At 45.2% G+C, this 71,388-nt stretch overlaps 1 protein-coding gene across 1 annotated transcript; it reads left to right on the top strand.

Annotated features, from left to right (window-relative positions):
- The first annotated feature begins 12,345 nt into the window (after positions 1 to 12,345).
- Positions 12,346 to 60,158, top strand: SIM1 (SIM bHLH transcription factor 1). Its single transcript, XM_072857869.1, has 11 exons — positions 12,346 to 12,520; positions 23,298 to 23,380; positions 24,438 to 24,527; positions 24,656 to 24,764; positions 24,904 to 24,989; positions 26,172 to 26,371; positions 26,484 to 26,590; positions 27,515 to 27,662; positions 48,074 to 48,239; positions 55,792 to 56,197; positions 59,428 to 60,158. Exons 1-11 carry the CDS (start codon positions 12,346 to 12,348, stop codon positions 60,156 to 60,158), a joined length of 2,301 nt encoding a protein of 766 aa, XP_072713970.1.
- The last annotated feature ends 11,230 nt before the right edge of the window (positions 60,159 to 71,388 follow it).

Here is a 71,388-nt window from a genome sequence, read left to right as displayed (position 1 = left end):
ATGTAAGAATCCCTGCCCAGCTTAGATCACCAATGTAACACTGTTTCTGTCATCTCTTCTCCAAACCACAAAACTTCAGGCTATGAGAAATAGTAACGTAATAAGATATAGGAATAAGGATAAATCAAGTAATTCCCTGTTTGAAATTTCTATTTTTCCTAATTCTTCCTTTCCCACAATTATGCTCACTCTTCCATTTCAGCCCTTACCTCATCTTCATTTCACTTTCCCAATCTGTCTAGCATTGCTTCCATTTTATTTATACCCTTCTTTCTCTTTGCTGTGGTGTACCTTCTCTTTTCTTGTAGATTAAAATAAACGCATACACCTAAACAAGTTAAAAAAATATTTTCTTACTACTTCTGCTGCCCAGAGCACCTTTCTCTGGGCTTCCTGTATTTTCCATTGCCTTTTCTATTTCTATGCCTTTATCTTCAAACTGTCTTCCAAAGTCTGATTGTGGCCTTGCCTCTTTTTTTCCCCACCACCTTTGTTATGCAATCTGTTATAACTCCTCTTATAGTAGTTTGGTTTTGATCCCAGGTGCTAGTCACAAATATCTTCATGGCAGATCAGGCTCTCCATTGAAGAAACTCCAAGCCAGCATCTAATTGTGAGCTACAGTAAAAGATGAGCTAAACCAATCTTCATTTTCACATTTTCTACCCATCCATTTAGTGTATTTGCTCAAGATTGCTCCATGTTTTGAGCAATAGGTAATAAAGCCTATCTTGTCTGTATGTACAGGAAGAGGAAAAAAGCACTCCTTCCCTTGGGCAAAAAGTTAAATTGATACCCCATCTTCAAGAGGTATCAATATGTATTTTGCTATCAGTAAGACCTAGCAATAAGATTAGACTACCCTAGAGTCTTCCATCTTTCTCATTTTGGCCACCCTTCACCTGCATCTTAGAAAACCATCTGTGATTGCACCTGTCCCTGGCCAAACAATCACAAAACCAGGAGTTTTCTACAGACACGCTGTCTTCAGTCTTTCCCTTATACTGAAGAGGGATGAGCAACACAAACCTAAATCAGCTTTCATTTGACCACAGGAGATACATATTTTTTTCCAAGCCTAGACAATGCTCTTCTACTATTTGAGGCCCTCAAGCAACCAGTTAAGCAACAGCTGACTGAGAAACCAGCCAGGCCACAAAGTGTCTACAGAAAATTTCATCTCCAGGGTTAATTTCAGCTAATGCTCTCATGGTCGTGAAGTACTACTGAAACTGTCATAGGCAAAGGTTGGTTACCACATGACAGTTTAAGAACGGATTCCTTTCAATTTAGGTATAAAATAGTAAGTTCAAATATTCCACGCTCAAACAGCAACATTTGTCAGCCCCCACACATGCACTAGATTGGATCATGGCATAGGATATACATCCACATTCTTCAGATCATAAATCAGTCAAACTGGCTGGCTGACTGCAGACAGGACACTCATAGCACTGGGTTATTCTCCAACTGCCCATGATGAGATACCCCTGGTGCATTCAGCACTGTGAGAACCACAATACTGGTCTGATTCGGTTGGATCTTCTTGTGTTATGTTTCAAACTGTTGAATATGGATATCTCAACAACGTTAAAAAATATGCAGTTCCAATGTTCTGATCCTAAATGACTCTTCCCTTGACAGATCAATACATTTGTCAGCAAATATTTTATTTCTGAAATAATTAAAATAAAATTAATTACATTCATTTGAAAATAGCCTGCCTAAGCACACATTTGAGGCAAACTCATTTCACTTCATGCTAATTCTTGGATCTATATTTAAAAAAACCAAAACAAAAAAAAACCACCCACCCTATGTTTCTTGCTTTAAAATGCGGGGAAAACCCTATAAGAAGACCAGATCTGGGGTACAAGATAACACAGACAATTTCCAACATAAATGCTAGTTATTAGGTGTCATGTAGAGTCAGGAGTTGCCATGGAATCCATTTGCTTCTAAACCAGCTCCTCCTGCTGGAATACTTTCTCATTATTATTTCTTTCAGTAGCACAAAAGGAGCTGGCTATACAAGAAATGTTATTTTAGGGTAAAGTTTCTACTATGTCTGCAATCAGACATGAAATTAAAATCTAAATTTAAAGCTATACTTCTGTTCAAATGTAAAGCTACATTACTGTGGTCAGAAGAACTAAATTGTTGTAGACTTTACAGGTTCAGTAAAGCAGAGAAAACAAATTATAGCTAAAGTCTTCCTTCCAGCTGTCTTCCCACGAGTGACAATAAATGTCATATCTGATGTCTACTGTTTACATTTTTGCTACATTATTCTCCCACATTACACTTAACTTTTAACATTTTCATACTAGTTCTTCTATGCAACAGTTTCCTTACCAGCCTAATTACTATAGTCCTGGTATACAGAACAGCGCGTGCATGCTGGACACTGGGTTTATTACGCCAATGAACACACTTGTGATGTCAGTTTCAATAGATGGATTTTAGAAGAAAAAATGCGATCATGCCTTCTAACTCTTGACACGCCGATTATTGGGTTTCAATTCTTTTGTATACAATGTACTGCAGTAAGACTGGAGGACAATACTGGAAAGGAACCAGCAATATTAGAAAACTATGTATGTCAGTGATTTGCAGCTTGGCATGTTAATACTTATTATTAATATTATTGTTTATTATAGACATCAACTAGCATTGCATCTGGAAGCCCTAAACAGAAATAGGATCCCATTGTGATCAACACTGTATGGAGATAAACACAGCCCTTGCCTCCAAGAGCTTGTATTGTATGGTCCTAGCCTTGTAAACTGATCTGGGCAGATAGATTTTTGCGCCCCCGTGGAGTCCCCCAGCAATCCAAGGCAGTCAGAGCTTCCTGCCTAACCCTCCCATGTGGGGAAGTGGAAAGCAAGCTTTGGGTGCGGGGAGCCTAAACCCCTCTAATCTGTTCCACTCCCACCCTTCAGCAGTTGAACTACGCCCAAGCTTAGGCAAGTCCACCATCTTACCGAACTTCTGACCCTTATTCACATCGCTCGAACTCAAAAGTTTTGCTCCTGCCAAGAAATCAGAGGAAGCTCTGTGCCATGCAACACCCTTCCCTCTCTAGCCCCGTAGAAAACATTTCTATGGTCCCGTAACTGCAGGTGGACTCCTGCACCCATGGAGAAGTCTCTGGTACCTCTCAGGAAGCTCCCCAGAGTGCAACAGCTTCTGGGACAGGCACTACCCTTGGAAAAGCAAAAGAGCATAGATGAGCAGGCTAGAGATGGAGAATCCTTTGCCCTGGAGGGAAAGCAGAAGGGTCATTGGAGCCCTACAATGAATAGAAGCAGCCCAGCGTCAGTAAACAATGAGGGCTGGGCTGTTGGGACAGGACAGGGAGCCGCAAGCCAAGCATAACAGCCAGGCTGGCTGGGCAGGGGCCTCACCAGCCAGGGCCCACCTCACGCTACCTGAGCGAGGAGAGCAGGGCTGGCAGGGGGATGGCAGGCGGGCTCAGGCCAGAGTCCAGGTCATCAGGCAAGTCCATGGCAACAAGGCTGGTCCAAGGTCAAGCCAGGAAGTCAGTCTGTGGGTTAGAGTCCAGATCAACAGGGTCCCTAGCCAGGTACAGGCATAGCTGCAGTGCTGCTAGAGCCAGGAACCCCTACAGCCTGGCTCAGGCAAGCCCTGAGGGCAGAAGGTGTGGATGGAGCTGCCAGGTGAGGCTGGTCAGGGCAATTAAGGCTTATTAGTGCACTCAGGGACCTGACAGCCAGTCTTCTCTTTTCTCACCAGTATGGCTGCTCTGACAAGTGGCTGGGTTAAGTCGTGCACCAGGAGCATTTTGTGCTGAAGCCAAAATTAAAACCACACTCCAGTACATCCTAAGGTTTTGGCAAGTTTCAAAAATGTGGCATTAACATCACCAAGCTACTGCCAGACCAAAGAAATGACAATTTCTTGTTCATCTACAAGCTAAATCTGAGAGGAATTACACAGGGTAAGCAAGCCCTGGAGCTTCCTCCCTCCAGCTGCTAGTGGACACTCCTCAGAAGAGGCACTGCAGGGAAACTGTCCTTTTAATAGGCTCTAGCTTCAGCTAGTTACACCCAGTCATGGCATTATGTAAACAGAGTCCCACCATCAGTGAACAGTCAGAATTCAGGGGTTAGACAAAACATTTCAACAGTGAGGCAAAACCTAAATGAAATATTAATTGCAGGCATATGCCAAGCCTTGGGAAACACACCCACCCCTCAGCAACAGACTTACCATAGTCTGAAATAGGTTAAAACTGGATTCAGGCTTACAAGTCTGGTGCTGTTTCCCTGTGCCCCCTTCCAATGTAAGCAATTGATCCCACAGTGCTTTCCCCAGAGACATTATCTCCTCTGCAGCACTTCTGAAGCAAACAGTTACAAACTCAGTTCCCACTGCAGTTGCAATAAGGCATATATTCACCATGTGGGGAACGCAGAGGAGAGTAGTGATGGGCTTGCAGAGCGCCCAAATAATTCAGAAAATGTTAAGTGATAGAGGGGTTGCTCCGAGCATAGTGCGCAATGCTCATGAATGTAATTTGACTCGTAGCCACAAACAGGTATGAGACCAAAACAAGTAAAGCTCCTATTAAAATCCACGCAGGGAACACTTCCCACCTTGCCTTACAACAAAACTGCAAACATCCTGATGATCACGAAACACACCAAGTGCAATGGACACCAGCTTTGGAGCTGTGTCCCACATCCCCCCTTTTTGGTCTGATCAAGTCTATTCTCCGAAGTGATGGGAGAGCGAAGGCAGAGTTTCAGTGCAGCAGAGGGGGGCGGCTCCTCTCGCTATTGATTTCATCTGAAACGGCATGTGTTATTTCAAAGCGAAGTGCATCCTCGAAGACGGGTTATGCTGCTTTCCTCCACTGAAACAAAGCAGCGATAGAAGTCTATTTGTGACCTCTTAATTATCAGGTTGATAGTAAGAACAGACAGTGGAACGGATCCCACCATTTTAAGCATTATTCTTTGGGGTGCTGAAATTTAAACAGGCTTCTGCTGACAGATTTTCCCCCGACTAATGAAATAACTTCTTTGCTAATGAAAGCCAGGCCTTGGGAAAGGAGATTTCAGGGATAGCGAGGGGTTGGAGGAAGCCTGACGCAGCTCCAGCTCCACTAGCATACGTGAGGAGGCGCAGATCTCACGCTGCACCTGAGGCCTGGAGGAGACCACCCTGCCGAGGAGGTTCCCCCCGCCGTCAGGTGGCTTGCCGGGCTTGCTTGCCGCCGGCCTGTACCAGGGCGAAGCCCCCGCACGGACACTCTCGTTTCTCTTGGTTTGGGACAGGGCTAGGTCGGACAAACCCGACCTGGCAAGCCGAAGCGAATAAAACACCGAAAAAGGGACGTCTCCTCCCCGTCGCCCCTCGCAAAGCTCAGGCCCCCTCTCGTTTAGGGGCCAGGAGGGCCGGTCCGACCCCAGGCAGATGAACGGCGGGAGTGGGTGCCGAGCACCGGCGGCCCGCGCCGTGTGGGCCCCTCTCACCGCCTCGCCAGCCCCCCCGGGGCCGCGCTGCAGGTGAGGGGACGCTAATTGGGACAGCAGGACACCGTGGAGTCAATACAGCGCGACGTCTGTCCGCCCGCGTCCGTCTGTCCGGGGCGGCGGCGGCGCGCGGCGCTGTGGGGAGGGGGTGGGGGCGGGGCGCGCTGTGAGGCGCCGTTTCCCGCGCTGGCGCGCGCTGGCGCGCACAGGCGCTCTCGTGCCAGGGGCTGGCGCGGCGCGTGGGGCGCCGCGGGTTCCGCGGCCGTTGGCGGGCGGCCGTTGGCGTCGGGCGGGGCACGAGGGGGCGAGGGCAGGGGGCCGGGGGGCGGCGCGGGGGGTGCGCCGCTCGCTGCGGGCCGCCGCCGAGTCACCGGAGAGCCCGGCGGGGGAACCCCGCAGCCGAACAAAGCCCTCGGCCGCTGGGAAACATCCCCCGAAGTGCTCCAGGGGCTCGGCGGGGCGGGCGGGGACGGACCGGCAGCCCGGCTCTGCCCTCCTACGAAGGAGAGCCGTGAGGGAGAATCGGCAGAGCCCGCGGGCGCCCGGCCTCCGCCGGGAGGAGGGAGAGAGAAACAACGCCGCGGCGACCTGAAGGGGAGAGGGGTCACTCGCGACCGAAACGAGGGGAGAGAACCCTGCGTGGGGGTGGGCTCCACAGGGTGGGGGGAGGGTGCGGCAGGCCCTGCGGGAGGCAGCGAGGGCGCCGGGAGTAGGTCTCGGAGCCGCCTCCCCCTCGCCGGGCAGGCCGTGTGGCTGCGGGAGCCCGGCGCAGGTGAGGGGGGGGGGAGCCGGGAGCGCAGCACCGGCACCGCCCGGGCCGCCGCTGCGGTCCGGGGCAGAAGGGGAAAAATAAACAGAAAGGAAAGGTGCAGCAGAAAGGAATATAGGAGCTAAGCAGGACGTCTGTGAAGGCATAGGGAGGGCAGGAACACTTTTCAAAGTTTGTAATTTCTTCAAAGTTCGTTTCCAGTCCCGTATCCTCCCCGAACCTCTCATCCCTTACAAGGGCATTTCATCTCGGTTCGGACGTTCGGTATACCGGGTTCCTCTGGAAATGCAGAAGGCAAGAAAAATGTGCCTGGGGGCAATTGTTACTGACCATAAAGTAATTTTTTTTTTAACGTTTCTTTATATTTACTTTTATGTTGTCGTCCACTGCTCCACGTAACAGTAAGATAGCTTGACTTCCGATCATTAGCAAGAGTATATTCAGTAAGACAAGGGCTAAAAGGTACTGACCTTTGACTCCACTGGAAAAATGAATATAAATCATCTCGTTACATTTATGCCAAAAACAATAAAATTGAAAGGAGTGCGTGGTCAAGAGAAGTGCCCCCCAAAGCATCGCTTAAAAAATCCACGCAAAAAATTCGCCAAAAATTGTTTAAAAGCGTTACCGACAGTGACTAACAGTCATGCTGGTGGTCGAGTACCCTAATTTTGCAACGTTTCTGTAATTACTTTTAAGAGATGCCTTCGGAACCGCTCGTATCTGAGAGCTGGTATCCAAGGGTCTGCTAACTGTTTGCTGCGCTTTGTTAGACTCGGCTGTCTCGCTGTCCTGCTCCCCTGGACATCCTAATAACATTAGCGAAAGAGCAGGGATAAAGTACCTGGAGCACGGCTCGAGTCTTGGAGGTTAAGATCTAGACCAGTTAAAACGTATTAATTGCTTCTGAATGGTCTCAGAGAGCCTTTGCCGTGTACATTTATGTCAATAAAGCCTTGATGAGAGCAGGGATGGAAATTCACGTCACACCCCAATTCACCAGGGTACCCCACTGCGTGTCTCTGAAGTCACCGGTCTCTGAAGTAGGACAGCCTGGGGCCGGCGCCGCCAGCGCCCTCACGCCCGCGTCCCCCCGCCATCTCGGGTCACGACGCTGGGGCGCGGAGCGCTCCCCTCAGCCGTGCGGGCCCCTGCGAGGTGGGACCCTGCCTTCCCGCCGGCACAACGCGGAGGGAGGTCTGGCGTCTCAGCATCTGCCCGGTACCAGCAGCAGGCCGATGGTTTTTTTAAGCAATCGTGAGAGCTAATTCGCCGATACTTACCTTTAGGAACGCATTGCGTAAGCGACGTCTTATGCTTGAAAAGATTTTTCTCTCTGCCTAAGAAATGGCCACCTTGTTCTTGGGGGGGTGGGAGTAAACGCATCCAAATTCATAAACTAATAAATATATCAGAGTACGCCAGAATGTGCTGGAGAAGAAACTGGATCAGACGTGTCCTGTAGGGAAATGACCCCGCAGGGTTTTTCTTTCTCCCCCCCCTGCTTTGATTTGTACAGTTCTCTCTCTCCCCCCCTCTCCGCACACACGCTGCAGTATGCGCTGCACACTGCCTGGCTACGCAAGTTTTCTACTACATAGAGTTGGAAACCTGACTGTGAAATGCTTTGTTTTCACCAGCCTTTCTTCAGATATCCCGCTTTATTATGCGTCTTTTAAAATCCAATTGCGCTGCAGTACCTGTTTATTCAATTTTCCAGTATTGTCTCTTTTCCAGAGTATTCTCCCCCGAGGATAAATGCATCTGAACGGAGCACATCTACCCGTGCGCCTTGGGCAGCCGGAGGGTCTCTCTCGGCCCCCTCCCTCCGTGCCCCGACCCGCGGTGCCGGCGGCAGGACGCCGCCGCCCGACGCCGAGCCGCTCCCTTCGTTCCCCGCTTCAGGGGCGGCGGGGGGGCCGGGGCGGCGGTGTGCCCCCGGGGCTCGGCCCCTCCGCTCGCAGGTGCCCACTCCGCGCCGCCCGTGCGCTCCCGGTGTGAACTCCGCTCCGACGGCTGGTCCGCCGAGGAGCGCCCGCGGAACGGCCGTCCGTAGTGGTGCGGCCGCCGGGTTTATTAAGCGGCGTCGTGTACTCCCCTCTGGGACAGACGAGCTTCAGCGGGGCGCGGCGGGAGCCTCGCTGAGCCCACCCCGAGAGACATCGGGGTCCTGGCTGGTAGGAAGACCACGAATTCAGCTACCGTGGGCTGCCTTTCTCTGTGTACCTGGAACAGGGCAGTGCTAGCTCTGACCTCCGCTTTCAGGAGCGCGTATTTTGACGAAGGGAAACAAAGCTAATGTCTGAAACGGCCAAATCCTCCCATCGTTCGGGAACTGCCTCTTGAAATCTGCTGGGAAATGTCCCTGGCGTGCTGACCCCGCGCCCGTAACTGTAACGCCGTGACTTTGTCCATGGTTGGCGTAACTGGGAAAGCCGAATAATCGCCTTTCGTAGGCTGGTCCTTTCACATCTTGTGCTCTATCTACCGTAGCATTTATACATGAAAAATCTACACAGGGGCTCGTCGAGTCCGAGCCCCCGGGCTCCGGCCAGGGGGGCACCGGGGCGGCTGCTGACTCCCGCCCGGGCTGCCGCTGCGGGGAAGAAACCGGGTCCTGGTACACCGGGAGAGCGGATCCTCTGAGAGCTGCTGTCCTCGCTGGGGCTGGGTGGGGTGGGCAAGGTGGATGCTAGTGTTTCCCTGGTATGAATTAGTAGAAGAGTATCCGACGGATTTATTTATTTTTCCCAAACCAAGGGTGTTATAAAAGACATTCTCTGCGGCTCGTGTTGACAAATAACTCGTGAGCTACCTGACAGCGTTAGTCCAGTTGTTGCCCATATGTCTAAATACCCTCGAAGAGACGTCAGTGCCGTTTAGCAAGAGAATTACCTCAAATGAAAACCAGAAGGAAGACGGTTTTTTTCTTCTCCCCCAAACCCACTTTACACCTGATGCCAGTAACACACGGGGGGGTTTGAAAATTCACTATCACCTTCCTGGTAAAGCAGCGATCGCTTTACAACGTGACGGGGGGCGGGGAAGGGCGCGCTTTTTTTTCCTCCTTTTCTTCTTTTTTTTTTTTTTTTTTTTTTAATCCATACCTTCACTAAATGACTTGCGTTCCTGTTTGTTTAACAACGGTAAACAAGGCAATCAAAAGAACATTTGAGACTACGTGGGTCCATTTCTCTCCTGCTTGTAGACGCCTGGACACCCAGAGGAGTTGCCGAATGCCTCTCCTTCCATCCTGCCTTTATTTACCCAAATGGACACAGGGAAAGCTTTTAACCGAGGGTAGATTTAAGGTGATAAGCAGCGAACAGACGGTCGGCGCTGGAAGCCTGGGCTGCGAGCTGCAGCCCTCCGTGGAGTAAACGGGATGGGGTGTTTCAAAGGCTATTTTGTTGTTGTTGTTGTTGTTGACATTTTTCTTCTTTCGAAAACCGAGACTGTTTCTTCTTCCTCGAAATATTCCGACGGTTGCCTTGCCAGTGCGATTTCATTTTAAACAACTGTTTGAGCCGAACTCTCGCACCCACTGGCTTGGCAAATTATTTCAGGCTTTTGAGCGTCCCTTACGGGTTTTAGGGAAGACTCTACACCCCTTCTCCCCCCGCCCCAGGCTCTCTCTTTCTGCTCTATCTACTCTTTTTAGGAGCCAGCAGTTGGAGCCGGGTGGTTTTTTTTTTCTTTCCAGGGGACTGGCGAGATGAGGAGTCCCGCTCCCTGGGAAAGAAAGAAACCCCCTCGCTCCACATCCACTTTGCGGGCAGTTTTGAAGTGCCTCTGTCTCCTGATGTTGGAGGATTGTGTGTGGGGGGGTGTTTTGCTCTTTTTTTTTTTTTTCCCTGTTTGTGGGATTGTTTGTTTTTTTACAGATTTTGGTTAAAATCCCCCTCCTCGGCTTTCTCCATCCCTCCCACAGCGCATCAGCCGGGGGCTGAACCGTATCCCCTTAAAGGCGGGGGGACACACACACATACAGGGGGACGTGGCTACAGCTTATTTCTCCCACGCACGACCACTTGCTTGGGGGCTTTGGGGTGGGGAATTGGGGGGGGAGTAAAACTGCCGATCCTCACAACCCACAGTCCCGAGGGACCTCGGGCCGTTTCTCGGGGACACCGGAGCGTCGCCTGGATCGCGGTGGCCAAAAAGACCCGCCTAACACCCCCCAAATAAACAAAAATAAACCGCAATAGAGCGGAGCGGACAGGTACGCGCGGGGAGGGGGCGTCGCGCGGGGACGCACGCGGGGGAGCCCCCGCGCGCGTCCCCGCGCGACGCGCCCCCCCGCGGCGCCGCCAGGTCAGAGGGCGGGCGCGGGGAGCGAAGGGAGGGGGGGTGTGCCCGGGGCGCGGTGACGTCACCGTCCCCTCCACCAGTGGGAGGCCGGGCGCGGGGTGGCGGCAGCCAATGAGAAGCGAGGTGGGTCCATGAGTGGCATTAAGGGAGGGCTCGGCCGGAGGAGGAGGAGGGGGGGGGGAAAGCTGGGAGAGAAATGAAGTTGTGCTAAAAGGCTTTTTAGCCATCAAGAAGTTATTAGGCATTTCTCAGCCGCAAATTAGGGATTCTTCATTAATACCAACCTCGCCCCCCCACCCCACCCCACCCTACCCCCCGTTATGTGAGAGGGAGAGCCTGGGAGCCGATAAAGGGGATGGGGAGGCGGCAATGTCTGTCTGCCCGTCGGTGTGAGGAGCAGTGACAGGCGCAAACTTTCCCCCGTGCCATTAATGAACCAATTAAAGAGTTGGGCTCCTCGCCCCGGGAGAGCTCTCTGCAGGCTGCCGGGCTCAGGGACTGAAGGTAGGTAAAAAAAAAAAAAAAAAAAAAAGAAAGATCACAACCCACCACAAGCTGCCAGCCTCAGCGAGGAGCCGCAGTGATGTGCGGGGCCAGGCTGTGGGTCGCTTCCCCCCGGTGGAAAAAGAGGAAAGAAAAAAAAATTTGCTTGGAAAAATGTGATCTTTGGGGGGATTCCGGCTCGGGGCAGGGCCGGGCAGAGCGTGCCTTCTCTGGCGGGGGTGCAGCTGGGGCAGACACCCCCCGCCCCGACCCCAGCCGCGGAGTGAGAAGAGCACCCGAGACAAGGCGAAAAAGAAAAAAGAGAAAGAAAAGAAAAAAAGAAAGGCAGAAATATACTCCGGGATCGGAAACGCTTGCCCCGGTGCGGGGCGGCAGCGCGGTGCCCGGGGAGGTCTGGCCGCCGCCGCGGTGCCAGCCCGGGGGAGCGCGGGGGGACGGCGCAGCCCTGCCAGCGCCCAGGGCAGCCCCAGCTCCCCCGCCTGTGCCGGGGGCCGGGGCTGGCTTCTGCCTTGGTTTCGTCCTGGTCATGCCGTGCACACCTGGGCTGGGGAGGGAGAGGGCTGTGGGAGGAGAGAGCGGGGCAGGCTCCTCTACCGGCGCGCTAGATGGGGAAATATACTCTTTTTTTTTTTTTTTTTCCCTCCTTCTCCCCTCTGGTGGGAGAAAATACTACACCCGCCGGAGGCTGTTTGTTGATTATTATTTCTCGCGGCTCCGCTGCGGCGTGGTGTAGCGGCTCTCTCACCCCAGGACTGCTGTTGTCTTCACAGAGGCTCCCGGGAAGTCCCCCAGCGCCCTGGGAGGCAGCCACGGCCGGGCGTTTCGGGCCGCGGATTGACAGCGGATCACGGGAAGAAATGGGATTATTATGACCCTCTTCCGAGGAGCTATGCTGCCTGCCACGAGTAGGAAAAAAGGCCAGAAATACCTCGTTTGGTTGCTGTCTGGTGCCGCAAGCTTCTAGCTTTTTTTTTTTTCCCCTGCAGTTGCTTGGAGTCTCTGAGCTGCATTGGATAAATGTCTTTCCCATCCGATTGACTCTGCTTTTCAGATAATTTTTTTTTTTTTAAGAACACCTCTCTGGTCTTCAATACTTGTTTGCATTTTACACAACTGAACGGTTTCTCAGAGTAATGGCCGCGCTCAGAATCACTGCCTGATGCTCCGGAGAGATGAATCGCAGCTGAAAGTTTCCCTTCCACCTTTGGATGAATCTCTGGAGTTTAAATTGTAGGAAGGAAGGGGGAAAAAAACACGATGAAAGAGAAGTCCAAAAATGCTGCCCGGACTAGACGGGAGAAAGAAAACAGTGAATTTTATGAACTGGCTAAATTACTACCCCTGCCCTCTGCTATCACCTCTCAGCTGGACAAAGCATCCATAATCAGACTCACCACCAGCTATTTAAAAATGAGGGTGGTTTTTCCAGAAGGTAGGTGGCAATGCCTATTCGCCTCTATTTCCATTCCGATCCAGGTGTCTCTTGTCGCTTTTACTTAAAAAAAAAAAAAAAACACACCAAAACCAAAAAGAAAGGCAAATCGCATGGGGTGGTGTGCTCGGAGGCAGGGTGCTCTCCGCTGTCACTTTTCTCTGTCGTAAATACTTTCCCTTCAGTTCCTATGACAGGTTTGGTTGGGGACTTACGGTGCTTTTGTCAACACTTGAAGGCACTGAGCTCTGCTGCGTGCTCTGCTAAAGCAAACAGGGGTTTTCTTTTCCCCCCGTCTCCCAGTAAGATGTGCGTCCCCCGCCAAGCACGTGCGTGGCGAAAGAGGGGACGATTCACCCCTATTTATAGCCATACTATGGGGGGAGTTAATATATGGGTAAATATTTACATAAGTCTATGCAAAGTCCTAAAGCCTTAGTTCAAGTATCGAGCAAAGGTGCGGTTTACAGGTACAGCACACGCGTGCAGGCGTGCTCGCACACACTCGCACAGCCTAAACAAGTAAGCCAAGCACACCAAAATCGCATCATGAATGTGAGGTGTCTCGCTCCGGGGATCATTAGGGCAGTTTGAGGGCGTTAATCGACCTCAGAAGTTTTTAACAGGCGTTTTGTACTCGGACACATTCAATCCCCCTGCCCACCCGACGCTGCAAGCCCAGAGTCCCAGGCTGGGCCTGATTCTCCTCGACGGTCAGGCAACAGTCAACTTCACGGTGACTTCCACGGCAGCAGCAACGGTCCTGCCTGTCTAGCGAAAGCAGACTTGAGCGTCCTAAAGTACGTCTTGCTTTTAAGTAGAGTTAGGATTTAAAGCGACCGTCTTGGGGCTTCTAGACCGGCCGCCAAGAAAAACAAACAGCACAGAAAGTTAAGAGAGTCGAAATAAAGATCTCCTGTGTTCGCACTCTATTGCTTTTATAAAATGTAGGGAAAAAATCAAAAAAGCTTCACGAACCTTTTATTTAGATCAACTCGATTGAGAGAGAGTCTGAGTGAAAGAAAAAGTATTGAGGGGTTTTTTTCCCCAACCTAATAACAAAATTCACTGCATCTTTCGTTGAAAAGTGTGTGTACAAGAAACAGCGTAATAGAGACACGTCCCTCTGTGATTTCCCTAGCTATACCTCGAGCTGGTCGGTCTGTCTGTCTACTATGTTTTACAAATCTAGAGTGGGTATACGGCCTGGGTTTGTTTTGCTTTGCTTTGGAGTTTTCTTGGGTTTGGGGTTTTTTTTGTTGTGTTTTGGTTGGGTTTTTTTAACCTGATTGAGTCTGTGAACTATTGGTCCTAATTCTACTTTTTAAAGGAAATATGCAACCGGGCAGTCATTTGGACTGGGGGAGGTACCCGCCTCGGTTGCGTATGAACGCTTCTACCTGGAGCCCACAGAAGTAATTTCCAATCTAGTGCATCTTGCAATAGTTTCTTTAAACAATGTGCCATATCTCCGAGTGACTTAGAACTAAAGAAGGGACAAATGCAAGCTATAACACCTGAAACCGTTAAAAAAAATAATTAAAGCCTTCATCAAGCCACTTTCCTCTTCTACGTGATCTGCCACCTTGAAGATCACGATGCGGGGCAGTCCTCCCTTTCAAAGGAGACCGAGTTGTCCTTTATACTGTCAGCGCATACTTTATAAAAATAAAGCTATTGCAAACTCCGATGCCCGCGATGTTCCTAAAAGGATTATTAGCAATGATTTGTCAACTCCGGCGGTCTCAGTAGGCTACCTTTCTGCGTGATTTCGAGCAGGTCTCGTCAATTACTGCTGCCTGTGTAGCGGGTTGTTTGATCAGAAGAAGCATATGGTGTTGCTTGTAGGCTGTGAGTAATCAGGGGAAGAGGAGAATAGCTGATCCCCGTCCCTCGGCGGCAGCGCAGGATGTTTGAATGCCCTGGGGAACGGCGGGGCGAAGCGCGGCGGGGCCGGGGCCGCGGCCGGCCGCAGCAGATGCTAACCCGAGCGCGGAGGCCGAGGGGGCGGCTAAGCGGGGCTCGGCGGGCAGCGGAGCCTTCGCACCCCCCTTAAGGGCAAACTGCAAGTTACAAAGAAAGGCAGCGAGCAGGCACGAAGGGGCTCGCCCCTCCGAGGCGCGCTGCCGCGGGAGGCCCGGCGCCGAGCGGGCGGCAGATCCACGCGGGGCCGCCGCGCCCCCCCACGCCCGGGAGCCGCGCAGGGCGGGGGGGCACCTCGGGCTGGGCACGAAGGCCCGAGAGCGAGGGCCGCGGCGTGGCGTGGCGCCGGGCGGTTTCTCCGCGGCCCGACGCGGGCTCCCTCTCCCTCCCACGTACTTCCGAGGAGGCGGGCGCGGGCGAGCGCACCCCGGCCCGGCACCAGAGCCGCGGGTTTTCCTGCGATTCGCGACTCGCCCATGAGCGGCCTCCCGGCGCCGCGCCGGTGTCCGGCCGCGCGGGAGCCGAGCCCGGGGCCGGGTGATTTTCCCCGGGAGTTCGGGAGCCGGCGGGGGCTCCGAGGAAGAGGCAGGAGCGGGCGGAGCGGCCGGTTGGGCTCCCGGCGCGGGTGTGCTTGTGCCCCGGGCCTTCCGGCTCGTCCGGCTGCAGCGGGGGGAGGCGAGGAAGAGGGGGGCGATCCTGGTGTCCCGGTACCCCCAGCCAGCAAAAGAAGTAATTGCTTCGCTGGGAAGGGAGGACAGGCAGCGGCAGCCCAAAGGCAAAGCCTTTCTGAAAGAAGGAGGCAGGGTAGGGATGCTGGATGGATTGAACGGTCCGTTTGCTTGTTTTTTCCTGGGGAGGAAAGCGATACGAGCATGGGGACAGACCCGGTGAGTTGGAGATGGGCAGCAGGAGGCCGGGGAGCACGGCGAAGTGTCATGTCTACATTTAAAGACATCTTGGAGGAGGCAGGACAGAGAAGCGGTGCCTCCGTAGGAGCGAGCTGCAGTTCCAGTGTCACTCACACCCCCTCTCCCCGGTACAAGAGCGAATTTCCATCTGCCCGGAGAGCGCTTGCATAGGGGCTGGGTGTAAATAATCACGTACAGAAAGATATATACTCCTCACGGCCGCGCACACGCGGGGCTGGGGACAGGGGAACAACCGGAAAGAATCCGTGTGCATTTGTCTGCATATTTTTACGTCTGAAAGGTTCCTAGAGAGAGGGGTAGACTTCGGGTTCATTTTGGAAACAACGAGAGTTTTCTGGGAGTAAAATGCCAGGGGGGTCACACACGCAGACGCATCGCGCTGCGGTTTCCGTCTCACCCCCAGAAATCCAGACACAAACCGGTGGCACCGAATGAACTTGATAAACCGAGCAGAGGTTTTTCAACGAGCTCCCTCTCGTAATGGCTGTGTAATTCTCACAAGCTATTAAAACGCCGGGGTTGTTCTCTCTACCCCTGATTTCACTTTACTAGGTCTCCAGCAGATTAAAACTGCCAAGGGAGAAAAGCCTTCAGCGGCTTGGGTAGCTTGCATCATTTCAGTGCTAAAACTCCTCAAGAGGAGAGAGTCTATAAGACATATAGTAGTTTTCGATGATCAGACAGCTTTTGGAAAGGCTGAAGATCTGCTAAATCGCTGAGAACAGTAAGGAAGATTTTTTTTCTAAGGAGAACTTCCTAATAAATTCACTCGTGAGTTGATGTTCATTAAAAAAAAAAATTCTAACATTTCAATTTAACATTAAACAGTTAATGGCAAGTAACGTAGCCTCGAAAAATATCTGGAAAAAACTCCGGGATGTAGAAGCACTCAAAGAATTTTACTTCAAAAAAGGATCCGGTCGCTATAACCAGCGGGGTAATTCTTCACTGACCCTCGCCAGTATCCAAAAGTGAAGGGAGAAAAAAAAAAATCAAAACCAACAAAAAAACCCCAACCCAAGTGGCGCAATAAATAGGTTTTTGTTTGCTTGGTTTTATTTTTTGTTTTGTTTTGTTTTGTTTTTCTTTTTTAGTTAGGAATACTTGGAAGGTCCTATCCTCCCCAGGCGAACAGAGAGGGAAAAGGCGGGTTTGCAATCTCTGTCCCGGTGGGGACGGGGCGTTTCGGCGCGGAGAGGCGTTTGATTTCCGAGACAAAAGCAGAGGCTCCGTTTACATAAACTTTCGCCGAATCAGGATGGTTAACATTTCAATATTGAAACCCTTAATCTTCTTTTATTTTAAAGGGGGAAGAGATCAGCAGGAGAAAAAAAAAAATCGGTTTCCCACGTGGATAGGTGATTTAATGCTGTTTTTCTTACTGCTAAGGGAAATGATTGAGCATTAGGTTTCAGTGTTTATTTTCTTACAGAAGTTTTTCTCATTTAAGCTGCAGTTTACTCTCCACGCTGCCTCTCTGTTTAATTCCAGTTTTGATGCGAAATTAAAATGTGAAGTGCAGAACTAAACTACCAGCATGATCGTTGAAAAAGCAGATTTATGTGTTAGAAAGAATACGAAGTGAGATGAGTGGAAAAAAAAATCATATATTTTCTTTAGAAACCTCCTCTCCCTTCTTAGTAACAGACGACCGTTTTAGTGTTGGAGGATATTTGTCAACTTGCATGTAAATAGCGTGTGTTCGCAAGTCCGTTGGTGCAAAGCCTTCCCTCCCCAATTTCTTCGGAATCAGGACTATTTGAACTTGCATCTTCTGTAGAAGTGAATAAGTAGTTGGCGCTCGAAAATGTCCCCGTTTTTTTTTTTTTTTTCCCCCTCTCTCCAATTTGGGCATGGTTCCGTTTGTTTGCATTTCAGAGCGCGATTCCCTTAGCCCGTGTATGCCGAAATGCTGGTATTTCTTTCTAGAGTGAATCAGTCTCGGTATTATTTCCACTACCGTTTTCTTAATAGGTTGTTTGTTTAGTCCACAGGGCTTTTCCTCCCTCTTATTATTATTTTTATAAAGAAAGCGGGATGCTAACTTATCTCTGCTTCAAATGAACGCATGTGATTTACCGAGATAATAAATCTTTACAAAACCTTGCTAATGGCATCCGCAGGCAGTTGGAAATGAGCAGCATTTTTGTTTAAACATAGCTTATTCCGTTTCATCTGAACCCTCCGACGGCGACCCACTCCTTCGCAGAAGCCTAATTTGGCCGAGATTTTGAGTTATCATTAACCACTGCCTGTTAAATTAGCTGAGAAATCAGCCCTGTCGGGCGTTAGGCGATGGCAAAACGGAGCGCTGGCGGTAGGCTGTTTAATTAATCGGTTAATCGAATCAAGCTAATTCCTCGATACGACATCCAGTTGCTTTTTCCCTTGCCGATGACTAGGACGTACAGCTTCTGTCCCTGCGGCTCCCGGCACTGAGATTTGCCATTTTCCCTGGGCAGCGAGGGAAAACGACCGCCTTGAAGATGGGGACCGGGCTCTCCTGCCTCCCTCTCCCCAAACCACCGTCCGTGCCCCGCTTCTCCCCAGAGCAGCTGCAGGGAGGGACACAAGGCGGCAGCGGTGCCAGCGAGGGGCGGTGGGGAGACAGGAAAGGTGCTGCTTTACGAGCTGCAGACGGGGGGGAAATGCCCGTGGCCGCCTAAAGCCTTACGAGCGGCTTCGCCGAGCAGGTTGCACGAAGCCGCCGTGGGGGGACGGGAGGGGAGAGGGGCCCCGGGCGCCCCTCCTCGGCCTCCCCAGCGCCGCGGGGGAGGCCGGCGGGGCCCGGCCGGCCTCGGTGCCGCAGGCAAGGGGCGAGCCCCGGGGCGGAGGTGGCCGGGGGTGCCGCATCCCTCGCCCTCCGCGGGGCCAGCATCCCCAGCGGCGCGGGCGAGCTGCCTCTCCTCCATCTTTAATAGGCAGAGAGCGGCTGTGAAAGGGGCAAAACAGACGCAGCGAAACAAAAGCCAGCGGAGGCGGCCCCGGGCCGCGGCCCCCGGGAGGCGGCGGGGAGAGCCCGGGAGCGGGGCGGCGGGGGCCGCTGCCCGGAGAGGGAGTTTTAAGAAGCTCCTGGAAGAGAAACGCGCGGTTCGGCTCCTCGGAGCCGCCTTAAGCAAGAGCCCCCGCTGCTGCCCCGGCGCCCAGCGCGGCTACGGGCCGCCTCCGGGCGAGCCCCCTGCGCTTCTGCCAGCCTCAGCAACAGGAGAAAACTCTGCCTACGGGGCCCCGTCTCCAAGCCAGCGTCTACCCGGCGTGCACGGCTGCCGTGGCCTCGCACCGCTCACCGCGCCCGTGGGCCTCGCCGGGCGGTGCGGGCAGTGCGGCCAGGCAGGGCGCAGGGGCGAGTCCCAGGGGAGTCCCCAGGGGTTCCCCCCCCTCCGGAGGTAGTTGCCCCTCAAAGCCTGGCCCCCCCACGAAGCGGGTCTGGAGCTCAGGCTGGGCTCTCCACTAAGTGATTTTTAAACGGGTACGTCAAATAGCCCGCTCTGCCGTTGTTTTCGCTACCGTGAATCCGGATTGCGCTGAGATTTCATGACGGATAGTCCGTTGGGGAAATCGTAGCAACCGCTTTTAAAAGCCGGCAAATCAAGACAGAGTAGATAAGGGCTTGCATCTTCTGGCCACCCCCACCCCCACCGTCCACCCCCGCCCCCCCTTTGCTATCGCCAGACAAAGGAGGGGGTCGAGGTGGGTTCTGCGCTGCAGATGCTCACAGAGGGACAAGTAACCCGGAGATCAACCAGGGCCAAGGAGCTGCCCGGGCCTCCTGGAGCCTCATTTCCCTGCGCCTGCCTTCCTCCGTCTTTGCCCAGATCAAATTAGAAATGTCTGAGGAATGTCTTCCCCCTTCCCTGGGACAGAGGAGCTTCTTGCGACAATATCGCCACTGGGTAGGGACGATACCCACCCAACCCCTCCATTGGCTGCCGGCATCAAGGCTCGCATCAATCAAACGATGAGGGGAAGGACAGGGCCAAGGCAGCCGAGGGCGGCGGCGCTGGCCGTGAGCCTGGCGTGGGGGGACCGGCCTGCCTAGTGCCGGGGGTGGGCACGGCCGGGGAGAAGGCATTTCACATGGACTCGCCGGTGTAGCTGTCCCATGAAACCCATCGAGATGCTTTTTGATGTGGAAAGCGCTGGGGTTTTCCATTGGGAAGCGCTGAGAGAAACGCTGAGTCAGCACGCTCGCTCCGAGCGGCATCCGCGCAGTCTCGGAGCAACCTCGGCGCGTGCTGTTAGGTAACGAGACTGTTGTTCGCAAACTAGGCAAGAGCCTGGCTATAAAAATGCCTTGCTTCCCCCCCCCCCCCCCCCCCTTCCTTCTGACTGTGGACACTTTCTTGTGGCCCAAATTGTTTATCTTCTTAGAAAAGAAAAAAAAAAAATCCTCGAGTGGAGGGGATTGTTAGGTAGCAGCCTATAATCTCTATTTTGTCAAGAGTAGCAAATTCATTCCGAAAGAAAAGCTCGATCCATTTATTTTTGCTGCTTGAATAACACAGCTGGATGATGCCTTGAGCTTACGCTAGACGGTTGCTCATCATTCATTCGCCAAGAACTGGCCTAAATGGTGCCTGTGGGATTAGGTCAATTTTAGTGGATCTACTTCGCCTCATTTGGTTACTAATTGGTTTCTTGTTTTATAAATCGAAATCTCATTTTCAGGAAATTACAAAACCCATGCAGCCAGTCCATTGAGGTAATCCGGGGGTCGGGGGTATTTAAATGGAAATGGTTCTACAATGCATCAGGTATTAAGCAACAGTAAAACTTCGCCTCTATTTCCAAATGACATGTGAGCTCACTAGCTCCTTAGATCCGTAATAAATACGTCCCTTCTAAGGCTACTTATGTAAATATGATAAACCAGACCTTGGTGGGGGAGGGGACGCAGGGAAGAAAGCAAATTTTATCTGCTAAGGTTAATGTGGCATATCTTGGAAATCTTCCAAAATAGATTATGTTTTGCTTTGTCTTCGGCCACTTTAGCTGGGAAAATCCTTTGCCTAAAAACGATTTAGTTATCCTTCCCCTCACAAAGCTGCTTGTTTCTATTCCAAACCTATTATGCCGTTGGCTCTCCAAATTACAAGACAATCTTTAGATCTTGTTTCCAAGCGTAATCCTGAAGCAAAAGGGAGAGCTGATTTCCTTGTTTTGTTTTAAATAGACAGTCAAAGGATTTGCAGAATTTTCTGCGGTAGGTCAAGTGCAAGAAATCACAGTTTGCCCCTTCGATAAAAGGAAATTGGATGTTAAAGCGAATAGACGGGGGGGGAAATAAAAGGGAATATTAATGGGGAGGTTTTCTCGCATAATCTTTAAAAACAGTATTTAAGGGGCATCAGCAGAGCCCGTCGGTTTGGGAGAGGCTGGGCTTGGCAATGAATAGAAATAGTCTCCGACTTGAAACTGCTGCAACATCTGGGAAGTACAAAGAATCGTCTCATGTGATAGGATTTCAAAAAGCCGGTTCAGGTAGACAAGTGAAAACGTTTAATTATAAACCATGCACAGACACAGCCCAGCAGCGCGGGGTTTCCACCTGAAACACAGCGAGGAGCCCAGCGCCCCGTGAAGAACCGCCTTCCCGGGGGAGGTTAACCTGTAGTGCCCATGAGCTGTTCATTAACCCGCCGGGGTCGGGTTGTTTTCCCTTGTAGAAGAAGAATAATTAGAGCCGTAAACTTCGATTAATAAGCAACTTAAATCATAGGCGGGGAGCGCGGATTCAGCCCTGAATACCGAAACCTGTCATTCAGATGTCCCTCCGGGTGGGGGGACGTCGCAAGGAGCCGCCTTGGCTGCCTCTGCTCTAACGGGCCGTCCCGGCTCCCCAGCAGAGAAACCTCTGGGCAGCTCGAGAAAAACACACAGTGGGTTTTTCTCTCTTTCCCTGGAAGCTGTGCAAGGTTTGCCAGCTCCTTGCTGATTTCGGGGGGCGGAGGTGACCCTCCGTCCTGGCTGCTGGCTCCCTGGGGGGGCTGAGGTGCCTGCGGAGCCCCCGGAGCGTCCCCCGCGGGTCCACCCGCGCCGGAGGGCGCAGGGGGGAGTGAAGCCCCGGGACTCAGCAAAAAGTCACCGGGTCCCCGTTAATTGGCGTAGAGGAATTAATGGGAAGGAGCTTGTTTCTGGCTGGCACCCTGGTACACGCCAGGGCTGCGGGATGGGGGCCGGGCCAGGGAGATGCCTTTGTAGGGCTGTGAAGTAAAGGAGAAGGAGAGAAGTGTAGGAGCGGTGAAGAGACAAATTGGCGTGAAGAGGTGAACGAGGAAGCGGGGAGAAGAGAGGGAAAGGTGGGGACGAGAGGGGCGCATCGCCCCGGCGGTGAGGAGGGCGGGCAGGGCGGGCGAGGGCCGCCGTGGGATGCCCCGTTCAAACAGCGCGGAGGAAATCGTTAGCTTTGTTTAGACCGGCGGACACCTGGGTGAAGCCGGTCAATAGCGAGGGATGCCCGTGGCTGCCTGCTGTCGCCACCTCGCCTGTTTGCCTCGAAATAGCCGGAAAACGGGGTCTGGCCTTCCCCGAGCCCGCCCTGCGGGAGGGAGACCTCGCCAGCTCGGCTCTCGCCTCCCCCGGGCGAACCGCACCCCAGCCATCAATCAGGATTTGTGGTTTTTTCCTTCCTTTTACTTTATCCTAGTGTCTGTGCGTGTCAGGCTGAGCCTTATGTCATGGCATAAGCGTAAAAGGTTTTAACTTCCCCGTTTAAATTATTTCAGCAACAACACTGTGAAAAGGCATCTCCCATAAATAGTTTTGCTGTGGTGGAGTAATCTCCATCTGGCCTTTATTCCTCCTCACTTTGCATAGGAGAGAACGAGTGGCGTCTGAAACATTAGATAGGTCCGGGGAGATTCGTTTCTGGAGGGGGCTGTTGGGAGGCAGCTCATCCCTTCTGCAGAGAAACCCGTCCCGCCTGCCAGGGCAGCGCGGAGGAGGGACGGTGGGGAGGGAGGTGAATCCCGGAGACCCGGCTTCGTGCGGCAGGAGGGAGGGCGGTCCACGCCGTCGGACAGTGACTTGCCTGGGCCGCCCCAGAAGCGCCTTACCGCAGCCGTGAAACCGCCCTCGGCTTAGCGACAGGTAGCTTGCTTTTCGCGGGCTCGAGTGGGCATCGCTAAAGGGGAAAGCGTTTTAACACGGGGCTCGGGGAGAGCTGGAGGAGTCGCGTCTGGCGGCTCCTCTCTCCCTCCCCAAGAGGCGGTGACAAACCTTCCAGGTGAGAGGACGGTGGCCGCGAAGAGAGGCAGGAGGTCACAGATCAAACTGGAAAGTGAGCTCTGGCGAGCAGGGGCGCTAAGCCCAGCCTTATCACTCCCCTCCGAAGCCCGCTGGCTGATCACCCGGCAGGTTGTGGCCGAGCTCTGCCTTCTGCAGGGCAGGTCCGGCGGGACCCTCCCGCACCGCCGGCCTGCCCGCCGCCCGGGGCTTCGCTCCCCAGACACCGTCGTGCCGCGTCAACCGCATCCTTCTCTCGACATCAAAGGCTTCCCCCAGCACGCCCCTTTCTTTCATTTTAAACAGCTCTCAGCGTTGTCCAGCATCCCTTCGGCGGCGTTAGGGGAAAGGCGCTTTCCCTGAAGTTCAAGGAGCCAGTTCCCAGGAGCCGAAGGCAGCACTAAAAAACCCTTTTCTCTGGCACGCTGTTCCACTTAGGTCTTAGGAATGAACTTCACCGTTAGCTTAAAATGGGTATTTTGGTATTTTTCTCTCACGGGAGTTAGATCTTTAAAAAAAAAATCCACAAAAGAGGCTCCTCTGTGCAACAAAATCATGTCTAGTTTCCCAAAGATTATATGTATACGAGTTTTAGAGCGAATACAAGCAAAAAACTGGAAAAAAGTTCCTCTCCAGCAGGCCAACACGAGTCAATTTTTCATCTCCTCACCTCACTTTTTTTGTGTGTCTTAAATAAACAGGACTTGGAGAAGCCTGGGGCCACTCTAGCCGAACCAGCCCGCTGGATAACGTTGGACGGGAACTGGGATCCCATCTTTTGCAGGTACTGGTCTGGAAAGGACAGCCATACGGTATTAATGATTAAAGAAATCATTCCCTCTTCTGAGCCTTTAATTGCCACCTTGACTAATTTTTAACTGTTCTCCTGTTTAATAAAAAAAAAGGGGGGGGGGGACACGGACAGGACACGACTTCAGAATTACAAACCGTCGCGTTGTAATGGGGCTGCGCTTTGCTACCTCCGGGTCCTTTGCCCCAGCACTGACCAACACAGGGTCCGCAGCGAGGGGTTCGCAGCGTATCCCGGTGGGTCTTCTGGGACCAGAGAACAGGACCGTGACTTTTCCCCAAATTATTAATAAGGTGGCAAGTCCCGGCGATGCGCTGAACCTCAGGGTGGTGTAGAGACAGGGAGAGGCTCTAGAGACAAGTTGGAGGAGGCTGTCCTGGACAGAAGGGCTCAGCAGGCACAGAAATTAGCATAGACACAAATCAGGTAGAACACATTTGAAAACTCACCGCGGCCTGAAATATTAAGGAATATTAGCAGTTACCATCACCAGGCATTTTTGGTGGGGTCGTGTGGCCTTCTGGGGGCCTGTTCTGCCCTCGGCACACCCAGAAGTCCCATCTACATCTGCCGAAATGTGCCTGACAAATTGTCTCGTCCCTTATTTACACTGCGGAGAGTTTTAGATCCTCCTTGCTAGCTTAAAGTCTCCTTAGCAAATACCCCAGTGCTAAACCCCCAGTGACACTTGAAACGGCATAGAAGTATTCAGGATTTCTGGGACCGACATATTAATTGCCGGGTAGCCAGGACCTCTTCTTAGATACTTCCAAGGCACTTTGCATTACTTTTGAGCTCGGCCCCTCTTGGGTCATATCTCAGGGGTCCAGGAGCTTTAGAGGGATTCCTGTCCAGGACTTGCCCGTTTCCTTCCAGCTTTTTGAATAATCACAGCCTGAACAGGGATGCCTGTTTGCTAAAATAAATCCGAGGGACAGGTACTTCATGGATCTATCTGTCTTCATGGGTGGATCTCTCTGTCTATCTGTCAATATATTTATACTTCCCACCCCTCGACCCTTTTCTGCAGACGTTGGACGGTTTCATATTTGTCGTGGCTCCGGATGGCAAGATCATGTACATCTCGGAGACCGCCTCGGTGCACCTGGGCTTGTCGCAGGTACGCTGGGGGGGCTGCTAGCCCCCGGGCCTGCCTGCCGCCCCGGCTGACAGGGGAGGTGCGTGCGGGGCGGGTGAGAGGTGCCGGCGATGAACCCCTTCCTCCCCCTCCTCCTCCTCCTCTCACAGGTAGAGCTGACCGGCAATAGCATTTACGAGTATATCCACCCCGCCGACCACGACGAGATGACGGCGGTGCTGACGGCCCACCAGCCCTACCATTCGCACTTCGTGCAAGGTAAAGTACACAGAAGTACACAGCCCTCCCTCCTCCTCCCCCCCACCCCCCCGCGCTTGGCCTGCGCGGCCGCGGAGGAGACCGCGCAGGGGCGGCGGAGCCCGCGGCTCACCCCACATCTGCCTTTCCCCCCTCCCAGAGTACGAGATCGAGAGGTCTTTTTTCCTGAGGATGAAGTGCGTCCTGGCCAAGAGGAACGCGGGCCTGACCTGCGGGGGCTACAAGGTGCGTGCCCACGGCCAGGACATCCCCCTCCCCCGCCCGCCACCTTCCTGCGCCCCTGCTCCGGCAGCTCCGAGCACGCTGGGCGGGCGGTGAAAACGGGGACAGGAGCGGGGATGAGCCCTCTGCCCGCGGGGGCTGTCCCAGCCCGGTCCTCTTTCATGTGGTTCAGAGCCGGAATTTCTCTCGGAGTTTCAGGTTCAAGAGCTCAAACCACAAAACCAAGCAATCGAGCTCCCCGTGGGGTTTTTTGTTTTATTTTGCTTTTTAAACTGAACCTCGCACAACCACTGACGCTCCCGAGGTGTCTGTCTGTGGAAGCTGTCAGGTGGCACAATGGGAGCCCTGGGTTAATTTCTTTCGTTATTGGGTAACTCGTCAGCTTCAGGGGCAGCTCTCCAAGTCAAGGGTTTTGCCCAGGTGTTTCACACGGTTCTGCTCAGGGCAGCTCGGTGGGGACAGCCCCTGCTCTCCCGCCTTCTCCCCGCTTTTGTGTCAGCTGCACAACGCCGGAGAGCGGCGGGCACCTACAACCCAAGGAGACGTTGTGCCACGAGGTGCCGTAGAACGAGAACATCTGTTGAAATTACTCCAGGAAGAAACACTCTAATAACAGACAAGTAAGACTGGAAGTACGCAGCAGTCATATGCAAGGATACATTTAGGAGACATACCTAAATCTACGTCCAGAGATACATTCTGGCTACGGACCGCGTCTGCTCTATCTGTGTAATAGACATATCTGACACATGTGACATATGCACACATGTAAACTCTTTCTCTCACACGCATACACTCTTCATTACAAAGTTGTAACTGGCTTGGCGCTTCCGCGTCTTTCCTTTTTAGAATAATAATAAAAGCGTAGTTAGGAGGTGGTCCAAAAACCACTTAAGTCAGTGGAAAAAAAAATCTCATTTACTTTAACGGGCCTTAGATCAGTGCTGAACTCTGGCATGGAAAAAACCCCAAACCCAGCCCAAACGGAAGAGCAGAAAACCGGCAGACGGTGCCGCTTCGCCGGAGCGGCGGCGCGGGGCAGCCACCCACGGGCACCCGGCGGCCGCATCGGCACCAGCCGGGGGGCGGGCGGCTCTGTGCGGGTCCCCTCCGCGGGGGTGGGCGCCTGTCACAGCACCCTCCCCCCAGCTAGGCAGCCCCCGAGCTTTCCTCTGTCTCCGGCAGGTCATTCACTGCAGCGGGTACCTGAAGATTCGCCAGTACAGCCTGGACATGTCCCCCTTCGACGGCTGCTACCAAAACGTTGGCTTGGTCGCCGTGGGCCACTCGCTGCCGCCCAGCGCCGTGACGGAGATCAAGCTCCACAGCAATATGTTCATGTTTCGGGCCAGCCTAGACATGAAGCTCATATTCTTAGATTCCAGGTAGAGCCGGAGTCATTTCCAAATCTATTCCTCTAGCCTCTCCCTTCTTCTGCCCCAGGCCTCCTCTCCTGTCCTCTCTCTCACTGATATTTGCTGCTTGTGTCTCTTACAGGGTAGCTGAGCTAACAGGTTACGAGCCGCAGGACTTGATAGAGAAGACGCTTTACCACCACGTCCATGGCTGTGACACTTTCCACCTGCGATGCGCACATCACTTGTGTAAGGAGATGATGTTCTTGTAGAGACCCTGCCCCTCGCCCCCCGCCTTCTCCCTCTGCAGAGGGACTTTGGGTTTGTTAGGGTTTATGTCTAGCTCGGACCGGGAAAATAAATAAAATCTGCTTATTCTCCTCCTCTCACTGGAATAAGCAAAACCTGCAGCAGCTTTTAATGAAACAAGTCGTTAGAGACTGAACTCCGAGCTGGAGGCAGGAGGGAAACGGAGGGGATCGGCACTTAAAGGTTATTTTTCCCTCCTCAGCTCCCGGTTGTAGGAGAAGAACTCCCCTGCACAAACCTCAGGCTCTCAGTTCACTTCAAATTCCGGTTAGGAAAAACCCTTTTTTCTTGCTCCAAAAAGCCATGCCAGTGAAATCCAAATACTTTTGTTCCCCTTCCTCCAAGTCTCACAAATCTTATCTGTGTGTCTAATTTTGACTGCAGTAGTGAGCCCGATTCGGAGAGCTGTTCTTTATTCTATTTTGATATCATGATGACATTAATACACGGATAGCTGAATAAAAAGGATATTAATTTCCGGTAAGTTTCCTTACAGAGAATGTAACGAGAAGAGATAAAACCCAAAGCCAGATTTGTAGAATTAAATCTCGATGACGATATGTCGGGGTGGGGGTGGGTGGGGGGATTCAACCCCCCGGTGTACTGACCCTGCCCCACCAATCTCCCCGAAGAGCCTTTGATAACGAGTGGCCTGACCCTCAGGGACTGAGATCAGCCCTGCCCGGGGGTCTCCACCACCCTTGCCCACGGGGGTTTCGGTCCACGCTGCTTCCCGATGTGATGCTAAGGTGTCCCCAGTCCCTCTCCTGGCCCACGGGGGTCTGGGGGTGTGCGCCCCTTCCCACGGCCGATCAAAACGGGGGCGGGAGCCGCGCTGAGGCTCTCCCCGCTTTGTCCCCGCAGTGCTGGTGAAAGGGCAAGTGACCACCAAGTACTACCGCTTCCTGGCCAAGCACGGCGGCTGGGTGTGGGTGCAGAGCTACGCCACCATCGTGCACAACAGCCGCTCGTCCCGCCCGCACTGCATCGTCAGCGTCAACTACGTCCTCACGTAAGTCAGCCCGAGGGCCGCTCCAAGTTGCGCGGGGCCGAGCGGGGCCGAGCGGGGCCGAGCGCCCGGCGGCGGGCACCTGCCTGTGCGCCCCGCGCAGGGCAGCGCTGCGGGCCGGCCCCGGCGGCCGCTCCGCCGGCCCTCCTCTCCCCCGAGCACGGCTGCTAAGACCCCTCGCCGCCGCACTGACCAGGGCAGGCTCGCCAGGTCTGCTAGGAAACACATTGAACACTTTCATCTAGATGAAGGGTTTCCCGTCCGCCTGTTTCTTTCTCTTTCGAGAGGGGAAAAGATTTAGAGGTTTGTCACCCACATATTTTGCTGCCTCCCCCCCCCCCTTTTTTTTTTTTTCACTTTAAATGCACCCAGCATTAAATAAAATTTAATGCAGCGTAAAAAAAAGGTTTCCACGTACGGAGTTATTTATACTCAACAAACAGGACATCTGTTTTTCTTTTCAAAAATCTGGGGTTTGAAGTTCTTAATTTCATCCAGAGTCTCTATCAAAGCTCCGAGATTTCTTTTTTGTTCTTGGAGAGCGATCCTTACAGTGAACCACAAAGAAAGTTGGTGACCAGAAGGGTCAGTTAAACTTAAAAAAAAAATAAAATAAAATAGAATTAAAAAAAAAAATCAGAGTGACTGTTGAGATACCGTATATCTCAACGCATCTCCTTGTATTTGGGGATTGCTAGGTTGTGCTCTAGCTATGCTGCTTAAACTGAAACACAGAGGCCCAGTGAGGGAGGGGAAGCTCGGTCGGGCTATTTCGAAGCGTTTATCATTGTGATTATATCATTAGCATCTCCTCCGGACACGGTGGTAGCCAGCAGTAGCTTCATTAGGATCGTAGGCCGGTCAGGTTGGCGGTACCTCGTTGATCCTAGGGGCTGAATATTCCTCCTGTTCCGCTGCTCATTTTTTATTCTGGAGGCAAATGTAGGTGTTGGAAACGTCTGAGAGGCACTCCCTCCCCTCTCCCAAAACTGCGGCGACCTTGCCGTTGCGGGTTTCGTGGGTGCACAGGTGGCGAGTGGTTTGGTAGCCGAGTTTAAGACGTGCTTCCCAAAATGAAGTGGCTCGTTACGGAGGCAGCGGCCCTGGTCGTGTGTGCAGGTGGGGTGGGGAAGGGGATGCGGGTCGCAGCGCCTGCGTTGCGAGTCCGTCATCACCTTGGAACGTAAGGTGACGACGGGCATCGTGCTCTTGGCTGGGCAGACAGGGCTTATTGCGCCTGCATGAAAAAGCGTACATTTGGGTCAGCGCTCCGGTGTAGGGAGTAAACTGCGAGTCCCCTTTAAAGAAAATCCCTTTTATTCGCTTTAAAAGGGGATGCGGGGCGCGGCGGGGTAATACTCTGGCATTCACCCAGCAAGGATGCGGATCAGCAGAGGCATCATCACCTCTATTCCAGCCATGTTCCGTGCATTTGTATGTCCATTTCCCCCATACCAGCTCCTCTCTGTATTTTTCGCGCTTTATGCTTCTCAGTTAAGTCCAAGCACTTGCCTCAGGTGAACGGGGAACGGCAAAGACAGAAGTCAGCGTATCGTAACGCTAAGAAACGAGGAACCCAAAGGCACCTAGCACGCTAGAGGGATTTTGCACCAGAAACGCTACTTGTTTTTCTATGAGCACCTGAGATTATCGGTCGTTTCCCTCTCCTTTAATCCCAAAAGCGTGAACATCAATCACGGAACTCTACCTCAAATGACCCGAGGGGACATGAAACATCCCAGCGGATCTGCTTAAAGTCAGCTGGGGGTCCGGCTCGGTCTGTCCCCTGCTTGCCGGGGTGACCACCACGGCCCCAGCATTTCAGGCCGGCGCAGCAAAGCAAGCAGGGAGTACCCTAGTCCCGTGGGGGCCGGTCAGACAAACCCCTCGGAGCTGTTTTCCAGCAGCGGGACTAGTTATACCATGTGCCGCCCTAGCCCCCTTCCCTGCGCACCGGTGCCGCGGTCGCCACCCAGTGCAACCCAGCCCAGGGTGGCTACCAGCGGCTCGGAGCTGGTAGCCGGGGCACCGCGGTCAACTTGTTCGCAGCCCGTTTGCACCTCCGCAGCCGGCCGCCCCCGCGGGAGGGCGCGGAGAGCGGACAGCCCCTGCGCGCAGCGCGGCCCCGCGCCCCGGCAGCATTTCCCCGCCGCCGGGGAGCTGGGCCCGGGGAGCCCCGGCGCTCACCGCCCCCCAGAACGGCGCTGCAGGGGAGCCGGCTTCCCCCTCAGGAGCGGTACCCGAATAGCGCGATTCCTCCGCCTCAGCTGATTTTTCGCTGGCGGCAGCGCCTTTGTATTTTCGTGCACGTATGTGGATTTTAAGAAGGAGGTTATGTTTAAACCTGTTTTCAGCCAGGCTGACGCGTAGGAGGACTACAGCTGTTCTTTCGACATTTCCCTTGGAGAGTGAGGTTACGCCTCGGCGTAAGGCTCCCCTTGCGCTCTTTGCTTAATTGCCTCGAGTGCGGAGGACGGCGAGAGGGCAGAGAGGGAGCCAGGCTAGCTAAACTGCGGGTGGTAAATGCGGGGAGGTCATCACTGGCTGCGGCGACTGTCGTGTGCTGCCGGCGGCTGCAATGCAGGCACCACGGCTGCATTAAAATCTGCTTTTGGTATGCTCAGGTCCTGGAGGTCTCATCAAGCCTGCCTGGCTCTTCATTAGGGCGCTGCAGAAGAGGAGATCGCGTCCTGCTTGCTTCTGCGGCGGGGCTGCCGCTGCTGAAGTCGCTGCCCTGCGTGCAGGGGACGGGCGCAGCTTCCCCTGCATTATTATTATAATAATAATAATAATAATTATTATTATTATCCTACGGCTAGCCTGCCGTTCGGAAAAATAAGTGAGAACAGGCCCTGCCGTGCGCCGGAGGGCTGTAAGCAGAGAAAAGGCTGACTTTTTAAAAAGTGAGATGTAGTCAGCCTCTGAAATGGGTAACGTGAGGCGGAGGGGAGCTGTTGGGGAAAGGTTCATGGTGGGAGAGTCGGGCGGGGGGATGCAGAGCTCCTCGTACCTAGAGTCAGCGTAATTGTCTTAATAAGCTATTCAGAGTCAACGTGTCCTCACTCAAATGAGGAAGGTAGGTGGTGAAAATACAGGGGAAAACGAGAGGTTACGGGGACTTGATGTTTTCCTCTGGTTCTGAGGTAGGCTCCACTGCAGGAGGGCCGAGTAAAGGTCCTGCAGCACTCAAAACTTGCAAATGTTTAATATACTTTATTCCGGTATAAATCCTATAGCTACTGCAGTTCCTTAAGGATGCCACTGGACTCTTCCAGCGAACCAGGAACAGCTGAGATGTGTGTGTGTGCGCTGCGGGTTCCTCCCAGCCTTCACCCACCCGGCATGGGGTGCGTGGCAGAGCCGCTTGTGCAGGCGCAGGTCCCGGCAGAGGTTTGCCCACTGCATCGTGTTATAAACCCAGCCAGGAAAAACGTGCTTACGGAAGAGAAAGCCACACCTTTGCATACCCACTCTCGCGTAGGGAAGCCGAGGAGAAAGCGAAAGAGGTGCGAACTAGCGGGTATGTGTTTCGAAATAAGAGAGTCGCGTTCGGCATTGCAGGGTGGAGCTTGAAAGGTGGGATACCTCTCGCCAAAGATTCCTTTGAAAATAGGAAATGTCGGTCTTTTTCACTGAATGGGGGTGAAAATAGCAGAAGGGATCATAAGCTTTGGAAGAGGTGGTGCAGGTTTTGAGCTGCTGGGTCCCTGGTCCCCTCGCACAGTACTTCTTTACTCAGGAAAAGCCCCAGGAGTTTCTTCGGTTTGCTCGTGGGATAAGGAGCTTTTTCTCACTGTTGAGAGAAGTTGGTCCCGAGTGCTCTGATGTTTTGGAAAGAAGCGGGCACCGAGTGGCGTAAGTGCCAAACTGGTCTGGAGGACCAGTTTCAGTGCGGCCTGAGCAGGAAGACCAAGAACCTCTTACCTTGTAGCTTCCCAGCTCTCCTGGGCGATGTAGATGATGAAAACGGAAAGAATGACAAAGAGTTTATGCAGAAGGGACACCCCACCCCCCCAGTTAAGAAAATAAAAAAGAGGTCATTTCCATCTTCCATAAATCCCAAGTTTTGAGAAAGTGAATTCTAGGGTTGAGAACAAATGTTCGTAATAAGTATACATGCTGAACTAAATAGGTACGGTGGCAAAGGCATTTTAGCAACAAGAGGAAAAGGTTTTTTTGTGTAACAGCAGTGTGTCAAAAATTAGCTCTAGCTAATTAGCTTTAAAGCACACATTTGCTCTTTGTATTCTGCTTGGCATATGTAAGTACAGACACAGAATATGTGTTTCTTTTCTTATTTGTTCTGTACACACAGTTGCCATATCATCGATTATTAGCTGTGCATGTTTATCACATGAAGGGACTCAAGTATGAGTCGATTAATAGAGAATGCAACTGCTGAAGTTAAGTTTATAGTTAGATCGCAAACAACCTCCCTTTAAACAGACGGCTAACGCAAAGTGCAAATCCTTTGACTTTTTGAGCAAGAGCAAATATTACAATAATTTGTCCCCAGAGAAACCTAAGGAAGCTTTCCTATATACATTTCGTCGTTATTTAGCATTTAAAAGAATAGCAATAGTGGTAACATGTACAGATAACATGGATTAGGTACCTAATTGTGACTAATCTCTGTTCTGATGATATAATACATATACGATATAGTTCCAGTTGACCTCTTCACATTGCATTATGTAACTGGCTGATTAGAAGTACAAATTGAATGCAATTTCTTTGAAAGATTATTTCACAAATAACTGCCATATTGACGAATGTTTTACTTAATGATGTGGTAAATGCAATTTAGAATAAATTAACTGTTAATTGTATCTACACACTTTGTCTTTAGATTGTTATTACTATTTATAGCTTTGTGTACTACCAGATTTAAAGTGATTGTATAAGCAGTGGGATATCATTCTGTGTGATGGCTCAGACTTTGAAAACATTCCTCCCTGGCATATTAAGCAGGCTTTAGGAGAATTTGTGTTTCATGTGGAAATAAAGCTCATCCATATTTTTGGACAATAACAATGAAATATTTCCATAGCTTTTCATAAACATCCTCTTTTTGGCCTGTCTCGGGGCCATCAGGCCTCACCTCTTTTCTTCCTAGTCAATGGGAGAATCCACAAACTATATTTCCACACCTACAGGCCCACTGTTCTTAAGTGTTTCAAATCGACCTATTTGGAACTGCCACAGAGTCCTCTTCTCAGTCAAAGGTAGATCTCTCAAGTGTGTGATAGAGTGTGTGGATAGTGATTATGCTGGGAGAGTTATTACTTGCAGAAGAAATCCTGCACACCCTTACTCATACCATTAGTGGAACTAGTTGTATGAGTAAGCTTAGCCATCTTTGATACTCGAGATAAAGCTTAGTGACTCTAACTGGATAATGTATTTTTTCTTAAATAGTTGTAAACAGGAGAATCAAATTTGACCTGCTGCTTTTCCTTTATATTTCTCTGTATTAATGGGACTTTTGCCACTTGCATAATTGTGCACAGAACTGGGCCCCACTTAATATGTTGAATCTACAATGTACTTTTCCTAAGACTGGAAAGCCTACCATCATTCACATGATTTGATTAGCAACATAAATTTATAAAGGAATTGTTTTAATCAATCAAAATGCTTGGGAAGCATATACCTCAAAGAAAAAAATATAAAAGGATTTCTCTTGAACTACTCAGTGCAGTATTCTGTTTGTTCGCCATTAGTTTTTATTACAGACTTGTCTCCCTGGAACATTGTTTATATATTTCTTGCAAATAGGAGACAGGCTTTTCCAGGTGTCCACAATACGTTTCTGCAGTTCTTCTTTGTTCATGTAGGGGCTTTCTTAGCTACCATTTGTTTAATTCACTCCAAATTTCTATGCTTGTATTTAAACCAGGTGACTGTAATGGCCAAGGCACTAAAGACTCTGTGAGCCAGAGTCTACAGTCACTGCTCATATGAATAAAGTTTTACTTGCTAGAGTAAGGATTAAAGGACTGCAGCTCAGATCCATAGAAAAACAAAAAGCAGTCATTAGTTTAAATGCATGCATACTGATAGTCTCGCACGGCATGAAATTCAGAATTGCAAATAAATGTCTCTATTCCAAGAAAGAAAAGTGACTTCAGATGCTTCCCACTTCATCCTTTTCCCATTCGGTGTGCTGTTCCAGGCCTTTGGAATCTCCCTCCTCCCAAACACTGAGTTACAGATCTTGTAAAATGATTGTCTGGGGTTGAGACACATTCAGCAGTGGCAATGGCTGAAGCAATTACTATCTCCAGCTGTCTGCCTCGCTCCACTGAAGAAAGGTACAGGGCCCGCTGCAGGCACTCTTACTCCTAAAATGCCACAGTTTATGGTTTAAGGTAAACTGCCACAGATTTCATTTTATATGGAAGCGTTGGACTGTACACTGTAGCACAGCTGTTCCTGCTAGAGAGGTTGTTCACAGTTTATCCTTACTCTGCTCTTCAGCACTTTGAATGGCATAAATGAGGCTTGTGAACACCACTACAGCAGCTGGGTGCTTCAGTCCCTTTGGGGATCAGCCCCAGTGGTCCTCCTACATGGCACAGTGGGGGAGGCCATAGGCCATGGAGTTTAGGGTTATGTTCATTGCTCTGTGATAGCTCAGAGAGCTGAAGACAAGCGAGGCAGTTGGAAGAGTGTCTGCTGGTTTTACCACACGACATTTATATCTCATCTACGGATTGTGTTACTGGCTGTTTAGAAGAGGCAGGGCAAGCAGTTGAACTGCTACCAAAGGATTCCCCTCCACACTATTATCCTCTCATTACTCTGCTCAAAACTGGATGCTGGACTGGCTCCTGCTTTCATAACAGCAACAGTGTGTTCCTTAAGCAGGTTTACAATTTTACTAGCTCTGCTTCTGTTTCCTTAATCTGTTGCATGTTTGCTCTCATTGCTCTGTGCTGCATCTTAGTACTGCTGTGATTCCCATGTTGTTTCTCTGTAATTATCATGAGATACAACAGGTGTGATAAGTTACTAAACTGCTTCTGAAGTAAGCTCTTCCCTCTACATAATGGTGTTCTTGCTAGTTTTTATTCGTGCACACACAAACGTGGCATTTCGACATGGCCTAAATTAAGTGTTAACAAATAAATCTCCTTTGTCCGTTCAACAGTGGCAAGTATCTGTTTAAAATCTAATTCTCCTTCCCTCACCTCTCTTTTGTACTTTACAGCGTGGGCCAGGCTCCAGCACACATGTTCGTACTCAGTAGGTTACTTCAGAGGCAGCCCCTTTCACTTTGATGACACTGTTTATGGAGGCAGGCATCGCTCTGTGTGAACAAGGGTATAGTGCCTGACCCTCCTGAAGGCTTGGGATGGCTGAAGTCTGGAGTCAATCACATGATCTTTAACACAGTTAGACGATTTATTCCTGTTGTTGTCTTTTGTTATCATCCACTTAGTACAATTAAATCACAGAAGTCCTGATTTACTAAAGCACTTGAGCAGTTGGCAGGATCTAGAAGTGCTTAGACATAAATTTCAGTACATGATTATATCCTAGTGAATTCAGTTTTGAAATAAAAAAAAAACCCTTAGGCACATGCTTAGAAATAAGAATATTCCTTGGCTTTGCCAAACAGAGATGGCTTGAAGGACGCGTTTGTTACTGTGTTGAACTGGGACCTAATGAAGAACAGCCGTAGTTTTTCAGCTACAGACCACTGTGTATAAATCTTGGGGGCAGCAATGTTGAAAATAACAGCTATTATCTGCTGAAGTTTCAGTGCAACTATGGAAACCCAAATGCCTGGCTAACTAAAGTTTGGCTGTATCCCTAGCATTGTGTGGATATTTTGACATAACCTAGAATGAAGATCTCTAAACCCCTCCAATACTCAACGTTCTTACATCTGGGCTGCCGGTTAGGAAGCGAACATGCACAGTCTGCGCTGAAGGCAGCCTGTTCCCAAGTAGCCTGTGGCTTCGATCATTTCTGTACTATGTTTGGCAGCTGGTAGCCTGGGCTATTGCTATAGAAAACTCTCTCCCTCTGACTTAGGCCCCGGTTAACTGAAATCCACCCAAAGGCATTGCATGCTATTTTTGTCTTGCTGTTTCCAAAGACTGTTTTGTACACAGAACAAAATAATAATCTTTAATGACTGCTTCACGAGGCATATGCCAGTAGAGTATTTGCTCAAATAAAGGCTGGATTTGGGGATAAATAGCTTGATAGCATCCTCCCATTTGCAGCCAAACGCCTGAACGGTGTTCTCCAAAATAATTCTCTTGATCCTCAGCTGCTAGTAGGAGAGTTAAAGAAAAAGTGTCATCTTCTGAAAGATGATCAGCCTCCTTAGTGCTTTCTAGTCTGTGAAAACCAGCAATGGGGGTGGGAAAGTGGATTCAGTCCAAAAAAACCTGCATATCTGTGTGACTACAGTTGTGTAACTTAACATGGGAATGTGCAGTTAGGGCTTCCACGATGATATCTAGTGAGTTCAAGAAAGCAATAGGAGAGAAGGCTCACAGAGCCATTTGCACAGGTGTGATACTCTGGAGTTGCTGTGTATGTGCTGCAGAAGTGGTCACCACAAGCACAGTAAATCTCATACATTATGATGTACTAGACTTGTTGCACAAGCCGAATCAAATGTTCAGTTACTTCAGCTGCAGATTAGCTGTAGTGTTGGCCCAAGGACTGTTGCAGGTTGGCAGTGGAGCTGATGCTGTGGACATTTTTGTGGGAACATACAGCAATCTGGTCAGAGATACTTCTAGGCATCCGGAAACCCTTGATAAATGTGCATGTGAAGCAGTGACAGCAGAGTGGCTAAAGCCAGCTAAGGCCTCTGCCTGTCCTAGTCAAAGCAAGGACCAAGAGGGCAAAGGTACTAGTCAGATGATAGATTTAAATTTCTGAAGAAGATTGTAGCTGGATGTTATTGTGTTTCATTAAATGATTTTTATTTATTTGTTGAGAAATTTTAGATACGCCTAATAAGTATTTCACTAGCTATAACCATTCAACCCACTGGAGACTTATTCTTCAGTTTCATAAGCTGGATTTTAACATGAGCACGCATTTCTGGAGGTGCATATGTTAATGATGAGTTGTTTTTAGGAGTATTGTCAAAAAGCATTAACTACCATTAAAAAATTATCTTTTCTGAATTTGATAGAAGGCATGGGGTCAGCAGTAGTTGTGCAATGTATGGTGGTTTAACTTACTCTGTGGCCCAGAGGGTCTAGGTAGTCAAGCAGGTTGTCTTGTATCAATTTTAACATTTAATGCACCCGCTTAACAAATATAACCGTGTATAATGTATACTCCGAGGAGATAGAATTATTTCCTGATTACCAGGAAAGTACCAAATGAAACTGAGTATTATGTGTTATCTTATAGCCTCATGATATTGGTTTTTCTTGCTATTTGTCTCCTGTTTTGTCAACATGAACAGTTTATACATTGCATATCTATCAAAGCTGGATGACCAAGCCTGAGTCTGATATGAACAGAGCCTTAGACCCCAGTGGCAAATAATGCGACTGGGATTTGGCTGCAGTAGAAGTTTGGCTGTGGGTGGGAAGGAGCTAAAAGACAGTCTCACTCAGGTACAAATAATGAAATGAGAAAACAGGTATATTAATTTGTAAAAAAAACCAAAAAGCCATTCTCCCCAAATGCCAAAAACCACATGCAAGTCCTTGCCCGTCTTCCTCCCCTTACCTCCTCTAAAATTTAAGCAAAACAAGGTTCAGTTGAAAAGCATTTATTAAGTATCATATCATGGTTGCTTGCTTTGTGGGCAGATAATGGCACACAACAGCCCTCAGGGGCGAAGTGCTGTCCCTTGGCCAAAGCTGAGGAACTCTGGGCAAGTGAATTGGAAAGACTTTCATTGTAGAAAAATCTTGCTTCTTCTGAGAAAGGTGAAAGTCTTATGACAAGAAAGGACTAATCTGATGAAAGAGAAAGTGACCTACTGTAAATGGGACCTCCTCACCAGATGGAGTTTGTGCATCCTTTTGGACTCAACATGCCTCTTCACTATGGGGTGCAGCTGATCAGAAAAAGCAGGCTGGAATGATGGATAAGTATGTTATGAGACATGCAGACAGAAAATTTCCCAAGGAGGAACAAATAGAATGAACAGTAAACCATTTTTCAAGCACATTGTTTTTCTCAAATAAACTGTTCCCAGATCACAGAAGCTTATTCAGAAAGTCATCACAGAAGAGCTAACTAATTTTTTTAAGTGTTCACCTTCACCTTAGGATCTTAGGAAGGCTGTCACAACAAAAGCTTTAATTAGGGGGAACATAACATACAGGAGTTGGTAAAATCTGAAATATCAATAAATTAACTTTTACAGTGAATTATTGAAAGTAATAACAGCAAATTGTCAGGACCACTCTTCACTGCACAGTTTCAAAGGAACTGAAGTATGAAATTGCTTAACTACTGTGGTATAGAGTGTAACATAAGAACAGCTATACAGGATCAGACACATACTGAGAGTGACCATGGCAAATATTTTGGAAAGAGTTTAAAAATAGGACAAGCATGCAGTAATGCTTCCCCAGTACTTTCTCTCAGTCTTCAAGAAGTTCAAATGACTTCCTAGAAAGAGGCGATATCTTTGAGTGTATTAGTTGTCAATGTTTTTGTGAGTTTTTTTCTCCACAAATTGATCTGTTTACTTTTTGAAACCATGTGAGCCAAGCTTAAGTAAATGTGGTAAGAAAGGCCTCCATTTGTTGTGAAAGTGCCACCTTTTCATTCCTTTCATAGCCCATACTTCTTGTGTTAGAAGAAAAAGTGCAGAACTGCTTCCTACTCATTTTCTCTCTGTCGCTCATAATTTACAGATCTTATTTTGTTCTCCCAGTCATCTCTTTTTCAGCCTGAGGAGTCTCCTTAAGTGTTCCTCATAGAGAGGCTGTTCCAAGCCCACAATCCTTGCTGTCCCACTCTGAGCTTTTTTAGGTTTTCAGATGGGATGGTCAGAGTATACAATATTGGAGGTGTCAGTGCATGAGGGGTTTGTGTATGGTATGAGGTATAATCCTCATTTTATAATCCTCATTTACTGTGTAATTATGCAATGATGTGCATTTTCTTACACACGGGGCAGTCTGTGTTATCAGTGACCTCTCTGCAATGTGATGCATCTTTCTTTTGTGAAACTTCTCAGTGTAAGTGGTGAAACATATAAATTAGAGGATTCCTCACCAAAATGGAGTTTAAGGCTACTGGTCTTAGAAAGGAAAATCTGAAACTAGGTTTTAAAGACCATACTTAAGCCCCATAGAGGAGAGTGTTGTATATGCCTCTCATAACTCAGAGTCCATAGCTACATAATTGTGTTTTGTGGTTTCTAAACGCAGAAACAGGACCTTAATCCAATTTTGTGCCAGCTTTTCAGTTACTGTTACTTACAAAACATAGAATAGTCAAATCTTGAAAGTATCTTGGCTGTTTTAGCCCTTTTCTTTGCCATGAGGGGACAGAAATTATATGAGGGTCTTATCTCTAAAAAAGTGCCTGGATTTTAAAATGAAAACACCCAACATCATTCATGAAAATCATGAGGAGCTCCTTTTGTTTCTCCTTATTACATACCTTAATGTGCTATAGGAACCCTTAGGATTTAGAAAACTGTTAATTTATAGTCTCTGTCAGAAAATCATCAGCATCCTCTGAAATCCTTTTGTCCAAGCATATCATATAGCTATCTAGTATGCTATTTCCAATAATTTCTACTCAGTTAGGTACACAATAACAATGGTATTACTTGTATTCAATCAAGTATTTTTATTCATAGAACATCTCAAATTTATTTTAGCAGTTTAAATAGGTGAGTTTAATGTATATTTAGTCAAGCATTACAGTAGTGAGGGCTTAAGTAGATTAGAAATAAATGAATCCAATTAAAGAACACATCTGTGAAATTTGATATGTCATAGGCATGAATGAACTGTTTGCACAGCAACTGTAAAGAAATCATTAATGATTAACCATCTAGAAGAGGTTTAATCAAGGATAAATGGTATAGGACATAGTTAAAAACATTTGTGTTGAATACATGGAGATTCTGAAATAATGAAAACATGCTTTGCATCAATAGTAACATGAGTATTGGTCTCGGGAAATGTATTTTTTGTTATCTGTGGTAGCCAGGGGCTGCAGCTGAGAGTTAGCTTAGTAACATTAGCTATCATGCATTGATAGGAGGAGATTGTTCCTTCCAACAAAAAGCTTAAGCTTAATAGGAGAGACAGACAAAGATATTTCACAGAATAAGTATTTCCTACAAGAACATACTGTTATTCTCCATTTCAGAGCTAATATTCAGCAAAGTTAAGGCAGGGATTCTCAGAAGTGATCAGTGCTGGGCTAAATTTGACCCTACCAAAACTAAAAGTCCCGTTGGCTGCCTTGAGGGTAAGCTCAGGCAAGTGCCAAGTGCTTGCTAAAATCCCATGATACATGATTTGTCTAGCGTGGCACCAGCAGTCTGTGGGAGGGTTGAGAATTGAACCCAGATCGCTTGGTTACTAGATCAGTGTCTTAAAGGTGTCAGTGGTATTCAAGGTATATTTTTTAACACGTAAAAATATTGAGAAGTCTGAGATGGGAAAATCTACCCTGTAAAACAGCAGTCTGTTGCACTGTTTTCAGTCTGGCTTTCTGCAAAACAGAAACCGTCTTACAGGGATATGTGAGAACTTATGTTTATGTGGCATTAATTCCTAAAGGGCTGCTGTGTACATGCACTTGCTGATGCACTGAGGTGACATTGTTTTTTATGGAGTGGTTGAAAGGGAGTAGTTGGAAGAAAAAAGATTAGACTTTTTAAAGTCTCACTTAACAGGCCTTTGGTTTATTCATAAATATTAATTTGAATGTGCAGGTGAATTTAAAGTAATGGAAACCCCCCAATTATTACAAAGAAGTCATCACAATGATTTGATAAAGGCTGACAGTATGGACGTGAGTCATGGAGTAGTGCAAGGTTTAACATGCCTTCAGATAAAGTATTCTTAACTATTTGGTGGCCATCCAAAAAAAAAAAAAAAGCATTGCAGACTATGTCCTTCTAATCCAAATTTCTCATTAACAGGCAGATTCTAACATATACAAACATTTATAAACTCCTGTCAAATATATTTCTCCATTTAACTTGGCAAGCACTGAATATACATCAAACATGACTTTTAGCCAGTTGTGCTCCTAGGCACCTCGCATTCGAAAAAAAGCACTCCCAGTATAAATAAATGTTACGGAATTAAACTCAGGTCATCATATTTTATTTATTTAAAGCATTTTTTTCAGTGCTATCTGAAACTAAAAATGGTAATTATATTTATATATAATTAGCCTAGGATCTCATAGGCATTTTGTTCACAAACAATAATAAATTCCTGGTGCATATTTTCATCTAGCAAATCTAGTAAATAAAGGCAAATACAGTGTACAAAGGGCTCCTTTTGGAGCCAGAGATGGCTAGACACGTGGTTGGGAATGACAAACTGTACCTTCAGACTGCTGAAAACTCTGCCACACCATGATTATCTAGACGCCAGGATGTTTTATTTAACTCTAGCTGACAGTTAAATGACTGCATTCTGAGATGAGAAACCAATCAGGGAATATATAAAATTTGTCTGACAGTAGCTGTCTAGAGGATATCCTCAGACATTTGTGTTAAATGATCCATATAGGAAACTTTGTGCTTCAATTTTCCTGAATGTATCCAATCATTTAATTAAACTTCCTGCTTTGGATTGCTCTGTCTTTAAAAGCAAATACAGAAACATGATATCATGTATGTGAATCTCATGGCTGGAGAAGCTGTAAACTTTGACTCAACAAGATGTAAACAGCTACTGTTGCTTATGCTATTTATGGAGATAAATGGATGCCTGGAGCTTAATGAAGGGATCCAATATACAGGTCTCATACTTCAAGTAGATGCATTGCTTAACCATTAAGTGTACAAACAACCACTTGAAAGATTTCTGGAGAGTCTTTCCAATTACTTTGGTGAGCAGCAGGTCAGGCCTATATGGGACTTTTCACTCGAGAAGTTTTAGAAAGGAGGATTACTAACATCATCCCAATAACTGATGGAAAAACTGAGGCAGGGAGTATCTCTGAGATCGCGAAACTGAATGTCAGTGTAGTTTTATAACAAGCAGTGAGGTTCAACAGTTTTTTTCCCACTTTGTCCTGAAATTTGGCTTCCTGTATGAGCTAAGTGAAACCTCATTTTGACTGTTTCTGGAAGATGCTAAAGGGATTGCATACGCTCCTCCTGACAAGTCTCGTGAGCAGACTGAGGCCTTTGTAAACATTTCTGAGGCACATTGTACATGAACAGAGGACAGAGCAGATGAGGAAATTGTCTGTTTTGTTGTACCATCTGCTGATTTAGAAAGCCATGAAGATGACAAACAGCCAGAATCTGTTCTCTTTTCACTCATCTGCTGAATGACGTTCTGTTAGCATTGCATGAGCTGGAGTGTGGAAATGTTAAAAGTTGCAGGCATTGTTTAAAAGTAGAAGAATGATATATTGCAGTATTGTGGTCAGACATGCATAAGGAAGTGCCAGACTTTTACCACCTTCATGGCTGATTTTAACTGAATTGCAACAACTCAGAAAAATAGACTTGAACATTAATGACATTAACACCTTTAGTTTAATCTCACAATTTCTATTCTGTGTTTTGTTAGACTGGCAGAAAATCTGACAAATATAATTTTTCTGATTTTTAACTATAAGAAATGCAGAGTGTATATGACCCTTTTCACAGATTTTTCATGTAAAACTAGAGGAAATGATGAACATATGTTATGTGTTCAATAGAAATATTAGTGCAAGCAATTAAAATTACACCTTGTTTTCTTTTGCATGAACAATGCTTTCCACTTTGCTTCAGTCATGTGAATGATTGTACCCATGATGTAGGAACCTGCTGCATTAAGATCATTTAATGCTTTTACTTTCAGCTTGTACTTCATTAATTACTTTGATATGTGTAAATAATTACATGGGTGTAGGTTATCCAGTGTTTGTCAGGTTTAGGTGGTCACATGATGCCTTTTTATTCTTTATTTGCTGTGATTTCCAGTGACAGTATGATCATTGCATATTGTTCAGACTATCAATTGAAAGATACCTAAGAATAAGATCTGTTTCCAGTTGTACACTGATATTTTGATTGCTGCTGGAGAGAATGAATTGAAATGCATTTCTAACCCAATGCCGTAACTCCACATATGAAAACTGAATTTCTGTGAATCTTCTTTAAGGTGTCTAAATTCAGTGTCTTTTGATGGAATTAAATACACTGTAAATATCTGCCTCTTTGTTGGTTATCTGTGTATTTTCAGTCACTGTGTGTATAGCTTATTCTTCCTTTCTGGCATGTTGTAGCATTAACATAAAAAGATGCTCTTTCTTATGGCTTTTGCAGAGTTTTCCATGGGCTGAGCATTTTTTCTTCTTTTTTGAAGGTTTTCTTCTTATTTTGAAGGTTATGCTGCTTATGACTGGATACATAAGATCTCTATTCTTTAGTCTGGTTGTCCTTCTTAAGTTCTTTTGGTTGAATCTGGATATTTATTCTTCACTAATGGATGTCATTATTTTACTCCTTCCTCTGGATGCATCCTGTTGAGCTGCTCTTTCTATTTGAAAGCATTTTTCAGGGCTTAAGTTCTCTTCTGTTCCATAACCAACACTCTCTTTAAATAGGGAATCTTAATACCTTTAAAACTATTTGTGCCTTTAGGTCTCTAATGTTAATGTCTAGTCTCGCATTAGTTTTTAGATTTTGGTTAAAGTAGTCCCAAACTTCACCCTAATACTTGAAGAAACACAACTACAAAAAAGCCCGGCTTGTTGTCTGTACAGTTCTAGTTTGTCTTGGGCCATACTGTGCCCACTGGACCTCTGTCACTAATTCCAGTCTTCCTAACATTATTTCTAGCAATGCTGACTCACCCTTTCCTGATCTTTTTTCCTTCAAAAAGGCCATATAAAAAAACCCTCTCATTTTTTTTCAGTTTCATGGTGAGCTCTATCCACACGCTCAGTTGCCATATTTGTGCAAGCTCTGTTGTTTGTTGAGAATTCAGGTTTTGTGGTACTCTGATACTCCCTTGCTGTTCTTTTTTGGGTCTATGTGCTAAACTTTCATTCCTCAAACTTTTGTAGGCAGACTGTTGCCACCATGTTTCATATTGTACCTTTTGGCTATGGTAGTAGGCAGAAAGTGTCTTCTAAAGGTGAATCGTGAGAACTCTTCACTCAAGTGTTGCAGATCCAGCTGGCATCCAAGTCATGCGCAAACAGATTGGCTTCCTCTTCCAAATGCTTTTCTGCTTCACCTTTTGTCCTTCTCCATCTATGCAGCTTGCTATAGCTAGATCCCTTTAGTAAAGAATGCTTTGTACTCAACTTTCAGATGCTTTATTGCAGAGAAGTGCAGTTGGTACAGTTATTGATCCTTGGTTTTTCATGATGCTAGCTCTAGTACATCAATAAGTGCTTTCAAAATTAGACTCAAGCTTTATAATGGGCCTTGGAAGAGCCAGAAACATGGCACAGAGTGCAAATGCTTCTGAGAGTTAGATATGAGAAGAAAATGGGAAGCAGCATATTGTAGCAAGAGGATTTTACGCTTTGTCTTCTGATTTCTTTTCACTTACAGTGAAGCATGGTAATCCAGTCTGTATGTGCCTGATACATTGACCATACTGGCCAGGTTCTCATATGGGAAGGGAGGACACACAAGATAGAGAAGAAATAATACATTTTTGGAAGCATATGCTACCAAAATCATATATATCCAAGTTTTCTGAGGAGTCAAAGAGGACCTAGAATTTCCATCCAACTGTGGAAAGAATGGCTGTTTCCCATCAAGAAAAGGTGGAGGTCTTCAATGTGTTTCCCTTTGCAAAGAAGCATCACTTTGGTCTTGTCTGGATTCAGTTTGATCCATCTGTTCTTCATTTAAGAGCTAATTTCCTGTAGTTATTCTGATGTTTTATAGTGATGATAGTTGCATCAGAAAATGAGATAAATAGTAGATTGTCAGCAACATACTGTTAGCAATTGAACACATGCCATATCACTCTCTCTCTCAGCAGTCTCATGTAGATAGATGTAGATTGTATGGATCCCTGTGGGATCCTGGAGGTGAGGACCTTGAAGGAAGAGGCTCATATCTACCACCTTTTTTTGAATTACGTGTAGACACAAGATGCAGTACTACTGTGTTGCTGGGACTGTGTAATAGAGGATTCAGGTGTCTGAGAACAGGAATCTGGAGATTACAGTTCCATGGTTGGCGGAAGTTTTATAAATTCCTCCAGGAAGTTGTCAGAATTTCCATCTGTAATTTACCACTAGGAGCCCTGGTTCCTCTAGTCCTTTGCCTCACAGTGCATATGGATATACTCAAACGTTTTCATTTCTTGGTGGAACATCTTCCTCATCTGACATTGAGACCACAGGACCCTTCCTCCATGTTTTTTTGCTTTTTTTTTTTTTAAATTCTGGTATTTATCTTGGCGTGTTACTATTGGTGTCCTGGTGTCTACCTTGGCTCTTCTGAAGGGTAGCTGTGCTAGGATAGGATTTAGATGGTATTGAATCATGCCTCGATGATGCAAAAAATTCCAGGGGTTTCATCTGCAAGGAGAGTGCGGATGTGTTCTTTTTCTAAGGGGAAACTTTGCATTCGGCAGCAAGAACTCCAGATAGTTTTCTTCTTAACCTTTGTTTAATGATGTCACCGTCTAAACAACTGGCTGCAAATACCAACTTGTGGTGTTTATTCTAATGTGTGGTGTTCTGGGAGGGTGACTCCTCACCATAAAGATACCAAAAACTTAGAAAAGTAACACGTAATGGCATGCAAGGTTTTGGGCAGCCTGGTTTGCTTGGTTTTTTTAGATTCCTGTGACCTAGAAGCATTGTACAGTGTAGTCTCTATGATTTGAATGCTTGGCCCTTATACAGATCATAACAGCAGACAAGTAGTGTTGGAGTGACAGTCTGTGGTCTGAATACTGGGGTGGTGTTTAATCCAATTTTTAAAAACTCTTCCATTGACATGAGAAAGCAGCAGACTGTTACAGGGTGGCGTACACCAGGGATGGGGAGGTAATGGCAGGAATGCAGAGCTATGGGTTCTCCAGCAAAAAGGGAGGCAAAAGGGTTTGGTAGGTTCAAAAAGAACCAGAACCTCCTCATATCCCTAAGGCTGTCAACAGCTTATCTACTTAGTTTTGATTAATTTTCATTTCTGGAGGCAACACTTTATACATCTGACACTCAGACCACAGGACCCTTCCTTTTCTTATAATCAAATAGTCAGCGGGAATGTGCATATCAGGATGAGACTGATAGTTTTTTCAGGACTATTGATAATATCTCATGCTACTGTGGTAGTTAAATATGAAGATTAATTGACATCCTTTGTTTCTGATGTTTTGTATAGCATAAAGATAGTTTGGTAGGACTCAATTATGGAGACAAATGCTTTGCATGTTAAGTCAAGGTGTCTGGATTCAAATTCTAAGGGTAACCACGGGAAAGACTAATGGTTTCAAAATATGTGGATGAGTCTTACCTGTCAAATAGGCCAAAGCAAATCCCCATATTCAGATGCTTTCACTGTAGGCAGGATATTTGAAATGCAAATATTATAGCAGAGGCCTATCTCTATTAAAGCAAAAATTTAAAGAAATTACCTCATTAAGAAGTAATTTTGCATTACAAAATATTAATTATACTTGGCCAGTCTCTGTCTGCTATGGACTGGTAACAGTATAGTTGGCACAGTTCTAATGTCAGTGATTCGTTTTAATGTGTTACATATACATGGATACGTGCACTTTGTCTGCATTGCCAAAAAAGTGAAGCCTTTTCAACCAACAAGTTTGTTGTTTATCAGCTGGAAAAAAAATTTAGTGTAGAATTGGCATGAATTAATTTGTCTGTTCTGCAGGTTTATCTGTGGCTGTTCAAAGATTCATCCTATTTCATTTATATCAGTGATTTATCAAGTTTATCTTTCTGCCCCTGACTTTTACCTGAAAGCATTTCGGTGTACTAAGCTGTGATATGCTCAGGTTGTGGTGCAGTTCCTTTCTAAAAAATGTTAGACTGTCACAGCTTACATCAACTTATGTGTGATTATAGAGCAAGATATTGTTGCTAAAGCTGGCTGAACAACTTATTATTAATATAATTCATTAAGGATGAGTCTTTAGATTTAGATGGAGTATGGGTAATGTGTGAATGAATATGTTGCCTCCTTGACTGCATAAGAGAAGCATTATTCTTCCCTTGCTCTCCTACTTCTCTGCTGATTAACACAAAGGAAGAGAAAAGACATGAATCCTTCCTCTTTTCCTCCAGGTAGGTAGGTCAGGAAGAAACTCTTGCTTCGCTCTCTTTTAATAAATCATTGTCAGAATAGGTTCCGTATGACTACATGAAAGCTGGAGAACTCATTTCTTACTCCCCTGGGTATCAGCAGACATGCAGATGTGTGCAGAGGGGTGCAGTCCAATGCATATACTCTCGTTATGCTTAGTAAGACATTGTGAATAATGCCAGTTTTCCTTACTTTTATGTATTCATTAGAAAGTTCGAAGAAACTAACACTGAACTTCACAAACTGCCGTTATATCTATACCTATAGCTCCCCATAGAAAACCTCTAGTATTTTGTAAGTGGGGGACAGACCATTTAAATCACAAGGTTTGTATTTATTTAGTTGTTTTCTCTGACTGGTAAACTTTTTCAGTATAAGAAACTTAAACAGAGGAATAAACACTCACAAGACTCATAGAAGAAGCAAAATTCAAAAATTTGCACCAATTGCCTGAAACCTTGGAAACAATGAAAAATATAACCTTAAAGATGAAATGTTTTTATAAAAAAAATTAATTGTTCAATTTATTTAGTCATCTATGTAGGCTGTTATGTTCACCCTCGCACATGCGTGAATACACACATATACACACGTGGTGAGTTTGTAGTTGTACAGTTAAAAGATTTTTGAGGAAAATGTATCCTATTTACTGCTTAGCTATGTGACCAATGCAGAACTGTAATATAAATCTCAGAAATTTCCATCCCATTGTTTTTTATTACTGAAGAAAGTAGATCAGAATGATAACAGTAGGATGCAAAAAGCAATCATATTTTCAGTATAAAAATAGTGCTATTGTTTACTAAGCTATACTACTTAAATGTATTAGGGGGATATACTGGCTTGCCCTGGATGGTTTTATTCTTTTTCTTTAAAAATATCTTTCATTTCTACCCCCCACTAAGAAGGAAGGAATGTTTCCCATTAAGATATGAAGTGAGTTTGTTTTTCACTTTTGCCTTTTATATAGGGATACTGAATATAAAGGACTACAGCTCTCCCTGGATCAGGTCACTGCTACCAAGCCGGCATTCTCATACGCAAATTCAACTCCGACCATAACGGATAATAGAAAGGGAAGCAAATCTCGCCTCTCGAGCACAAAGTCAAAATCAAGGACGTCACCATACCCACAGGTAGTTGTCTTTGAAAAACAAAGTTAAATCTTTTTGAATATCTTGATTTTGACTGCTATTTTAGCCAAGTAATTAGAACAGGCCAAAGAACATGTTACTCAAAGGGAATAAAGGATGACAGGTTATAAGAACTTGAGACAGGAATATGTTTCTTTAAACTGTTTCTAAAAAGCTGGAAACATTTATGTTTCAGCATGCATAATAAATCATCATCAACAACAATAACAGCACAGGGCTCAGAGTTAATGAGGAGCGGACAGAAGGACAAGTGAAACTGTTGGTTTTGAAATACTTGGTTTGAGAGGGTTGTGAGTTTTGCCATTTGAGAAAGCTTGCTTTTTCTTAATTACTCTTTAATAATTCCAGCATAACTAAAAAGCTGCCAGATGTTCGACAGGAGTTTAATACTGAAATCTTAGTCAGGAGGAGTGAGTTTTGAGGAGGGAAAGCAACAAGCTAACTTGCTGAGCTGGAACAAGAAAGCTTTTTTATGTACAAAGCTTTGAGAGGGAGAAAGCGCTAGGAGGTGGCCATTGGCGTCGGTAGACTTTAATTTCCCAGATTTCATTTTCAAGCCTAATGTGGAAGGAACATGTCCCTGCTTGGAGAATGGACCAGACTTGATTGGGTCTCTGAACTGGAGCTTTCCTAATACATTTATGCAACTGATTTCTGCAGACAATGCCACAGCACTTGCATACTTATATTGTCAACCCTTTAGCTCAAATAAATCTGTTTGTCGAAATAACCATTATGTTTACTAAATGATGCAAGTCTTACTGCCCATATACCACCACACAGTGGATATAAATGTATGCAATCATGATGTAACATTGAAGAGCTATGTATTTTTAAAGAGTCCAGGTCAATATTTAACTAATAATGACCTTGATGACTACAGTTTCTCTGCAGGCACAATGTTTTTTAAGCTGACCTCTAAGGGTGTACAATGTGAGCCCAAGTGTCTACATGACTTCCTTGTTTTCTTTCTTTTTCCCCTCAAAAGTACCAAGGCTAAGAATTTCAGTCAAATGACATCTGCTTTTGACAGAGGGAATATTTAACTGAGCGCCTAGATATTAACTCAGGTTCTTAATTTTAAGAATCTAGTTTTGCCAGAGCTTGTTATGGCTCTCGTTGTTTAATCATTTGTTCATACGCATTTCTGTGGGTTGTTAAAGAAGAGTCTTTCTCTTGAATGTGCTACACCAAACAATTGTAATAAAACTGCTCTAAAGAATGGTGAAAGATACCTACAATTAAGTCTAAATTAGATTTTTAAGATGACAATCTTTGATTTACTAAAATTATCCTTCCTCTCATCTTACGTAGTCCTTTCAGAAGTCCTCATTTGCTAGCAGGACAATCACAACTGAAGACCTGTTATCCTCCCATATCAATCTGCTTTCTGAAAGTGTGACTTTCATCAGTACCTCCTCATTCTCTCTGCTACCAGAAAACTAGCAGTGCAGCATTGAGACTGTTGGTTTATCAGGGATTGTTGTCTGAAAGCTCAGGATGTTTAGTCTCCAGCTTCATTTTGCATCCTTGTTACCAGCTGCCTGGTAGTAAAGTCACAGATTTCATCATTCAAAAAGAAGCAGCCGAGCTAGTTGCCAATATCTTGAAAAATGGTCATACCGTTCATTGTAGCACATCACCACAAGCAACGCTGGCAGCTTGGCTTTGCATCCCTCTCATCCTTCTCCACCACTGAATAAACTGTTGAAAGACTAAGAAAAGCTGTTGTGAAGAACATGCAGCAGGTGGTATGGCCTGTGTCCCTCAGTCTCCAGCCCACGTAATTTGCCAGTCAGTTGCAGCGAATTAGAGTGTGACTCAAAAGCCACGGCTGAAAAGTGAAGTCGTGGGTTTTGGCTTACACAGGAGCCTGGGTTTTGGTGGAGGAAGGAAGCAGGAAGTTTATTAGTAAAATAATGGCAGTGGGCAAAGTATTTCTTAAAGTTAAGGGCACCTAGGAGATTTTAAATGTACATTCTTTCCTTTCCCCCCCGCCCCCTTACCATTTACTTTGCTTCACTCTTGAAGAGAAAAGGGAATCATATGCTTTATTGGGTGACAACTGAGAATCCTCTCCCTTGCCAGCTGTGTGCCGCTAGGATATCTACATGAGATGTGAACTGTACGAAAACCATGTTAATAAATTTCAGCTGAATGTTTAGTACTAGGGCACAAGGTGGATATTTTGGTCACCTAAGACAATGTTAATGCTTTTTTCCTCAAATCTTATGCAAAAGCAGACATAGTGTAATATGGTGCTTGTAGACTCTTTAAGCAAAAACAGAGTTCTTTAAATTGGAGGCATTGGTCAGCATCTGATTAACACTGACTGACGTTAGTACAGTGGGCTAGTGAGTTCTGTGAAACCAGCCCGAGCCAGGGGAATGGCAAGCAGAGAGGAGAGCAACCCAAAATTCATGACACAGCTGTAGGATTTGCCCAGACACTTTGAACAGTGCTCTTCTAGTCCCGTTCTACCAGAGAGGTAGAGAGCTGAAAGAGGAGGTGAAAAAACAGGAGAGATGAAGACTTGATACAGATCTGCAGAAAAAAGAAATTGTGAGTTGCTTAAAAGATGCCTGTAGTTTTCCCCCATAATAATAATAATTGTGAGGGGCTCCCAAAATCTAGCCCTGGACCTCATTTATTTTGTGTTCCCAAAAGCTAGCGCTGGACTTCATTTATTCTGTACACAGGAAATAGCAACAAGATTGGAAAAACATTTTAATTGTGATCATCTGAATAACTGCTTTGGAGTTTAATCTCCCATTAATGATGATTGTTTAAAGAAAATATTTAAAATTGTCTGTTGTCTGCCTCTAATGGAAATGTTTTATGGTGAGATCTGGATAAATGTTTATTGCTTCATATGTCATCTTAGTTCTTGGATAAAGATTATATATATATAAAAAGAATGCATGCATACAAGTAAGGATGTACCCAAGAGCTGTTGGATGGAGGCTTTGGGGTGTGTTACAGCACGCATGAATTTTTGGAAGTAAGAGCCTTCTCTAGTATGTGTATATCTAGTATGTATATACACCCGATTTTGGAAGTAAATTGATTTTACAGCTCCTTTAGACAGATAATCTGGATTAATTCTGCAGTCTACCTCTATTTGGGCATATCACCCAATGGGGTAAAGATAACAGAATCAGGCTGAATTCTAGTCAGCCTTTTTTGTTGTTTGTTTTTTCATTTCTTCCTGTAGCCTCAAGCTTTGGCAACTTCTAGTGTATTCAAAAGCAAAGCAAAGCGCTCTTTTTATAGTAAGCATAACTCCTGATCTGGTGAAGAGTCACCAGCAGTGGGGGTTATTTTAATGGACATGCTGTATTACTTTAATCTAAGCCTTTCACCATCTGTTCTGCCTATAATAGTGAATGCAAAAAGAACATATTTTACATTTCAGGATTACATTAGTAAAAAGTAAGATAAAAGTGATTTAAAAGCATGCATATGTTCTTAGTACAATGCAGCCTGCATCTGTGATGTTTTTTCTCATAGTTAAGACACAAATCAAGAGGAAAGCTGCTAATGTTGATGTAGTGAAAGTTTTTCATGGAAAAGAGGACTCTGAGAGGCTTTCACTGTATATTTAATGTTTATAACGATAAAAACCTGAGTAGGCTGCCAGAAAATTAGATATCTATAACATCTATTGTTTGAACATCTGGCACGGTGTGTGGAGCAGGCTGATGTTGCTGCGTATGACAGGATGAATGCTCAGGCCAGTGAGACACCTGTAGGAATGGAAGGTCAGGCAAAAGAAAATCACCCGAGAAATATTAAATTGTCTACTGGCCTAATACACTTCCATGGGCTCTCCTAACGTAAGCTTTTCTTACACATGGAATTTATATTTTCCTATTTCCTTGCCCCTTCAGCCCTTCTGAAGTTTTTCTTGGAGTGAAAATAACATCAGTGATGGCCTATAGCCCCTTCCTATGTCAGTGCTAATCCTGCTGGTGTGCTCTCACTGCGATGGTACACTGGATTAGCACTCTGGAAGACATTTCTAGTATCCGGAGGTGGCAATTCAGTTTTCAGGAACCAGCTGGAGGACCATTTAATTTATTTATTGTTGTTGTTTATGCCAGAAGACAATTCAGAAATCACCTGAAGGGATTTCAGACGTTGCCTGTCTGAAATTCTTTATCATGTTTAACTCCCGTCTCCTGGTTAAACTTTGTCAAAAAACCAAAAATAAAAAATTCTGCCCAGTAGGAGTCAGAAGGCAAGAATTAGCAGAAAGGAAAACATTTCTGCTGAGGCAGGACTGGGATTTAAAAAAAGAAAAATATTTTCGCTAATTTTAATTGGCCATAATTTTCATTAAATCTGATTCCGTTTTCTATGGTCTTTCATCACTTGACATATGGGAGCCTAATTCTGACTTGAGAGATAGTGTTTCCACTCCCGTTTCAGTGGAGCAGTATCTTTGATCATCCTTTCATTTCTGCCCCTGTCAACATGTCACACATGTCCGTATTTGGAGTCTCCACCTGTCAACATCAGATTCCCAGAAGAGGCAGTGGTAGGCCTGCAGCAGTGGAGGCAGCATGACGATGCCAAATAGAGATGTGATTAGCTTTAAAGGGAATTAGACATATTTTTGGCCTGTGTCTTCTGATGTTGTACCTTAAGAATAAGCAGTCATATCAAACCTTGGTTTGATATGCGGGCCAGACAATGTGGGCCACAAGCAATACACTGTGTTAATTTAATTTTGCTGTGGCCTAGCAGCTGCTATGGGTCAGATCTCAAATAATCATCATTTACATCAAGTACAAAGAATATGCATGAAGTATTGTTGGTCTTGACTACAAGGTTATATGACATTACATGGTGCATTTCTGATATACTGAACATGTACCCTTTGAAATGGTTTCCCTTTCTTTAAGAAAAGTGCATGAAGGCCTGTGCAATTGAATCCTTTGTGGTTAGGTTCAAGATAAAAAAAAAAAATTGAGCAAGTTTTCAATTAAATGGAGAAATTCCCTCCAAGGGAAGCTATGTTGGATTCTGAGGTGTCCTTAGAAACAGAGAACTAATAGAAGGATATCTATTAGAGCTAAATGAAATTAAGAATTTTCATCTTGAAAGAATCTCTGGCATTTGTTATCACCATAAATTGTCCAAAAAAGGAAATTTCATTATAATATTATTAGAAATTAATTTTCCTTTTCACCTCATGCAATAAATACATATTATGAATTTTGTTTTTAATAAGAAAATAAATGAACTTTTAACTTTTTTATACTTACATTTATGCTTATATTATCTTATATTTCAGCTTAACTTTTAAAATTAAAAAATCTAGTTTATAAAAGTCAAATCCAAAAAGAGCACTAAAAATAACTCTAAAATTAAGAACAGGTACAAAAGTAGTTTTGCTTTTGTGAATTTCCATTTCAACTAAAATTTAATAGTCAAAATCTTGTTAATAATTTCTGATTTTTTCATTGGAAACCTAATTTTATCTATATATTTTTGTCAAAAAGATTACAATAATTCAGTTGGTATTTATGAAGATATCTTTGTGCCTAAGCAGTTTGAAGACATTAGATCTGAAAATATAATAGAAGAGTTAGACGTTCCAGTTGGTCACATAACACTGTGATGGCTGAATAAAGTTCCCAGTTAACGTATGCCGAGTTACTGGCATTTAAAAGAGCTCTTTTGTGGCTCTGTAACTATCTTACCCCCGTGCAAAATCAGATGTATCCTTTCATCTCTAAAACCTTGCGATGAATATGGTGATGCTTGCTGACCTCCATATCTTCTGGTAGGCTTTTTGCCTATGGGTATTCTTCTGACAACTAATAACAAAATATAATCGAGCTCCTCAAAGCCATGACCCGTTCGTTCTTTCTTTCTTTCTTTCTTTCTTTCTTTCTTTCTTTCTTTTCTTTCTTTTCTTTCTTTTCTTTCTTTTCTTTCTTTTCTTTCTTTTCTTTCTTTTCTTTCTTTTCTTTCTTTTCTTTCTTTTCTTTCTTTCTTTTTCTTTCTTTCTCTTTCTTTTTCTTTCTTTTTCTTTCTTTTTCTTTCTTTTTCTTTCTTTTTCTTTCTTTCCTTTAAATAACCTATCGTGTTAACAAACAGTATTCACAAATATAAACTGGAATACTGGAGAAATACCCAATTAAATGCCAAAACCACTACTGATGTTGCACAGATGGTTTAAGTTTCTGTAAGTCAAACATCTGGTCAGTACTTTCGATTGGTAAGTGCATAAAACCTTGATCCTGGCTGATAATGAGGAGTTTCATAGCAACTCAATCTAATGAAAAGGAAGGTAAGCTTATGTTTTCAGGAGAGAGGCCTAATGCCTATTAAAAGAAAGGCAGAGTGGGCATCTGGAAGGTGAGTGATGGAATGGGAGAATTCCAAGGTTTCGTGTTGTAATACATTGATTTGTGACATGAGTGTGCAGTGCTGAAGAGGTGAGCATGTACGGCTTTGGTCTCATCCCAATCCGTAATCACGGGTGAAACTGATTTAAAGATGTTCCGTGAAGTTCGACAGCTCCAATAAATAAAAAGATTTAAAAATGCGATAGCTAAATCTTAGGAGGTTTAATAAGCATTCTTTTTTATTTTTCCTTTCCCAAAAAGTATCTAAAAGTTTGAAACATTTATTATTAATATCTAGAAATCTGTGACATTTAACTTAACCCTTACTTCTCTCTAAACAAATGTCCATGCTCCTATTCTGTCTGCTTTTCCAACTGCCTGCTAGGTACTTCTTCTGTGTTGGGAGGGCCCCGCTTAAATGAGGGTGCCAAATGCCCGCTCTGCCTGCTTGGACTAGAGGTTGCCTTTTCTGGCAAATAGTTTCTGGATTTTCCTTGTTCCCACATTGCAACAGAGCTGTGATTTTTAGCTTCCTACTGATCTGCCATCACTTTGGAGCTTTATTCTGTAGTAGAGCTGGTAATCCCAGGATCTACAGGAGGCTTTCTTTTCCCTACTAAAAGGAGGAAAGAAGTTCCAATATACCACTCCAGGTGAGAAAAAAAAATCCAACAACAAACAAAATATGAGGAAAAGAGAGGGAACCCTCAGAAAAAGAACTTGCAAACACATTCAGTTTCAATTTGACATGTGAGAATGCTCCGGGAGTGGTGTTATTTCAGTCCCTTTTGAAAGCGTTTTGCCGAGGAGCACTGGGGCACCATTGCTGAGCATGAGCACTAGCTTTCAAAGCAATAGGAAAAACCTGGACATATTAAAAAAATATTGAATTGCAACATTGATGTTGCTGATCCTAATATTACACATCATAAAGGAGATGGCTATTAAGGGTCGACATGGGATGTTTTAGACTTTCATGAGGTCTGTCCTGTCATCTGTGGGCTCATTACAGAGTGTTGTACAGGAAAGGACTAGGAGTCCAATCAGAAGGTGCAGACGTGTGGGCACGCTCACAAAAAACACCCTATTGCATACATACTCTGGCTTTTCAGTGCAGTTGCTTGCAGATTTCACCCAGGCGTAGTAATTTCCCCGCTGCTTCTCCTGTCTTGCAGTATTCTGGATTTCACACAGAGAGATCCGAGTCTGACCACGAGAGCCAGTGGGGTGGGAGCCCCCTGACCGATACAGCTTCTCCCCAGCTACTGGAGCCCGCGGACAGACCGAGCTCCCAGCACCACGATGTCTCCTGTGCCTACAGACAGTACTCAGACCGCAGTGCTCTCTGCTATGGTTTTGCACTCGACCATTCCAGGCTGACCGATGACAGACATTTCCATACTCAGGCCTGTGAAGGAGGCAGATGTGAAGCTGGCCGGTATTTCCTTGGCACGCCGCAGCCGGGAAGGGAGAGCTGGTGGGGTTCTCGTTCAGCATTGCCCCTGACTAAGTCGTCCCCTGAGAGCAGAGAAGCGTATGAAAACAGTATGCCCCACATAACGTCAGTGCACAGGATTCATGGTAAGAGGTAACAAGGATTTGCAGAAAGTGGCACCGTCTCAGATAAAGCAACATGACATAAACGCGCAGCTGTTTACGTGAGAGACAGATAATGAGAGACACCTTTGATGTATGTTCTTGTCTCAGAGATTGCATCTATGGAGATGAGGAATAGTTAAAATTCAAGTTGAGTTTGACATGGCTTACATGCAGCAAAATATAATTTTGTTGTATATTTTCTAATCTGTGAAATTCAGTTGGAAATACCTGACTGGTGAGATTTTAAGGACAATCTTAAAAATATAAACAAAATTATACACTTGATGGAAATGTGTTAATTTGACTTAAGATCAAGCTACTTCGGATGGAATATATTTAGCATAAAATTAGAGCTAAATCCAAGCTAGATATTAAAAAATCTTTGAAGTCCTTGGAGAAATTGTTCTCCAAATGATTTTTTTCTCTGCACTGGTTATTACTAGATTCTGTAAGGTTTGCCATTTATTGTTATTTAAAATTGGCAATTCAAATTAACATTTGCTTTTGGTTTCAGACATTTATCCCCAGCTATAATTTTTAGCCAATTTGAGTCTCTCTATCCTTTCAGCGCCAAGCCTGAACCTTGCTTGGTGTCTGGCAGGTTGCAAACTCAGTGCATTAGCACATCTTCAGAGGCTGAAGCTAATAAAAAAATCACAGTGAAAAGCTGATCTTGGGTTTAGAAAAATCTGAAGGTCCTTGGGTTTAAAGGGTAGGCTGGGAGTAGAAAGACTGCAACTCACCCAAAAGTCAGAATTCAAGGTTGTAAGGAGAGATGCAGCATTAAAAAAAAATGCTTTTCTACTAAAATAATCTGTCAAAACATAGGTTGTATCTAAAGAAATCATAAAAGCTAATTACATTAGTACCATTCCATTGACTTGCAGAATGAGGCTTTGGAAATCAAAAAGAACTGTACTATTTTACTCCATTCTGAGGAAAATTATGTTGAGATTAGAAAAATGATTAAATAGCAAGTTCTAGGAAATACAGTCAGGTGAAAAATGAGGAAAGAAAAGGAGCCCTAAATTTTGCTGATGAGGACTATTCTCCACTTTTCCTGTGAGAACACATCTCCTTCCTTGTGTCTGTTCTGTACTCCTGTCATACTTGTGTTTCTCTAGCTTTTTCTTCTGCAAAAAAGAGACTTGAGTGAAGTATGATAATTTTGCTGGCAAATTTTATGCATGATAATTCTTGCTGAGCATAGAAAGATATTAATGTAGAAATATCATACGGAGGTACAAATACAAAAGCGTTAAATATTTATTCCATACCTTTATTAAGGATAATAAATGCAAATAGATAATATAATTTGATTTTAGTTTGTTCCTTGGTTTTGCTGTAATTCTGTTACAGCAAAACAACAACGGGTGCTGCAGTTATTTTCTTTATTGTATCAAGTCTTATGTGTTTCAGTAGGCCTTCGGTCTGCATGTAGCTTTGGGCGTAAAACCTGACATGTTGATCTTAGTTGAGGAGAGGAACATCTCAGCTTCCCTTGCAAATGTGCCATTTTCATTTAGATTTAGGCAGTTCCAAACCTTGGCCTTTCACAAATTAAACTCTTTTTGACAATACTACATGAACATTGCTGTCAGAGCAGTTTCTTTGGGCAGAAAATATTTTCTTCCTTTTCTGTTCTTTTAATGTATGTTCTGGTAGCTCTGGCTCGGAGTCACCTTACAATAATGACGATTAGCTGGCCAGTATGGCAGGCCCTGGATACTGTGTATGAGCCCATGCGTTTCTGGTCACACTCAGAAAGTCTGGGACACTGCAGATATGGTCTGTGCAGTGAAACAAACTGAGTGTGTGGTTTAGAGCTGTGGCCGACCACCTCCACAGTGTGTCATGGTGTGCCTGATGTACTGTGTGCTCTGGTGGCTGGAGCTCCCTTCCACCTCCAGGCCCTGGCATTTCAGGTGCAGATCTTAAGAGGATGTGAAGGATAAATTTATGGTCATGAGATACTCCAGGGTGCAGTACTTCCACTTACAAATGGCAGGATATGTTTATTATAAAAGCCCATCACTTATTTTTGTCATGAACTCTGCAACACAGCGGTAGTGGTCTGCCACCCAAAGAGATCTGTATACCTTGACCCAACACAGAGCAGGGGGAACTACCTGTGCTAGTCTGAAAATGGGTTTCCTTCAAGGAGTCCTGTCAACCAACCCAATGGGCCTCACGCCTAAAGAGGACTTTGTATGTACTGAGGCAAAGGCATCGTTAAGTAATTTGTGCAAGTCCAACACGCGCCCTCCTGCAGGCACGTATCTCAGCAAATCCTTTATCAAGCCCTTTATTATAGTGTGGCCTCAGTTGGCTGTTCAGGTTTGGGGGTCACTCACTCTCTTCCTAGTGAGGATTGACAGGTCTGATTCTGTCCTTTCAGCTACATGCAAGCTGAACACCTTCTCTGATATGTCTATGGGCCTTATTTTTTGAAGAGAGGTAAGAATATAGTTATATTTTCCCATTCTAAAAGTTTTATACAGCAAATATTTATGCATTGGGATATGACATCACATTTTTACAGTAACCCTGTCTAACAGCTATGGGTTCTTATGCTTCTAAAGAAGAACTGCTTCATTACTTGCATTTATTTATTGTTGTGTAACCTCCTTAAAGTCACTACAGGGCCACAAACTATTCCACAATGCTGTCTCTATGTTTTAGCTCCTGGAAAGGCCTAAGAAGACATGCTGGAATGATGTACATTTGTAATTCCTTGAGATTTTTGTTTTCACCATGGTCCCAATTCACTCAGACTTTATTGATGCAAAGAGGTAGTGAGGGCTCAGGGACCTGAACACTGATATTGAGGGCACTTTGACATGCCCTAGGGTACCCTGCCTGGCCTCTAGCTGCTCCAGAAGACAGAGAGTTCCTGTAGAGTTGGTGCCATACCTGCTGGGCCTATGCAGATGCTTGGTTACCCTAGAGCGTCTCAGATGGCACTGGATGTCTGTGTTGAGGTGCTTAGATCTCTTCTTTGTATGTTTTCAGCTGTGTTACTTGTTCCATGTGCAGACACTGGAAACTAGAGGTTGTCACTGAAAAGCAGGGGGTCTACCATGGTGACTTTGTTACGAGTCACTTGCCTCTGTCTTGGTTTTCTGTCTGTAAAATAGGGTTCAGAGTACTTGTTCTTCAAGATTGCTTGCTTCCTTCAACCTCAATGCTTGTCCCCTTTCTCTCTTTCCTAGGGAGAGGACACTGGGATGAGGACAGTGTCGTTAGTTCACCTGATCCTGGCTCTGCCAGTGAATCAGGCGACCGATACCGTACTGAGCAATATCAGAGCAGTCCGCATGAGCCCAGCAAAATTGAAACTCTAATAAGAGCCACCCAGCAAATGATTAAAGAGGAAGAAAACAGACTACAGCTGCGGAAAACGACCCCTGATCCATTGGTGTCCATTAATGGCACAGGGAAGAAGCACGCGATCTGTTTTGCAAACTACCCTCAGCAGCAGTTGGCAGGGGATGTCTGCCGCGTCCCGACGGTTGCCAACACTCCTCCCTGTGAACACATCCAGCAACAAGACGGAAAGATTATGAGCCCACATGAAAATGACTATGACAACAGCCCCACAACGCTGTCTAGGATAAGCAGCCCCAATTCTGACCGAATATCAAAATCTAGTTTGGTACTAGCTAAAGACTACCTGCATTCAGACATGTCCCCTCATCAAACCCCAGGGGACCACCCAGCAGCCTCTCCAAATTATTACAGCTCCCACAGGCAGTACTTTGATAAGCATGCTTACACATTAACTGGATATGCCCTGGAGCATCTATATGACACTGAAACCATTAGAAACTATTCACTAGGCTGTAATGGATCACACTTTGATGTGACTTCTCACTTAAGAATGCAGCAAGATCCAGCACAAGGACACAAGGGAACATCCGTTATAATAACCAATGGAAGCTGACATTTTTTTTCTAAAAACTTTTGTGCTTTAAAAAATAACCTTTGAGATCTAATTGGAAGATATTTTATGTTTTCATGCCCTTGTCGTTACCAGCATTTGATATACCACAGTGCACTAGAAAGAATAACCTAAGGTTTGGGGGTATAAGTTAGTTAACACACATTACTTTTAAAAAATAAAAATGCACTGGCATGCAAGGTTAGAGTGAATGGAGCTAAACTCAAAGTTGGTGCCATGCAAGGTGAGAAGGATGGAAGAGGTCTAGGCAGAGAGTCCTTGGGGCAGGCTAGCAGAGCAATTTATGCACATTGTGTAAGAGGTGGTTGTTTGGAAACGCTGCCAAGGGCAGACCTTCTGAACTGCATGTGCCCCACAGGTTCCAGCCAACAAAACTGCTATGCACTCTTTTTACGCAGAAAGTTGGAATGTGTTCCTTCAAAATACGCATCAAAATGTGTACTTCTGGTGATCTGTTTATTCCCTAACGGCCAAGCGTGTTATGCTGCTCCATGGTATAAAGCATCCATGGCTAACCAATACAAAATCAAAAAGGGGAGAAAGAAGAGAGAACTCCTCAAATTGTTATTCCCTTGTGTACTCACATGCATAGCTATTTCCATATGCTTGATTTGAAAGGAGTCAAATGAGCAGTATCCTTATGATTAGTACGATCAAATATTTACTTCTACTGTATTTAAAAGAAAGAGAGCCTTTCTCAGTGTAGTTTTGAGAAATATATAGGGCTTGGTTGTCTTGATGTAGAGACAGGAGATTGTCCTCATATTTTTCAAAGGTTGCACAAGGTGGGTAGTGGATTGAAATGGAATAAAATTGTCAGGAGAAACAGGGAGAATAGGTTGGAATTAGGAGTGGTCCAAGATAAACACATTTAACCCTATGGCTATGCACGCCATTTAGTAATGATAAGGATTACAAAATAAGGAAAAGTGGTTCTAAGTGGCCAAATACTTAAGAATTAATTTGAAACACAGAAGGAACTGGATAGAATCATAGAAATTTTGCTGTAAAATACAAAGACAATTGCATAAGTGTAAAAATATGAGAGGCGAGAATAGACAAAAACTGTATGGTTTGTCCTACTTCTGATAAAGTTTTGGAGTAAATTAAGAAAATATAGAAAATTGTAACTACTCTGTCTGACATACAGTAAGGTAATAGGTATGACTTTGAAAAAGAGATGTGCATTCTTTTCTCGCCTGGAGAAGAAAATTTAATGAATATCAGAACATATTAGGGATATCAAAATCAGTCATATGTGCATTTAAAAATACTGAGGGAAATCAGGGTTCCAAGAAATTCAATTGTATTAAGAATGCTGATATTATCAGGGCCTGTCCAAGAGTTATAGAAGACTCAAAAGAGGCAGAGAAACTTTTTGCAATTTTTAATAATGTCATGAACAAAGAGACACTAATTGATTGGAAAAGAGTAAATAAAAAACATATGCTAAAAAAAGTAAAATAGGGCATTTGTAGGCACAATTTCTAGACCTGTCCTTCTTTGTATGGCATTTATGTGTAGTCTCAAAGTTGACTGCAACAGGAGCAGGACCACCACTCCCTATTATAACAATGTGGAGATAAAGGGACTTGAGGTGGTTACTAAAATGAGATTAGCACTAAGTCTAGCTTCATTTGTAACATTAAGAAGCTCGACATATGGGACTGAGTCATCAATGGGACTAAATATAAACCAGCATGCTACGGGTGGGTTAAAAATATCTATTTTCAAATAAAACTAATCAGAAGCAAAAGCTAAATAATAACATTATAAGCCACGTAAGTAGAGATGTACTTGAAAGCAGAGGAAATTACCTCTCTGAGCTTGGAATATTGTGTACAGTCCTGATCACTCCAAGGCAGATTGTGAATCTTGAATTGAGTAGTACCTTACTCCATAAGCAATCTTTGTTGACTGCAGTGTGATCACTCCTGGTGAAATGTACGTTGAACACAAGGAAGAGCAACACAGTCTGGTCCTTATTATCTAAAGCTTATAATAGAAAAGGTGGAGCAGAGCTCAGCAAAAGATAAAGAGACTGAAAGATCTAATAAAAACTTTAAATAAACTGGTCTGTCATCTTTGTAAGGGAAAAGAGTAAAGGGGAATGTCACTGGTGTGCACCAAGCTCTGCACAGAGGAGAGATAAATAATGGGCTAAAACTATTTGAACTAGTGGCAGAAATGAGAGACAGGGCATTGAATGTTAGCCAAGGCAAAATGAGAACAAAATGATTTGGCAAGAAGTTTATTTGACTAACTGCCAAATGAATAACAAAGGTCATAAAGAGAAGCAGCTAGAGATTTTTGTTTGTTTGTTTGTTTTAAGACAAAAACAAGGCAAATAATTGAGGGGAAGAAAAACATTGACAACTGTTAACTCAGAGGAAGGAATGGACCAAAATGGACTTCTTTCAGCCCAACAATTGTATATATTCCTAAAGCATAGGAATGAGAAAATATTTTTGATAAATCTAGTTCTGGATACATATTTATTTCACTTATTCCTATGAGTAATATGAATAAACTTGTATTTGGAGTCTCATTGTACAGTATTAAAATACAATTTGCAAAGCGAATTAGAGTAGAGGTACATGGTATCATATTATCCCTACTAGTACACATGAAAATAAGTCTAAGTGTCAATATTATTTTGTATTACATAAGAGTTTCCTAAACTGTTTGGATGAATGGAATTTTGTCAGCAGCCAAGTTTCTTGGGATCACCAAGAACTCTTGTTATCAAGCTTTTAATTAGAAGGCAATAGAGTTCTGCAGACCAGCTGCAGTTCCTTGGCTGTGGTCTAATGGCCACAAAGAGTCAGGAAACCACAGTTTGGGCACTGTTGTATTTGCATTCTGACAGGCACTTTTGAAAAATAGAAGACTTATAAAACAAACAGGCACAATATAAGATGCTTGTACTCTATATGATTTCACCTAGGAAAAAAGCCAGTGTGCTATGCAATAAAAATTCCCCATTCTTATTTACTGTGATCCCAAAATAAAACTTCCCAAACTGTAGTTATTTATCCTATTTTCAATAGTTCCAATCCACTACAATGACAAATGCAGAAAAATGCACTGTAATGAATGGAATATATCAGGAGAGAGGTCTGTACATGCAGCCACATGGTGCTACAAGCAAAGGCTGACGCTCGCTCCCCTCATGGGATTCCAGCAACTGGCACTCCTTAGCACTTCAGTACAGTCTGCCAGAGGTAGATGCCTTTTGTCAGCTAATTTGCCATCCTGCTTCTTTAGATAGCCAGGAATTTCTTCTAATTGACCAAAAGCATTGAATGTTGTAAACATAGACTCTGCATGCTACATGAAAGCAAGTTTGCAATCTTAATTATAGCATATAATATCACTGCAGCTCATATTACATGTACTTTTCAATATGGTATAAAGCTTATTTTTTCCATTACATATTTATTTAATTCAAATTTTCATTTAATATCCTTCAAGGATATCATCTTCTTTTTTTTGTTTCTTCCTGTTCTAAATCAGATAAGGTGAGATGAGATGTTTTGCAAAATTGAAAAATGCAAGGCACTTGTACCAAATATATTTCAAATGTATCATATTAGTGAAAGGTTATAACTTTAAATAAGGTATATAGGTTGTGTTTTGGAACAGAAACAATATAAATTGCTGTGTTGCATCATTTCTCTAACATAATACTGTTTTGCTGTTAACACCGAATTAATATTTTGTAGCTACTCCAAATACAGAGTGACCACAGCTCTGTCAAACCATTTCTTATTGATAGTGGATGGTGCATTATGATTTTGGTGCATTATGATTTTGCTATATCTCTTTTGTTTAAAGAAGCAAAAAACCCCTCTCTTCTTTATACAAAACTGCACCCCAGGGGCACGGAGTTTGTAATTTTGGACAAATTTGCAAAGCAATTCTTAAATTAGAGGAAGAACCTTACTCAGCAATTTGTCCCATTGACTCAGATGGGAATATTTGTGGAGTAAGGTACTACTTAATACGTGTATGCGCAAAAAAGCTGGCTTGTGAAGAGGCAATAGGTTTGGGGATTGTTTTTAATTTTTTTTTTTTTAAATCTCAAGATGTGAGTATGGAAACTATGGAAGGTAATAGCTGTAATGGCTGTTTCTATAATAGAGGTTATTTATACACACTGAAAAAATGAGTGCATCTCTCTGCACTGAGGAGCCCCAGAAGTATTTCTCAAAACTTTAAATGGCTTTTGTTGATGTGCCTGCAATACTGCCACAGGTTACACAGTTAAATTCTGCTCTTTTAAACTCTTTTAATCACTCTTATCTGAATCTCATTTTTATCTTTGGACATGCAGCATTTATTCATTAATGTCCCTAAGTATGTTAACCACCATATGTTCATTTATGTGAACATCCTGAGTGAGCTGGAAAAAAATAAAAGGTCGCATAGGATTTCTGAAAAAGGCGCAGCCACCCCAGAAAATCAGACTGGCTGTTCCAAAGGTCAGTTAACCTTTTAGTCAAGAAACAAAGCTGTGGCATACGCATTGGTTTTCAGACCTTCTGTGTACAAAGCTATATATAATGGGGATTATAGCACACGTTTCAGGATTAGACCTAGCTATGTCTATTTTAAGGTGACTATAGTTAATGTCTGGCAGCAAACGGGTTCAAGCTCTGATCTTTCCATGAGTTGCAAGTTTACCTAAAACACCTAAGGGTCTAAAGGCAATACAGGCTTTGTTATTAGGAACGATGGTGGATGAACATGCTTTCCTGTAGGTATACTGGATTAGCTCCAGACACTTCCACAGTGTGGAGGAGAACCTATTTTATTTTATTTGCAGTTAGTATTGAGGGTTAAATATTTCAGCTGCATGCACTGAGAAGCAAAAAGAAACCCCAAAAACCAACAACAGGAAAAACAAAACAAAAAACCCCACAATTTTTTTCTGTAACCCTTCAGTTTGGTGTTAGTAAAGCTGCTAGAGGTGTAGCTGGGGTTTAGCAAAGTATTTTTACCGAGCTGTTATTCTGAAGACTAAAAATTAAATAGTCTTCTGTTCAGAATGGTGAGAGCACTAGTGTGACTCCATTTCACATTTCCTTAGAGCATTTATTAACCAAAAAAAAAATGATGTGAGGTTAAACTTCACTGTGGCATTTAGCTTATGTATACAAGAGTTCTGTGGATAAATCTGGCTCTAAGTTGTTAGGAATACATCCCTTTCTGAAAAGAGGTAATTTATGACTCCATCTATGAAGCTGTATTTGAAAGGAAAGATCAAATACAGGAAGAAACAAAGCTTTTTGTCTGGCTGTATTCACTATTTAACTCCCCTCTCACACAGGGTTCTCAAGATTTCCTGTTGTTCTAGGATTCAAAATATGGTTTTCAATTATTTTTATTTATTGCAATGGACTGCATGCATTTTTTTCTTTTCAGCTACCGATACAGTGGGAAGTTTGGAAATGCAAGAAATAATCTTGCTCACACATTATAAAACATTGGCACCTTTACATTTCTAAGGAAATAAAGTCTATTAAGAAAAGTACTTTTAAGGCACTGCAACTTTTTCCCAAGGTAAATATTTCAATGCATAAAAAATATACTAATCTAGCAAAAAAAAGCACTTGAGACATAATGAAGCATTTCATGTTTGCTTTAAACCAATGGGTTATATTTATGGAAAAAAAGACACAGATTGCCAGCATTTCAAATACCATGCCTTGCAATGTATAGGGTCTAGTGACATTATAGCATAACATCTGTAATTTGAAGTTTTCCTTTGGAATGTAATGTAGGAAACACAATTTAGTTATGTCAACAATATCTTGCAAAGTGTTCCCATTTATAATTATTTATATTGTAAATAGCTTACTGAAGTAAATTTGAAGTTAATGTGCATAAGATGTATTTATTATGTGAAGATTTTTTTGGTTTAAAATATAGCTACCAATATGCAATTTTTGTCTGGTTTTCTACATTTTTAAACTAAGGACTGTCCTATATAGGATACATTTTCAGGAATTCATTTTAATTAATGAGAGTATTTCTCAGAGTTGAGAGGGGACATGGGAAAAGTAATTTATTTTGATTCCTGTGAATCCTAAGTGCTCTCTGAATCTTGAATGAAGATTATCAGATATGAAGGGACACTGACAATATACTGCTACCCCATTTAAGAAAGATGTCTGAATCTGCTCAAATACTATTCTGTCAGGAAGAGCTGACTCACAGGGGCTTAATTGAGATTAATTGCCTGCTTTGTGAATAGCCTGCCATGTTTTCTGAAGCCATCCACTACCCCTGTGCCTCAGCTAAATCAGCTTGCTGACTTGGAGCATGGTGCCCCTTAGGTGCTTAAAATACTATACTCAGACAAAGAGCAGTGCTATGACAAAGGAATGGGTGAGAAGTTACGCTAAACTGCATTCAGACCTGAGAGCTGGCTGTTACTTGGGCTTGTGTGCTTGTACAGTTCAATCAAGCCGTAATAACGTGAGCCACTGTGCAGCAGCTTAGCCGCTGCAACCCTTGGCTGCTCTGGGGTCTAGGTCCTTCTGAGTTCAGGGTCACAGCTCACACTTTCTAGACCAGTCTCTGAGCCATCAAACCCTATCCTCTCAGGCAGTCTCACGGAGGCTCTTCCCTGCAGGTGAACAAATGTGAGACTGATGGTATCAGAGAGTAGGGGGAACCTGATGCTGTGGTTGGGTGAGAAAGCAGCTTTCTCAGAGGGGAAGGTGGTTGCTCACATACTTGCCATTCACAAGACTCAGAGCAAAGCACATAAGCAGTGGGGATGGGGGCAAGATGCGCAGGAGTCAGTTTTGAGTCTCAAGTGAATTAATTGCATAAAACAGAGATGCGGTTGTGTCACTGACCCTTTGCTCCTGCATGGATATAGGCACTCAGTTCTCCAAGATGCTCCTGGGATTGGGGAATACTCTGCAGCATAGAGGTAGATGTTTAAACTACATTCATACTTTTAGCATTTCCCATGGGGTAGTTTAGGCAGTTCCCCTCTCCTTGGCCTGAATTTGGCCCCGGTTCTCCATGCAGGCAGGAAATGGTGTCATCTTTTCCTCAAATGACGCTGTTTAGCTGTGCAAAACATGTGTTGGGTTTCTTTCTTTCTTTTTTTTTTTAATGCATGGGTGAGGGGTTTCAGAAATGCCCGTTATTGACCTACCACACTGCCTTTGAAGGCCATACTGAAAAAGAGACACTGAGATCAATAGGCACTCACGGGACCGTATTGTCCTCCATAGGACAGCAGTAGTCCTAGTTTCTCCATGCTCAGCTCTGCAACAAAACTGAGTATCGTCCTCGATGGTGTGTGCTGAAAGTCCTGCAACATCCATGCATGCTCTTCAGTTTCTCTTCTAGTGCATAAATAGTACTCATTGCCCACTGGTCTCTATTCACTTTTGGCTCCTACGCTCACTGGCAAATTGCTCTGCACTGAGGAAATCTGCTGTCATGGCCATTGTAATAAAAGTGTGCGATACCATCAGAAACTTCCTCTATCCCCATATGGTGGCCATCAGAGGCTTCGGCATCAGCAATTTCATTTGATACAGCTTCTCTGACTGTCAGAAGGTCACAAATACCCTGCTGCTATGCAGCCCGGTGTGGCTGTGTGAATAAAAAGTGCTATCCACCACAGCGCAAAGCCTGACAGACTACACGGTTTCTTCATGGATGTTAACAGGAGTTTCACTAGGCATGCACACAACACTCTGGACTATGGTCCAGAGGCCAGGTGCAAGGCTACGTATACATGGAAACAGATGGGCGTCACCAGCATCGAGCCTGCTCATCCTCTCAGCCATGTCTCTGCCCACAGTCTGTCGTTGCCTTTCTCCCACAGTCCTCTCATTTTCAGCTCCCTCAGGCATTATCCCTTCCATTTCCCTTTCCTTCCTTCTGCCTCAAGCCCTGGCCTGTGATTTCACAAATCCCATGATCTAGCTTGCCCAGCAAGTGTCCTCTGTTGATCCTGAAAATCATGTTTTCCTTTTCATGAGGAAAAGGGCTATTTGGCAACAGTTTCCATCACTTGCATTCCCCTTTCCCTTTCCCTTCTTTATACAGCTGATGTAAATGCCATACTGAGGACCCTGCAATCTTTTTCTCACAGGCATTAGTTCTGCTACAAGAAAGCTATTGGTTGAGGGAATGGAGGTGATGAACTTTTCAGAAAAGCTACAGACAAAAGATGATAGATGCCTTCAGCATACCAAATACACATACTACTTTAGCTGCATTGCAAAACATCATCACTGTTGGCCTGCAAACAGAACATAAAGATGAAAACTGAAACCAGAGGACATATGCCTGTATTGGAAAATAACAAAAGCTACTATCAAATGCACCTGAGAGGGAAACTTAAAAATTAGGTCTTTGTCTAAGCATGCATTAAATTACATGCAAATAATCAAATGTTCATTATTCCTGTTAATCTCATCATTATTATTCATTTGTTCATTATTATCATGAGCCGTTATCAGCTTAGTCCTTTTTATCATGTTATCTATATTTGTCACCTGTTATCTATACTCTTTTTCACCTATAAATAAAAATATTATATAATAAAGATAATATTGATATAAAATGCAGAGCATAAACTGAGGCCTGGGAAATAAAAACCAGAAAGTATCGGCGTGTTCCAAGCTTTTAACTGACTATGAGCTCCACTATTTGGTACCCAGTGTATCAGGTGGTAAGTGTCATATGGGAGCCATCTTTCACTTCCAGCAATATTCCTAGGAATTGTTAGTATGACGTATTTGGACATTATACCAAAGCTGTGTTGCAAACAGATAAACTTGTACATTATCAAGTGTGCTACATGTGCAACATGTTGATTTTTTTTTTAATAAGAAGAAACATGACAAAATGGTGAAGAAAGCTTAAGGTTCTTTTTTAAGCTGGACGCTTTCAATTTCCCCTCAAGATGTAGTGCCAGAGATCATTTGATTCACTTTCAAAGGGCAGACTGGAATCTCTCTATGGCTCCTTCTGTCTCCCTTGAAGCCTGAGGTAGTTCTGAACTGGTCAGCCTCTTGGGATCGGCTAGAGCAGCCTTGAGGCTACGCTGATTTGTGCCACCTACCATGATTGTCTACAAGTCTTTCACATATGAAAAACAATGGCCGCCTGGGTTGCAGAGAGTTTAGAAGTGCCAGAGGGCTGAAATAGCAGTAAGCATCTCACCACCATTTAAAAATGCTTTTTTACATTGGTATTGTCTGTTTTGTGAGGTAAAGCACGTTAGGCTGCCACCTTTCTCCTGTGCTATTAGCTTCACAAGTGGTAAGAAATGAAAGGAAGGAGGTGCCAGAAGATGTGAAACTATGCTTTTTCTCCCACACTGTCCAGCAAAACTGAGTGAACACCCAGAATACTGTTCTCATCACGGCAGAATAAATGCCTGCCCAGTGGAGCCCTGCCTGCACGCAACCCGATAAAGCACCTTATGTGGAAATGCCGTTTTGCACCGACGGTGGGGTGGCTGGCGAAACCATATTTGTATGTACAAGCTAGCCAAAACCTGTGCATGAATGTCAGTGTTTTCCACGTTGGTGACGTGTCCTGTCAAAGGACACTAGGATTGCTGTGTGCTGAGCCTTTTGCTGCTTTCCTTTTATCTTTGCATCCATTTGGAGCCCAGGACAGGGAGAGCTGAGACTGCGGAGCAGCTTATGCAGTTCTAACAGGAGTCAGATCCATTTTTCATCTGAAGCTTCTTGGTTTTGATTCTGACACAAGACATTTCATCAGGTTATGTATTATTTTTACAAAAGCAGGACTGTGTCTTGTCTGTCTCATTTCTCTGTGGGACAGTTGTGTCATTTTTTTTTTTAAGAACACCAGTGGAAGGCATCCTTTGTGTTTTCAATTTGGACTGCATCAGTGAGGTGAAAAATACAGTGTTAGTGTTATGTCTATTTCAGTCGAGGGCACAACTGTGCATTTTGGTGTTGTCTCTGCCTTTTCTTTAACCACAGATGCAGAGCCTTTCTTCAGTGCCATTTTCTATTTAACCTCCAAAACAACTGCAAAGTATTAGCATGACTCCAGTATCCTCTCCAGCATGAATGTTTCTTGAGCTCAAGAGAAATGCCCACAGTTTCATTAGGCTGGTTATCTGACAGACTGCTCATAGAAAACAGCTGATTCCTTTTTTTTTTTAACTGAACAGCTTTGGCTTCCTGTGATCAATCATCTTGGCTACAGCAGTAAATATGCTAAACTGCAGGTGCCAGCAAGCTTTGAGACAGTCCGAGGCATGAATGCTGACCCATGGTTGTGTTTTGTGTGTCATCAAATAGCCTACCTTGTGTACAGCTATTTGGCCTATTCGTTAACTTGGGTTTTTAACTTAATATGTGCTTATTTACTTAGGGAATTAGATCCAGTGGGGGAGAGATGCAAAACAGCCAGCGGTTTAGGATTTTAGTAAATAATCTCAGCTTTGTTCAGTTTTGCTCTAGGTCAGGCTGCTGCATGGAGTAATTCCATATGGCAACCTGATTTGAGCTTACTCAAAGCAAACCTTAAAATGGATTTTGGCAAAATCCATCCAACCATCAGGAACCCATTCTCAGTTTCTGCTGAGGATTTCCTGATAGCTTTCTTCATTTAAAAAAAGAAACAACAAAAAAACAACAGAAAAAGAGAAAAACTTTGAAACTTTTTTTAACTGTCTGAAATACCCTTTTCCCCCCTCCCAAATCTTAACCATCAAAAAGCCCTTTAGGTGACTTTAATTTATGCCGAGAGCTACAGAAGTTAGGAGGTGTAAACACGGCTTCGGAGACTTTGCCTCCCCCCAGCTTGCTTTGCTCCGTGCCTTCGGAGATGCAGTGCAGGGGCTGCAGCCTCTCGTGATGGAGGGCACGGCAGCTGCCCGCTCTTTGCCTTTCTGCCCCGGCTCCTGTGCCCCGGTGCGGAGCGGTGGCTGCCTGGCCCCTCGCCACCTTGGGCAAGGGTGTCACCATGGGGGTGCACGGGCTATCAAAGCCTCTGCTGCTCGGGTAAGGATAAGAGGGAAGCATGGGGATTTGAGCGGTGAGAGAGCCTCCTGCGGGGTGCCTCCAGTATTCAAAAGCCAGGGGTAAAACCCTGGCATTAACAAAGTCATTGACAGAAATACTTTGGTCCCACCGAAGCGTGGCCAAAAATGTAAAAACGTTTTGAAAACAACACTTGAGGCAGCTCA

This window comes from Ciconia boyciana, chromosome 3 (assembly GCF_034638445.1).
Source record: "Ciconia boyciana chromosome 3, ASM3463844v1, whole genome shotgun sequence".
NCBI lineage: Eukaryota > Metazoa > Chordata > Aves > Ciconiiformes > Ciconiidae > Ciconia > Ciconia boyciana.
Note: the sequence above shows the minus strand (reverse complement) of the source record. Positions and strands in the feature narration are given on the sequence as shown.

Bases quoted from the DNA above. Each gene is read 5' to 3' on its own strand.
- SIM1 (XM_072857869.1), top strand. From the start codon at position 12,346: ATGAAAGAGAAGTCCAAAAATGCTGCCCGGACTAGACGGGAGAAAGAA. The intron at 23,381-24,437 runs GTACTGGTCTGG...CCTTTTCTGCAG, and splicing joins TGGGATCCCATCTTTTGCAG to ACGTTGGACGGTTTCATATT. The intron at 56,198-59,427 runs GTAAGAGGTAAC...TCTCTTTCCTAG, and splicing joins GTCAGTGCACAGGATTCATG to GGAGAGGACACTGGGATGAG.